Below are 57325 nucleotides of genomic sequence, written 5' to 3' on the forward strand. Positions count from 1 at the left end.
TTCCTGAAGGTGTGGAGGGGGCGGACGTCGGGGCATATGTGAGCACGATGCTGCACTCGTTAATGGGAGCGGAGGCCCCGACGGGTCCGTTGGAGGTGGAGGGAGCATACCGAGTTATGGTGCGAGGATCGAGAGCAGGAGAAACTCCCAGAGCCATAGTGGTGAGATTTCTCCGTTTTAAGGATAGAGAAATGGTCCTTAGATGGGCGAAGAAAACTCGGTGTAGTAAATGGGAGAACGCGGTGATCCGCGTTTATCAAGATTGGAGTGCGGAGGTGGCGAGAAGGAGGGCGAGCTTTAATCGGGCCAAAGCGGTACTTCACAAAAAGAAGATAAAATTTGGAATGCTGCAACCGGCAAGACTGTGGGTCACATATCAAGGGAGGCACCATTACTTTGAAACGGCGGATGAAGCGTGGACTTTTATTGTAGAAGAAAAATTGGAATGATTGGATTATGAAAATGAACGTTTGGACAAAGTGGTGGGGCGAATGGGGGGGGCGAAGAGGGGTTTTATGTTTTAATCCTGCGGTATGGTAACTTTTCTTTCTCCCACAGGTGGTGATGGGGGGAGGTGGGGAGGGAGAGGAGATGGGGCGTTGGCCATGGGAGGCGGGGCCGAGGGAGAGGCGCGGGCTTGGTTCCCGCGCTATGATAATTATGGCGGGAATAGAGAAGCAGGAAGGAGGGGGCGTCGCACGGTGCGAGCCGTGATCACGGGGGGAAGCCGAGGTCAGCCAGAGTTTGCTGACTTCTGGGAGCAACATGGGGGGAGTAATTACGCTAGCGGGGGGTCTAGCAGGGGGGGGGGGGAGGGGGGAATTACTGGGTTGCTGCTGCTGGGGAAAGGGGGGAGTGGGTACGGGAAAGGATGGGCGGGGGGGCACCATCTGGGAGAGATACAGCTGCGTGGGAACTGGGTGAGAAGCTGGAAAAAGATGATGGCTAACCGGCAAGGGGGGGGGGGGGGGGGGGGGGGGGGGGGTGGGAAGCCCCCCAACTCGACTGATCACGTGGAACGTGAGGGGGCTTAACGGGCCGATAAAGAGGGCACGAGTACTCGCACACCTTAAGAAACTTAAAGCAGATGTGGTTATGCTACAGGAAACGCACCTGAAACTGATAGACCAGGTTAGGTTGCGCAAAGGATGGGTGGGGCAGGTGTTCCATTCGGGGCTGGATGCGAAAAACAGGGGGGTGGCTATATTAGTAGGGAAGCGGGTAATGTTCGAGGCGAAGACTATAGTGGCGGATAACGGGGGCAGATACGTGATGGTGAGTGGCAAATTACAGGGAGAGATGGTGGTTTTGGTAAACGTGTATGCCCCGAACTGGGACGATGCCAACTTTATGAGGCGAATGCTAGGACGCATCCCAGACCTAGAGACCGGAAAGCTGATAATGGGGGGAGACTTTAACACGGTGTTGGAACCAAGGCTGGATAGGTCGAAGTCCAGGACTGGTAGGAGGCCGGCAGCAGCCAAGGTGCTTAAGGATTTTATGGAGCAGATGGGAGGGGTGGACCCGTGGAGATTCAGTAGACCTAGGAGTAAGGAGTTCTCGTTTTTCTCCTATGTCCATAAAGTCTATTCACGCATAGACTTTTTTGTGTTGGGTAGGGCATTGATCCCGAGGGTGAGGGGAACGGAATATACGGCTATAGCCATTTCGGATCATGCCCCACACTGGGTAGACTTGGAGATAGGGGAGGAAACAAGAGGGCGCCCACCCTGGAGAATGGACATGGGACTATTGGCGGATGAGGGGGTGTGCCTAAGGGTGAGGGGATGCATTGAAAAGTACTTGGAACTCAATGACAATGGGGAGGTTCAGGTGGGAGTGGTCTGGGAGGCGTTGAAGGCGGTGGTTAGGGGGGAGCTGATATCAATAAGGACACATAAAGGGAAGCAGGAGAGTAAGGAACGGGAGCGGTTGCTGCAAGAACTTTTGAGGGTGGATAGACAATATGCGGAAGCACCGGAGGAGGGACTGTACAGGGAAAGGCAAAGGCTGCATGTGGAATTTGACTTGCTGACTACAGGCACTGCAGAGGCACAATGGAGGAAGGCGCAGGGTGTACAGTATGAATATGGAGAGAAGGCGAGCAGATTGCTGGCACACCAATTGAGGAAAAGGGGAGCAGCGAGGGAAATAGGGGGGGTGAGGGACGAGGAAGGAGAGACGGAGCGGGGAGCGGAGAGAGTGAACGAAGTGTTCAAGACATTTTATAAAAAATTGTATGAAGCTCAACCCCCGGATGGGAGGGAGAGAATGATGGATTTTTTGGATCGGCTGGAAATTCCCAAGGTGGAAGAGCAGGAAAGGGTGGGACTGGGAGCACAGATCACGGTAGAAGAAGTGGTGAAAGGAATTAGGAACATGCAGACGGGAAAGGCCCCGGGACCGGACGGATTCCCAGTTGAATTTTACAGAAAATATTTGGACTTGCTCGCCCCGCTACTGACGAGGACCTTTAACGAGGCAAAGGAAAGGGGACAACTGCCCCCGACTATGTCAGAAGCAACGATATCGCTTCTCTTAAAGAAGGAAAAGGATCCGCTACAATGCGGGTCCTACAGACCAATTTCCCTCCTCAATGTGGATGCCAAGGTCCTGGCCAAGGTAATGGCAATGAGAATAGAGGAATGTGTCCCGGGGGTGGTTCATGAGGACCAAACTGGGTTTGTGAAGGGGAGACAGCTGAACACGAATATACGGAGGCTGTTAGGGGTAATGATGATGGCCCCACCAGAGGGTGAAACGGAGATAGTAGTGGCGATGGATGCCGAGAAAGCATTTGATAGAGTGGAATGGGATTATCTGTGGGAGGTGTTGAGGAGATTTGGGTTTGGAGAGGGGTATGTTAGATGGGTGCAGCTGTTGTATAGGGCCCCAGTGGCGAGTGTGGTCACGAATGGACGGGGATCGGCATATTTTCGGCTCCATAGAGGGACAAGGCAGGGATGTCCTCTGTCCCCATTACTGTTTGCACTGGCGATTGAGCCCCTGGCGATAGCGCTGAGAGGTTCCAAGAGATGGAGGGGAATACTTAGGGGAGGAGAAGAACACCGGGTATCTTTATATGCGGATGATCTGCTACTATATGTGGCGGATCCAGCGGAGGGGATGCCAGAAATAATGCGGATACTTGGGGAGTTTGGGGATTTTTCAGGGTATAAATTGAACATGGGGAAGAGTGAGCTGTTTGTGGTGCATCCAGGGGAGCAGAGTAGAGAAATAGAAGACCTACCGTTGAGGAAGGTAACAAGAGACTTTCGTTACCTGGGGATCCAGATAGCTAAGAATTGGGGCACATTGCACAGGCTAAATTTGACGCGGTTGGTGGAACAGATGGAGGAAGATTTCAAGAGATGGGATATGGTAGCATTGTCAATGGCAGGGAGGGTGCAGGCGGTTAAGATGGTGGTCCTCCCGAGATTCCTCTTTGTGTTTCAGTGCCTCCCGGTGGTGATCACAAAGGCTTTTCTCAAAAGGATAGAAAAGAGTATCATGGGTTTTGTTTGGGCCGGGAAGACCCCGAGAGTGAGGAAGGGATTCTTACAGCGTAGTAGGGATAGGGGGGGGCTGGCACTACCGAGCCTAAGTGAGTATTATTGGGCCGCTAATATTTCAATGGTGAGTAAGTGGATGGGAGAGGAGGAAGGAGCGGCGTGGAAGAGATTAGAGAGGGCGTCCTGTAGGGGGACCAGCCTGCAGGCTATGGTGACAGCCCCATTGCCGTTCTCACCAAGGAACTATACCACGAGTCCGGTGGTGGTAGCTACACTGAAGATTTGGGGACAGTGGAGACGACATAGGGGAAAGACCGGAGCATTGGGGGGGTCCCCGATAAGAAACAACCATAGGTTTGCCCCGGGGGAAATGGATGGGGGATATGGAATGTGGCAAAGAGCAGGTATAACGCAATTGAAAGATCTATTTGTGGATGGGAAGTTCGCGAGTCTGGGAGCGCTGACTGAGAAATATGGGTTGCCCCAAGGGAATGCATTCAGGTACATGCAATTGAGGGCTTTTGCGAGGCAACAGGTGAGGGAATTCCCGCAGCTCCCGACACAAGAGGTGCAGGACAGAGTCATCTCGAAGAAATGGGTGGGGGACGGTAAGGTGTCGGATATATATAGGGAAATGAGGGATGAAGGGGAGACTATGGTGGACGAACTAAAAGGGAAATGGGAAGAAGAGCTAGGGGAGGAGATCGAGGAGGGGCTGTGGGCAGATGCCCTAAACAGGGTAAACTCGTCGTCCTCGTGCGCCAGGCTAAGCCTGATTCAGTTTAAGGTATTACACAGGGCACATATGACTGGAACACGGCTCAGTAAATTTTTTGGGGTGGAGGATAGGTGTGCGAGGTGCTCGAGAAGCCCAGCGAATCATACCCATATGTTTTGGTCATGCCCGGCACTACAGGGGTTTTGGATGGGGGTGACAAAGGTGCTTTCGAAAGTAGTAGGAGTCCGGGTCGAACCAAGCTGGGGGTTGGCTATATTTGGGGTTGCACAAGAGCCGGGAGTGCAGGAGGCGAGAGAGGCCGATGTTTTGGCCTTTGCGTCCCTAGTAGCCCGGCGCAGGATATTGCTAATGTGGAAAGAAGCCAAGCCCCCGGGGGTGGAGACCTGGATAAATGATATGGCGGGGTTCATAAAGTTAGAGCCGATTAAGTTCGTCCTAAGGGGGTCGGCTCAAGGGTTTACCAGGCGGTGGCAACCGTTCGTTGAATATCTTGCGGAAAGATAGATGGGGGAAAAAAGAAGGCAGCAGCAGCGGCCCAGGACTTGGGGGGGGGGGGGGGGGGGTGGGGGGGGTGTGTGTGGCCTGAGACAAGGCAGTTGCCAATTAGGGCTAGTTTTTATTTTTGTTATTTAATATTTATTTATTTGTTGTTGTTTTCTTTTGTTCTTGTTTAAATAAAAAAGGTCATTATTATCTGTATTGTTATAATGTTGTGTAAAGGATGCACAATGTACTGTGTTGGTTGACCAAAAATTTTCAATAAAATATTATTTAAAAAAAAAGATTTGCTTTTGTTTATTTTTATCTTTTCATTGTGTATAAAAAGAAAAAACTAGGGACGGCACGGTGGTGGAGCGGGTTAGCACTGCTGCCTCACGGCGCCGAGGTCCCAGGTTCGATCCCGGCTCTGGGTCACTGTCCGTGTGGAGTTTGCACATTCTCCCCGTGTCTGCGTGGGTTTCGCCCCAAAGATGTGCAGGGTAGGTGGATTGGCCACGGTAAATTGCCCCTTCATTGGGAACAAAAAGAATTGGCCACTGTAAATTCAGGAAAAAAATTCTGTGTACGTCCAGCATTCTGATTCAGTAGAAAATCAACAGCTCTCAGCAAAGCTAATCGCAAATGATATCACTCTGCTTTCAAAATGATTTCGCATCTTCTTTATACAAGCAATTGAGATTGTCAATTGGCTTTGCTTTCTCAATAAGTTCTGTGTGTCTTTGAATGCATCAGTGAAACATTTATTAATGGACTCTGATTAGAGTTCCCCAGTGCAGGCCCCTATTATAATGGGCTTGTTTAATGTTCCTCGGGGAGATTTAGAGGTCAATAACGCAGTTAATCCGCTTCTTATTTGTTCTAAGGAAATCTACACAGTGTCGAGCTAAATTGGACAGGTCGCTGTTTCCTGGGGGATCTGTAAAATCCAGTCCCTGGAGTGAATCCACCTCGGGACAGCCTGATCTTCCCAATCAGTTCTTTCAAATGGTGACGGTTCTCAGTCCGCACTGAAAGAAAAATACTGCAGATGCTGGAAAACTGAAATGAAAACAAAAACCTCTGGATAAACTCAGCAGGTCTGGCAGCTTCTGTGGGGAGAGAAACATTAACATTTTGGGTCCGTGTGCAGGAAAGCCGTACGCGGCTCGAAACGTTAACACCGTTTCCTGAGTTCTTATGTTTGTATTTCAGCCCTAACTTGGAGAAAGTGCCGGCCTCATCTCGGAACATCGCCTGTGCCATCATTACATCGAGTCACGGAACGCTTACTGCACAGAAGGAGGCCGCTCTGCCCATTTTGTCCGTGCTGGCCCTTTGCAAGAGCAACTCACCTAGTTCCACTCTCTGACACTTGAAGCCTTGCAAATTCCCTTCACCTGCTTATCCAATACCATTTTCAAAGCCGCGATTGAAACTGCCTCCGCTACAAACTCGGGCAGTGCATTCCCGATGCAATAAATTTAGAGTATCTAATTTTTTTTTCCAAATTAAGGGGCAATTTAGCCTGGTCAATTCACTGACTGCACATCTTTTTGGGTTGTAGGGGTGAGACCCACACAGACACGGGGAGAATGTGCAAACTCCACGCGGACAGTGACCCGGGGCAGGGATCAAACCCGGGTCCTCGGCGCCGTGAGGCAGCAGTGCTAACCACTGCGCCACTGTGCTGCGCTGTATTCCTGATCCTAACTACTCGCTGTGTCAAAAAGATATTCCCCATCTTGTCTTTGGTTCTTTTTTCCAAACCACTCGCTCAATTGCGGACCCCTTGTTCTCGACCCTCCATATAACATAAACGGTCTCTCCCTATCTACTCTGTCCAGACCCCTCATGTTTTTGAGCATCTCGATCGAATCGCCTCTTCTCCAAGAAGAAGTCGCAACTTCTCCATCTATCCACATAACTGGAAATCCCTCGTGCCTCGAACCATTCTGAATTGCACCCAGAGTTTCCAGCTCGTCCGATCTGCCTGGTAGTCCATTTCACGTGTAGGATGTTTTCTGTGTGAAGGAGACGTCCCTGAAGACGTCCCTGATGATCGGCTTTGGAGTTACCTCAGAACCATTTGAACCACCGTCCCCTTGTCCTCACAGTTGGAGACTTGCTCCTCACTGCATTCGCTAATGCCCCACTCAAGGGCAGCAGCACCAGGACGTCACGAACAGGGGGCCCTGCCTGCTTGTTTAGTTAAGGGATCATCAGGAAAACACAGAAATAAAAATACTTTCCAAAATGGAGGGAAAAAAGATGAATTTATTTTCTTCATCCTAGAACAGCTGTCAAAATGATGTGCCAACCAGAGGTTATTTGAAGATTTTTCCATTACTCTGAGATCTCACTGCTCTGAGATCTCACTGCTCCTGATCTATTACTCTGAGATCTCACTGCCCCTGATCCATTACTCTGAGATCTCACTGCTCCTGATCTATTACTCTGAGATCTCACTGCTCCTGATCCATTACTCTGAGATCTCACTGCACCTGATCCATTACTCTGAGATCTCACTGGTCCTGATCCATTACTCTGAGATCTCACTGCACCTGATCCATTACTCTGAGATCTCACTGCTCCTGATCCATTACTCTGAGATCTCACTGCTCCTGATCCATTATTCTGAGATCTCACTACTCCTGATCTATTACTCTGAGATCTCACTGCTCCTGATCCATTACTCTGAGATCTCACTGCTCCTGATCCATTATTCTGAGATCTCACTGCTCCTGATCTATTACTCTGAGATCTCACTGCTCCTGTGCCATTACTCTGAGATTTCACTGCTCTGAGATCTCACAGCTCCTGATCCATTACTCTGAGATCTCATTGATCCATTACTCTGAGATCTCACTGCTCCTGATTCATTTCTCTGAGATCTCACTGCTCCTGATCCATTACTCTGAGATCTCACAGCTCCTAATCTATTACTTTGAGATCTCACTGCTCCTGATCCATTACTCTGAGATCGCACTGCTCCTGATCCATTACTCTGAGATCGCACTGCTCCTGATCCATTACTCTGAGATCTCACTGCTCCTGTTCCATTACTCTGAAATCTCACTGCTCCTGATCCATTACTCTGAGATCTCACTGCCCCTGATCCATTACTCTGCGGCACGGTAGCACAAGTGGTTAGCACTGTGGCTTCACACCGCCAGGGTCCCAGGTTCGATTCCCCGCTGGGTCACTGTCTGTGCGGAGTCTGCACGTTCTCCCCGTGTCTGCGTGGGTTTCCTCCGGGTGCTCCGGTTTCCTCCCACAGTCCAAAGACGTGCAGGTTAGGTGGATTGCCCATGCTAAATTGCCCTTAGTGCCAAAAAGGTTAGGAGGGGTTATTGGGTTACGGAGATAGGGTGGAAGTGAGGGCTTATGTGGGTCGGTGCAGACTCGATGGACCGAATGGTCTCCTTCTGCACTGTATGTTCTATGTCTATGTCTAGCTCCTAATCTATTACTTTGAGATCTCACTGCTCCTGATCCATTACTCTGAGATTTCACTGCTCCTGATCCATTACTCTGAGATCTCACTGCTCCTGATTCATTACTCTGAGATCTCACTGCTCCTGATCCATTACTCTGAGATCTCACTGCTCCTGTTCCATTACTCTGAGATCTCACTGCTCCTGATTAATTACTCTGAGATCTCACGGCGCCTGATCCATTACTCTGAGATCGCACTGCTCCTGATCCATTACTCTGAAATCTCACTGCTCCTGATCCATTTCTCTGAGATATCACTGCTCCTGATCCATTACTCTGAGATCTCACTGCTCCTGATCCATTACTCTGAGATCTCACTGCCCCGGTCCATTACTTGGAGATCTCACTGCTCCTGATCCATTACTCTGAGATCTCACTGCTCCTGATCCATTACTCTGAGATCTCACTGCTCCTGATCCATTACTCTGAGATCTCACTGCTCCTGATCCATTACTCTGAAATCTCACTGCTCCTGATCCATTTCTCTGAGATATCACTGCTCCTGATCCATTACTCTGAGATCTCACTGCTCCTGATCCATTACTCTGAGATCTCACTGCCCCTGATCTATTACTCTGAAATCACACTGCTCCTGATCCATTACTCTGAAATCTCACTGCTCCTGATCCATTACTCTTAGATCTCACTGCTCCTGATCCATTACTCTGAGATCTCACTGCTCCTGATCCATTAATCTGAGATCTCACTGCTCCTGTTCCATTACTCTGAGATCTCACTGCTCCTGATCCATTACTCTGAGATCTCACTGATCCATTACTCTGAGATCTCACTGCTCCTGTTCCATTACTCTGTGTTTCCACTGTTCCTGATCCATTACTCTTAGATCTCACTGCTCCTGATCCATTACTCTGAGATTTCACTGCTCCTGATCCATTACTCTGAGATCTCACTGCTCCTGATTCATTACTCTGAGATCTCACTGCTCCTGATCCATTACTCTGAGATCTCACTGCTCCTGTGCCATTACTCTGAGATTTCACTGCTCTGAGATCTCACAGCTCCTGATCCATTACTCTGAGATCTCATTGATCCATTACTCTGAGATCTCACTGCTCCTGATTCATTTCTCTGAGATCTCACTGCTCCTGATCCATTACTCTGAGATCTCACAGCTCCTAATCTATTACTTTGAGATCTCACTGCTCCTGATCCATTACTCTGAGATCGCACTGCTCCTGATCCATTACTCTGAGATCTCACTGCTCCTGTTCCATTACTCTGAAATCTCACTGCTCCTGATCCATTACTCTGAGATCTCACTGCCCCTGATCCATTACTCTGCGGCACGGTAGCACAAGTGGTTAGCACTGTGGCTTCACACCGCCAGGGTCCCAGGTTCGATTCCCCGCTGGGTCACTGTCTGTGCGGAGTCTGCACGTTCTCCCCGTGTCTGCGTGGGTTTCCTCCGGGTGCTCCGGTTTCCTCCCACAGTCCAAAGACGTGCAGGTTAGGTGGATTGCCCATGCTAAATTGCCCTTAGTGCCAAAAAGGTTAGGAGGGGTTATTGGGTTACGGAGATAGGGTGGAAGTGAGGGCTTATGTGGGTCGGTGCAGACTCGATGGACCGAATGGTCTCCTTCTGCACTGTATGTTCTATGTCTATGTCTAGCTCCTAATCTATTACTTTGAGATCTCACTGCTCCTGATCCATTACTCTGAGATTTCACTGCTCCTGATCCATTACTCTGAGATCTCACTGCTCCTGATTCATTACTCTGAGATCTCACTGCTCCTGATCCATTACTCTGAGATCTCACTGCTCCTGTTCCATTACTCTGAGATCTCACTGCTCCTGATTAATTACTCTGAGATCTCACGGCGCCTGATCCATTACTCTGAGATCGCACTGCTCCTGATCCATTACTCTGAAATCTCACTGCTCCTGATCCATTTCTCTGAGATATCACTGCTCCTGATCCATTACTCTGAGATCTCACTGCTCCTGATCCATTACTCTGAGATCTCACTGCCCCGGTCCATTACTTGGAGATCTCACTGCTCCTGATCCATTACTCTGAGATCTCACTGCTCCTGATCCATTACTCTGAGATCTCACTGCTCCTGATCCATTACTCTGAGATCTCACTGCTCCTGATCCATTACTCTGAAATCTCACTGCTCCTGATCCATTTCTCTGAGATATCACTGCTCCTGATCCATTACTCTGAGATCTCACTGCTCCTGATCCATTACTCTGAGATCTCACTGCCCCTGATCTATTACTCTGAAATCACACTGCTCCTGATCCATTACTCTGAAATCTCACTGCTCCTGATCCATTACTCTTAGATCTCACTGCTCCTGATCCATTACTCTGAGATCTCACTGCTCCTGATCCATTAATCTGAGATCTCACTGCTCCTGTTCCATTACTCTGAGATCTCACTGCTCCTGATCCATTACTCTGAGATCTCACTGATCCATTACTCTGAGATCTCACTGCTCCTGTTCCATTACTCTGTGTTTCCACTGTTCCTGATCCATTACTCTTAGATCTCACTGCTCCTGATCCATTACTCTGAGATTTCACTGCTCCTGATCCATTACTCTGAGATCTCACTGCTCCTGATTCATTACTCTGAGATCTCACTGCTCCTGATCCATTACTCTGAGATCTCACTGCTCCTGTTCCATTACTCTGAGATCTCACTGCTCCTGATTAATTACTCTGAGATCTCACGGCGCCTGATCCATTACTCTGAGATCGCACTGCTCCTGATCCATTACTCTGAAATCTCACTGCTTCTGATCCATTTCTCTGAGATATCACTGCTCCTGATCCATTACTCTGAGATCTCACTGCTCCTGATCCATTACTCTGAGATCTCACTGCCCCGGTCCATTACTTGGAGATCTCACTGCTCCTGATCCATTACTCTGAGATCTCACTGCTCCTGATCCATTACTCTGAGATCTCACTGCTCCTGATCCATTACTCTGAGATCTCACTGCTCCTGATCCATTACTCTGAAATCTCACTGCTCCTGATCCATTTCTCTGAGATATCACTGCTCCTGATCCATTACTCTGAGATCTCACTGCTCCTGATCCATTACTCTGAGATCTCACTGCCCCTGATCTGTTACTCTGAAATCACACTGCTCCTGATCCATTACTCTGAAATCTTACTGCTCCTGATCCATTACTCTTAGATCTCACTGCTCCTGATCCATTACTCTGAGATCTCACTGCTCCTGATCCATTAATCTGAGATCTCACTGCTCCTGTTCCATTACTCTGAGATCTCACTGCTCCTGATCCATTACTCTGAGATCTCACTGATCCATTACTCTGAGATCTCACTGCTCCTGTTCCATTACTCTGTGTTTCCACTGTTCCTGATCCATTACTCTGAGATCTCACTGCTCCTGATCCATTACGCTTAAATCTCACTGCTCCTGATCCATTACTCTGAGATCTCACTGGTCCTGATCCATTACTCTGAGATCTCACTGATCCATTACTCTGAGATCTCACTGCTCCTGATCCATTACTCTGAGATCTCACTGCTCCTGATCCATTACTCTGAGATCTCACTGATCCATTACTCTGAGATCTCACTGCTCCTGATCAATTACGCTGAGATCTCACTGCTCCTGATCCATTACTCTGAGATCTCACTGCTCCTGCTCCATTACTCTGAGATCTCACTGCTTCTGATCCATTACTCTGAAATCCCACTGCGACTGATCCATTACTCTGAGATCTCACTGCTCCTGATCCATTACTCTGAGATCTCACTGATCCATTAATCTGAGATCTCACAGCTCTTGTTCCACTACTCTGAGATCTCACAGCTTTTGTTCCACTACTCTGAGATCCCACTGCTCCTGATCCATTACTCTGAGATCTCACTGATCCATTAATCTGAGATCTCACAGCTCTTGTTCCACTACTCTGAGATCCCACTGCTCCTGATCCATTACTCTGAGATCTCACTGATCCATTATTCTGAGATCTCACAGCTCTTGTTCCACTACTCTGAGATCTCACTGCTCCTGATCCATTACTCTGAGATCTCACTGCTCCTGTTCCATTATTCTGAGATCTCACTTCTCCTGTTCCATTACTCTGAGATCTCACTGATCCATTACTCCGAGATCTCACTGCTCCTAATCCATTACTCTGAGATCTCACTGATCCATTATTCTGAGATCTCACAGCTCTTGTTCCACTACTCTGAGATCTCACAGCTCTTGTTCCACTACTCTGAGATCTCACTGCTCCTGATCCATTACTCTGAGATCTCACTGCTCCTGATCCATTACTCTGAGATCTCACTGCTCCTGATCCATTACTCTAAGATCTCACTGATCCATTACTCTGAGATCTCACTGCTCCTGTTCCATTACTCTGTGTTTTCACTGTTCCTGATCCATTACTCTGAGATCTCACTGCTCCTGATCTATTACTCTGAGATCTCACTGCTCCTGATCCATTACTCTGAGATCTCAATGCTCCTGATCCATTACTCTGAGATCTCACTGCTCCTGATCCATTACTCTGAGATCTCACTTCTCCTGATCCATTACTCTGAGATCTCACTGCTCCTGTTCCATTACTCTGTGTTTTCACTGTTCCTGATCCATTACTCTGAGATCTCACTGCTCCTGATCCATTACTCTGAGATCTCACTGCTCCTGATCCATTACTCTGAGATCTCACTGCTCCTGATCCATTACTCTGAGATCTCAATGCTCCTGATCCATTACTCTGAGATCTCACTGCTCCTGATCCATTACTCTGAGATCTCACTACTCCTAATCCATTACTCTGAGATCTCACTGCTCCTGATCCATTACTCTGAGATCTCACTGATCCTGATCCATTACTCTGAGATCTCACTGCTCCTGATCCAATAATCTGAGATCTCACTGGTCCTGATCCATTACTCTGAGATCTCACTGATCCATTACTCTGAGATCCCACTGCTCCTGATCCATTACTCTGAGATCTCACTGCTCCTGATCCATTACTCTGAGATCTCACTGATCCATTACTCTGAGATCTCACTGCTCCTGATCAATTACGCTGAGCTCTCACTGTTCCTGATCCATTACTCTGAGATCTCACTGCTCCTGATCCATTACTCTGAGATCTCACTGCTCCTGATCCATTACTCTGAGATCTCACTGCTCCTGATCCATTACTCTGAGATCTCACTGCTCCTGATTCATTACTCTGAGATCTCACTGATCAATTACTCTGAGATCTCACTGGTCCTGATCCATTACTCTGAGATCTCACTGCTCCTGATCCATTACGCTTAGATCTCACTGCTCCTGATCCAATACTCTGAGATCTCACTGGTCCTGATCCATTACTCTGAGATCTCACTGATCCATTACTCTGAGATCTCACTGCTCCTGATCCATTACTCTGAGATCTCACTGCTCCTGATCCATTACTCTGAGATCTCACTGATCCATTACTCTGAGATCTCACTGCTCCTGATCAATTACGCTGAGATCTCACTGCTCCTGATCCATTACTCTGAGATCGCACTGATCCTGATCCATTACTCTGAGATCGCACTGATCCTGATCCATTACTCTGAGATCTCACTGCTCCTGATCCATTACTCTGAGATCTCACTGCTCCTGATCCATTACTCTGAGATCTCACTGCTCCTGATCCATTACTCTGAGATCGCACTGATCCTGATCCATTACTCTGAGATCTCACTGCTCCTGATCCATTACTCTGAGATCTCACTGCTCCTGATCCATTACTCTGAGATCTCACTGCTCCTGATCCATTACTCTGAGATCTCACTGCCCCTTATCCAGTACTCTGAGATCTCACTGCTCCTGATCCATTACTCTGAGATCTCACTGCTCCTGTTCCATGATGCATTGCTGGAAGTTACTGGGTGTCCTGTTTAACTATAGTTGCTTGTGTCAGCCCATTTATGTACCACTTGTCAACTGTGGATGCAGAGGTTGCCGGTTCAAGTGATGCTCCAGAGGGTAGAGGGTATTTATTATCTTGACTGTTTCCCTCCCGTGTGTGGCACTGAGGGAATGCTGCACCGTGAGGGGTGCTGCGCTGTCGGATGGCATGTGAAACCAGGCGGAGGAAAAGATCCCGTGATGCCCTCTTGGAGAAGATGGGCAGCACGGTAGCACAGCGGTTAGCACTGTTGCTTCACCGCTCCAGGGTCCCAGGTTCAATTCCCAGCTGGATCACTGTCTGTGCGGAGTCTGCACATCCTCCCCGTGTCTGCGTGGATTTCCTCCGGGTGCTCCGGTTTCCTCCCACAGTCCAAAGATGTGCAGGTTCGGTGGATTGGCCATGCTAAATTGCCCTTAGTGAACAAAAAAGGTTAGGTGGGGTTACTGGGGATAGTTTGGAGGAGTGGGGCTTAAGTAGGGTGCTCTTTCCAAGGGCTGGTGCAGACTCGATGGGCTGAATGGCCTTCTGCACTGTAAATTCTAGGATCTATGAAGAGTAGCACGGTTCACTCTGGTATCTTGAGCCAATATTTATCCTTCATTCGGCATCACAAAAGCATGGTCAGGGCTGTTTGTGGGATCTCGCTGTGCACAAATTGGATGCTGCACTTTCTACATGTCCTGTGACGCTATAGAAATGCAAGTTCCTTCTTGGCGGCAAGGTTCACCTCAAAGCTTGCGTGTTCATGTATTGTAATAAAGAATAACAACTGGCAATATTATTACAATAGGGCAAGAATAATATTCTCTCCCCTTCCCCTTTTGTTGAAGTATTGTGAGTGAAACCACGTCAGAGCTTGTCTGAGTTCCAACAAGGACCGCCTCGTGGTTGACATGCTACCCAGGGAACCTTCGTAAAATTATGTGACTCAAAAAGTGAATGTGGCTCTAACTTATTCATTGTTTAATATATTTCACTGTCAATTGTTTTTCTGTTCAATGGCACCTTGGGAAATTTCTCATTCACTGTTTGGCCAGCCACAGCTACTCCCTGAGCCTTCCTTTGCAAGTCAATAAACGGTTAGACAGATTGTTAGACCACGATTCCCACTTATATTAATACAGTAAATACTTAGCAAAGTGACAACATGTCCAGAATGATGAATAATTCAGTCCGGCTGCAGTTCGGGGCTGCCCGTGGAATACTTGATCGAGCGAGGATTTTTCGAAAGGTCAAAGTGCTTTAGTGGTTTCGGGGAGCTTTACGGCAAGGTTCGTTTTGAGAAGCTGAGGTTAGCCTCCTCGGGGCAAAGGAAATTGAGGGGAGATTTAATAGAGGGTGCACAAGATTATGATAGATTTAGATAAAGTTCCCATTGGCTGATTATACAAGGATTGGAGGGTGGGGTGGGGGGGGGGGGTACACATTTAAGGTTTTAGGCAATAAATGGAGGGTGAGGTGGTGGGGGGTTGTGAGGAAGCACTTTATTTACATAGCGGCTGATGATGACGGGGAACTCGCTGCCTGCGAGAGGGGGGGGGGGGCGGTGTGGAAGAGGAGGCAATGAATGATTAGAAACTAGATGGGCACTTGAGCAAAATAAACTTGCAGAGATAAACTTGGGGATAGCACGGGGGAATGGGACTGACTGGGATTGCTCCACTGAAAGCTAGCAGGGACTCAATGGGCCGAATGGCATCCTCGTGTCCTGTAATAACTCGATGTCCATATTTCCCTGCTATTATTTTGAGCTGGTTTCACATTAATAATTCTCTGTCGGGCAGCACGGTAGCATGGTGTTTAGCACCGTTGCTTCACAGCTCCAGGGTCCCAGGTTCGATTCCCGGCTTGGGTCACTGTCTGTGCGGAGTCTGCACGTCCTCCCCGTGTCTGCGTGGGTTTCCTCCCACAGTCCAAAGATGTGCAGGTTAGGTGGATTGGCCATGATAAATTGCCCTTAGTGTCCAAAATTACCCATAGTGTTGGGTGGGGTTACTGGGTTATGGGGATAGGGTGGAGGTGTGGGCTTGGGTAGGGTGCTCTTTCCAAGGGCCGGTGCAGGCTCGATGGGCCGAATGGCCTCCTTCTGCACTGTAAATTCTATGATTCTATGATTCTAGGTGGATTGGCGATGCTTAAATTGCCCCTTAATGTCCAAGGGTGTGCAGGTTAGGTGGGGTTATGGGGTTACGGGGATAGGGCGGAGAGAGGGCCTGGGTAGAATGCTCTTTCAGAGGGCCGGTGCAGACTCGATGGGCCGAATGGCCTCCTCTGTACTGCAGGAATTGTATGATTCTAACCCTACCTAACCTAACACTGAGGGGCATTTTAGAATGGCCAATCCACCTAACCTGCACATCTTTGAACTTGTTAATCCTTGTTCATTTATCATTGAACATTAGTGTGACTGATGGTATGGAACAGACACTTACATACCCCTCCTGGGGGCACTCCGCTGCATTTGAGCTGATGGGTGTTAATAGCTGTTTATTGGTGTACCAATAGTAAACTGAGGTTTGAACCTGATTTGTGCTACCTGGTGAGTTCTTGGTCCAGTTGGGAGGAGAGGTGTGTATGGAGATAGTTCTTCTTTGAACTGATTGGAAAACCCCATTATGAGAGGTGATATGTTTGAGACAGCGAGTAGATTTAAGTCCCATTTCCTGCCATTAGAATTAATTGTATCGCAGCAAAACGTTTTCAGTCTTGTCTGAGTTCTCCTGGGAAAATCCTTGTTTTCCAATCCCTCCATGGCATTGACTCTCTACCATCTCCTTCGGCCGCACAACCCTACGAGATCTCTGTGCCTTCAATAACTCCCTCTTGAGTATCCCCAATTTTAATCATAGATTATCATAGAATTTACAGTGCAGAAGGAGGTCATTCGGCCCATCGAGTCTGCACCGGCTCCCGGAAAGAGCACCCTACCCAAGGTCAACACCTCCACCCTATCCCCATAACCCCACCCAACACTAAGGGCAATTTTGGACACTAAGGGCAATTTAGCATGGCCAATCCACCTAACCTGCACATCTTTGGACTGTGGGGGGAAACCGGAGCACCCGGAGGAAACCCACGCAGACACGGGGAGAATGTGCAGACTCCGCATAGACAGTGACCCAGCGGGGAATCGAACCTGGGACCCTGGAGCTGAGAAGCAATTGTGCTAACCACTATGCTACCGCGCTGCCCTTCACTCCCCCATTGGCAGCCGTGTCTTCAGCTGCCGAGGCCCTAACCTCTGGAATTCCCCCCCTGAAACCTTTTTTTTAATTTAGAGAACCCAATTCATTTTTCCAATTAAGGGGCAATTTAGTGTGGCCAATCCACCTACCCTGCACATCTTTGGGTTGTGGGGGTGAAACCCACGCAAACGCGGGGAGAATGTGCAAACTCCACATGGACAGTGACCCAGAGCCGGGAGTGAACCTGGGACCTCGGTGCCGTAAGACTGCAGTGCTAACCACTGCGCCACCGTGCTGCCCCAAAACCTCTCCACCTTTAAGCTGCTCCTTAAAATCTACCTCTTTGCCAAGCTTCTGGCCACCTGTCCTAATATTTCCTCATGTGGCTTGGGGGTACGTTTGGCTTGGTAATGTTGCAGTGAAGCCCTCCGACGGCCTTCATTATGTGAGAGGTGTTCGAGTAAATATCGATCTTTTGAGATGCAAAACTCAGTTTCATCCGAAGCCCTCAAACCGGTGCAAGATCTTGATTTGTTCCACAAGGCTGTTCAGTCCCAAGAAACCGCTCTATCTGCTGGGTTAGTGAGAGTTCTGAGAGGAACTTGCTGGAAATGATTTAAAGGACAACACGGAGAATTGTCCGCGAACACGGCTTTACAATTTAGCGAAATCAGGGTGACGTTTTAGGCCTGGGTTAGGCTGAGCCTCGTGGGCCGAATGGCCTCCTTCTGCACTGTAAATTCGATGATCTATGATCTATGATACAGATTCAAGATCCGAAGGAACTTAAGAAACCTTTCAGTTCATTCAGAAAATTGTGTTTTTTAAAAGCCTAAACTGTGATGCTTTGAACATAGAACGTACAGTGCAGAAGGAGGCCATTCGGCCCATCGAGTCTGCATCAATCCACTTAAGCCCTCACTTCCACCCTATCCCCGTAACCCAATAACCCCTCTGAACCTTTTTGAAAACCGAACCTTTTTGGTCACTGAGGGCAATTTATCGTGGCCAATCCACCTAACCTGCACATCTTTGGACTGTGGGAGGAAACCGGAGCACCCGGAGGAAACCCACGCACACACGGGGAGGATGTGCAGACTCCGCACAGACAGTGACCCAAGCCGGAATCGAACCTGGGACCCTGGAGCTGTGAAGCCACAGTGGAATCCACTTGTGCTACCTATAAATGACCACCGGCCGTGTATCTGAATCGAATGCTTTGAACGTGTTTCTTTTGCAAAGGACAATGTCTCATATTAAACAGGTACAACTGAAGAGTTGACAAGGATTGCTTTCAGAATAAAATTAACAATAAGGACAACGACATCGATTCTTTAATTATTTACTTTAATTATTAGTAAAGACAATTGTAAAGTATCACAAATGAATGAATTCATTTCTAAGAACAGCATGTTTGAACTTTTTGATTTGACTGAAGTATTTTCTAATTAAATGTAGCCTTTTCAGGCCAATGTGACAATTCACCTTGTTCCGTTGGCAAGTCTTAACAAAACGTTGTAGCGATTGAGATGTGTATGTTTCTCTGGGGAGTCCCGCTACTCATCTTCCTCACTTCCTTCCAAAACGCTGTGGGACAGCCATGCTCCAGAACTGAGGTGGGATGACTTGCCACCCCCGGGACTGTATCCGCCCCTCGGTGCCGTAGTCTGACGATGATCGGGCCTCACGACCGAACCTGGTAGAAAGCCGTTTTGCAGGCGGGAAAAGAAAACGAACAGTTATTTTTTTTCTTTCGAAATGGCAAGTAGGTTGGGGTGCTTACTGGGAAAATGATCACCCAAGCTTGTACATCTTTGAACTGTGGGAGGAAACCCACGCAGAGACGGAGAGAATGCCCAAACTCTGCACGGTCACACGAGGCCGGAAACCGGTCCCTGGCGCTGTGAGGCATCAGTGCTAACCACTGTGCCACCTCCTTTCTGTAGCATTGCAAAACATCCCCAGGCGCTCTCCAGGAGTGCTGGTAAACTCAGTTTGACTCCCAGCTACACAGGGAGCACGAATGACAGCTTTATCAAAAGCTCAGTCATAGGGGAAGATTTTAAGGAGCGACTTAATGGGTGCAAGAGGTTTTTTTAAAAATTTAGAGTACCCAATTAATTTTTTCCAATTGAGGGGAACTTTAGCGTGGCCAATCCACCTACCCTGCACATCTGTGGGTTGTGGGGGTGAAACCCACGCAGACATGGGGAGAATGTGCAAACTCCACACAGACAGTGACCCGGGGCCGGGATTGAACCCGGGTCATCAGCGCCGTAGGCAGCAGTGCTAACCACTGTGCCGCCCTGAAAGAGTTGTCGTATGAGGAGAGATTAAGCAGTTGGGGCTTATACTCGCTGGAGTTTAGAACAATGAGAGGGGATCTGATCGAGGTGTATAAAATACAAAATGGGATTGATGAAGTAAACGTAGACCAAGTGGACAGTGACCCAGAGCCGGGATCGAACATCATAGAATTTACAGTGCAGAAGGAGGCCATTCGGCCCGTCGAGCCTGCACCAGCTCTTGGAAAGAGCACCTTACCCAAGGTCAACACCTCCACCCTATCCCCATAACCCAGTAACCCCGCCCAACACTAAGGGCAATTTTGGACACTAAGGGCAATTTATCATGGCCAATCCACCGAACCTGCACATCTTTGGACTGTGGGAGGAAACCGGAGCACCCGGAGGAAACCCACGCACACACGGGGAGGATGTGCAGACTCCGCACAGACAGTGACCCAAGCCGGAATCGAACCTGGGACCCTGGAGCTGTGAAGCAATTGTGCTATCCACAATGCTACCTGGGACCTCGGCGCCATGAGGCAGCACGGCTAACCCACTGCGCCACCGTGCGGCCCTGGGCAGAGGGGTTTAGGGAGGGAATTCCAGATCTTCGAGCCCTAGGCAGCTGAAGGCACGGCCGCCAATGGTGTCGCGACTAAAATCAGGAATGTTTAAGAGGACAGAATTGGTGGAGCGCCGAGATCTTGGAAGGCTGTGAGATTCGAGGCATTAAGGAACGGGTAAGGCCATGTGGAAGGATTTCAAAATCAGGAGTGAGGATATTGTCAAATCGAGGCTGAATTCAAGTACTCTGGCCTCCCCCTGCAACCGCTTTGTCCTCATGGGGCACTGCATATTTCACCAAAGCTAGAGTAAATGCAGCTGCTCTATTTGTCGATAGCATTTACGTGACCTCTCTCTCCAATGTTGTGCTTTCCTTTCTCTCCCAGTTTCTGTCCATGTTTCTATCTCTTTATTCCTATTTCAGGTTGTCTACTTCAGAGATTCTCAACTTTGGTTTGGTGGTGCAGTGGTTAGCGCTGCTGCTTCACAGCGCCGAGGTCCCAGGTTCAATCCCGGCTCTGGGTCACTGCCCGTGTGGAGTTTGCACATTCTCCCCGTGTCTGCGTGGGTTTCAGCCCCACAACCCAAAGATGTGCAGGGTAGGTGGATTGGCCTCGCTAAATTCCCCCTTATTTGGAAAATAAACGAATTGGGTGCTCTGAATTTATTTTAAAACTTTGGTTAAAGGACCCCTTTTCTAATGATTCATAATTGTGGACCCCACTCAAATAAATTCGAACAGTATACAAAATTCATAATGCCACGCAACATTCTCATGCGAGGAGGGTTTTATTAATGCTTTGAAGAAAACAGTTATTCACTTACAGATTACTTCTAGTTAATGTGATCTTTGTATCTCCTGCCCAGTCTGCTTCCAGCTCTGCTGGATAAGCAACCCCTCCCAGTTCGAGAACCATTAGTTTCCTTCGGCCACTAGGTCAGATTCTGCTCTTCCTCACTCTGCCTGTCTTTCTCACTCTGTCTGTCTTTCTCACTCTGCCTGTCTCTTTCTCACTCTGTCTCTTTCTCACTCTGCCTGTCTTTCTCACTCTGTCTGTCTTTCTCACTCTGCCTGTCTTTCTCACTCTGCCTGTCTCTTTCTCAATCTGTCTCTTTCTCACTCTGCCTGTCTTTCTCACTCTGTCTGTCTTTCTCACTCTGCCTGTCTTTCTCACTCTGCCTGTCTCTTTCTCACTCTGTCTCTTTCTCACTCTGCCTGTCTCTTTCTCACTCTGCCTGTCTTTCTCACTCTGTCTGTCTTTCTCACTCTGCCTGTCTTTCTCACTCTGCCTGTGTCTTTCTCACTCTGCCTGTCTCTTTCTCACTCTGCCTTTCTCGTTCTCACTCTGCCTGTCTCTTTCACTCTCTGTCTCTTTCTCACTCTGCCTGTCTCTTTCTCACTCTGCCTGTCTTTCTCACTCTGTCTGTCTTTCTCACTCTGCCTGTCTCTTTCTCACTCTGTCTGTCTTTCTCACTCTGCCTGTCTCTTTCTCACTCTGCCTGTCTCTTTCACTCTCTGTCTTTTTCTCACTCTGCCTGTCTCTTTCGCTCTGTCTCTTTCTCACTCTGCCTGTCTCTATCTCTCTCACCCTGTCTCTTTCTCACTCTGTCTCTTTCTCACTCTGTTTGTCTCTTTCTCACTCTGTCTGTCTCTTTCTCACTCTGCCTGCCTCTTTCTCACTCTGCTTGTCTCTTTCTCACTCTGCCTGTCTCTTTCTCACTCTGCCTGTCTCTTTCTCACTCTGTCTGTCTCATTCTCACTCTGCCTGTCTCTTTCTCACTCTGCCTGTCTCTTTCACTCTCTGTCTTTTTCTCACTCTGCCTGTCTCTTTCGCTCTGTCTCTTTCTCACTCTGCCTGTCTCTATCTCTCTCACCCTGTCTCTTTCTCACTCTGTCTCTTTCTCACTCTGCCTGTCTCTTTCACTCTGTCTCTTTCTCACTCTGCCTGTCTCTTTCTCACTCTGCAAGTCTCTTTCTCACTCTGCCTGTCTCTTTCTCACTCTGCCTGTCTCTTTCTCACTCTGTCTGTCTCATTCTCACTCTGCCTGTCTCTTTCTCACTCTGCCTGTCTCTTTCTCACTCTGTCTGTCTTGTTCTCACTCTGCCTGTCTCTTTCTCACTCTGCCTGTGTCTTTCTCACTCTGTCTGTCTCTTTCGCACTCTGCCTGTCACTTTCACTCTCTCTTTTTCTCACTCTGCCTGTCTTTCTCATTCTGTCTGTCTTTCTCACTCTACCTGTCTCTTTCTCACTCTGCCTGTCTTGTTCTCACTCTGCCTGTCTCTTTCTCACTCTGTATCTTTCTCACTCTGCCTGTCTCTTTCACTCTGTCTCTTTCTCACTCTGCCTGTCTCTTTCTCACTCTGCCTGTCTCTTTCTCACTCTGCCTGTCTCTTTCTCACTCTGCCTGTCTTTCTCACTCTGCCTGTCTTTCTCACTCTGTCAGTCTTTCTCACTCTGCCTGTCTCTTTCTCACTCTGCCTGTATCTTTCTCACTCTGCCTGTTTCATTCTCACTCTGCCTGGCTCTTTCTCGCTCTGCCTGTCCCTTTCTCACTCTGCCTGTCTCTTTCACTCTCTGTCTCTTTCTCACTCTGCCTGTCTCTTTCGCTCTGTCTCTTTCTCACTCTGCCTGTCTCTATCTCTCTCTCCCTGTCTCTTTCTCACTCTGTCTCTTTCTCACTCTGTTTGTCTCTTTCTCACTCTGTCTGTCTCTTTCTCACTCTGTCTGTCTCTTTCTCACTCTGCCTGCCTCTTTCTCACTCTGCTTGTCTCTTTCTCACTCTGCCTGTCTCTTTCACTCTCTGTCTCTTTCTCTCTCTGCCTGTCTCTTTCTCACTCTGTCTGTCTCTTTCTCACTCTGTCTGTCTCTTTCTCACTCTACCTGTCTCTTTCTCACTCTGCCTGCCTCTTTCTCACTCTGCTTGTCTCTTTCTCACTTTGCCTGTCTCTTTCTCACTCTGGCTGTCTCTTTCACTCGCTGTCTCTTTCTCACTCTGCCTGTCTTTCTCACTCTGCCTGTCTCTTTCTCACTCTGCCTGTCTCGTTCTCACTCTGCCTGTCTCTTTCTCACTCTGCCTGTCTCTTTCTCACTCTGCCTGTCTCTATCTCTCTCTTCCTGTCTCTTTCTCACTCTGTCTCTTTCTCACTCTGTTTGTCTCTTTCTCACTCTGCCTGTCTCTTTCTCACTCTGCCTGTATCTTTCTCACTCTGCCTGTTTCATTCTCACTCTGCCTGGCTCTTTCTCGCTCTGCCTGTCCCTTTCTCACTCTGCCTGTCTCTTTCACGCTCTGTCTCTTTCTCACTCTGCCTGTCTCTTTCGCTCTGTCTCTTTCTCACTCTGCCTGTCTCTATCTCTCTCTCCCTGTCTCTTTCTCACTCTGTCTCTTTCTCACTCTGTTTGTCTCTTTCTCACTCTGCTTGTCTCTTTCTCACTCTGCCTGTCTCTTTCACTCTCTGTCTCTTTCTCACTCTGCCTGTCTCTTTCAATCTGTCTCTTTCTCACTCTGCCTGTCTCTATCTCTCTCTGCCTGTCTCTTTCTCACTCTGTCTGTCTCTTTCTCACTCTGTCTGTCTCTTTCTCACTCTGCCTGTCTCTTTCTCACTCTGCCTGCCTCTTTCTCACACTGCTTGTCTCTTTCTCACTTTGCCTGTCTGTTTCTCACTCTGGCTGTCTCTTTCACTCTCTGTCTCTTTCTCACTCTGCCTGTCTTTCTCACTCTGCCTGTCTCTTTCTCACTCTGCCTGCCTCTTTCTCACTCTGCTTGTCTCTTTCTCACTCTGCATGTCTTTTCTCACTCTGCCTATCTCTTTCTCACTCTGTCTGGGGCTGTTTAGCACAGGGCTAAAGAGCTGGCTTTGAAAGCAGACCAAGGCAGTCCAGCAGCACGGTTCAATTCCTGTACCAGCCTCCCCGAACAGGCGCCGGAATGTGGCGACTAGGGGCTTTTCACAGTAACTTCATTTGAAGCCTACTTGTGACAATAAAAGGTTTTCATTTCATTTCTGTCTCTTTCTCACTCTGCCTGTCTCTTTCTCACTCTGCCTGTCTCTTTCTCACTCTGCCTGTCTCATTCTCACTCTGCCTGCCCCTTTCTCACTCTGCCTGTCTCTTTCACTCTGTCTCTTTCTCACTCTGCCTGTCTCTATCTCTCTCTTCCTGTCTCTTTCTCACTCTGTCTCTTTCTCACTCTGTTTGTCTTTTTCTCACTCTGTCTGTCTCTTTCTCACTTTGTCTGTCTCTTTCTCACTCTGCCTGCCTCTTTCTCACTCTGCCTGTCTCTTTCTCACTCTGCCTGTCTCTTTCACTCTCTGTCTCTTTCTCACTCTGCCTGTCTCTTTCACTCTGTCTCTTTCTCACTCTGCCTGTCTCTATCTCTCTCTGCCTGTCTCTTTCTCACTCTGTCTGTCTCTTACTCACTCTGTTTGTCTCTTTCTCACTCTGCCTGTCTCTTTCTCACTCTGCTTGTCTCTTTCTCACTCTGCCTGTCTCTTTCTCACTCTGGCTGTCTCTTTCACTCTCTGTCTCTTTCTCACTCTGCCTGTCTTTCTCACTCTGCCTGTCTTTCTCACTCTGTCTGTCTTTCTCACTCTGCCTGTCTCTTTCTCACTCTGCCTGTCTCGTTCTCATTCTGCCTATCTCTTTCTCACTCTGTCTGGGGCTGTTTAGCACAGGGCTAAAGAGCTGGCTTTGAAAGCAGACCAAGGCAGGCCAGCAGCACGGTTCAATTCCCGTACCAGCCTCCCCGAACAGGCGCCGGAATGTGGCGACTAGGAGCTTTTCACAGTTACTTCATTTGAAGCCTACTTGTGACAATAAAAGATTTTCATTTCATTTCCTTTCTGTCTCTTTCTCACTCTGCCTGTCTCTTTCTCTCTCTGCCTGTTTCATTCTAACTCTGCCTGTCTCTTTCTCACTCTGCCTGTCCCTTTCTCACTCTGCCTGTCTCTTTCACTCTGTCTCTTTCTCACTCTGCCGGTCTCTATTTCTCTCTTCCTGTCTCTTTCTCACTCTGTCTCTTTCTCACTCTGTTTGTCTCTTTCTCACTCTGTCTGTCTCTTTCTCACTCTGCCTGCCTCTTTCTCACTCTGCTTGTCTCTTTCTCACTCTGCCTGTCTTTTTCACTCTCTGTCTCTTTCTCACTCTGCCTGTCTCTATTTCTCTCTGCCTGTCTCGTTCTCACTCTGTCTGTCTCTTACTCACTCTGCCTGTCTCTTTCTCACTCTGCCTGTCGCTTTCACTCTCGCTCTTTCTCACTCTGCCTGTCTTTCTCACTCTGTCTGTCTTTCTCACTCTGCCAGTCTCTTTCTCACTCTGCCTGTCCCGTTCTCACTCTGCCTGTCTCTTTCTCACTCTGTCTCTTTCTCACTCTGCCTGTCTCTTTCACTCTGTCTCTTTCTCACTCTGCCTGTCTCTTTCTCACTCTGCCTGTCTCTTTCTCACTCTGCCTGTCTCGTTCTCACTCTGCCTGGGGCTGTTTAGCACAGGGCTAAAGAGCTGGCTTTGAAAGCAGACCAAGGCAGGCCAGCAGCACGGTTCAATTCCCGTACCAGCCTCCCCGAACAGGCGCCGGAATGTGGCGACTAGGAGCTTTTCACAGTTACTTCATTTGAAGCCTACTTGTGACAATAAAAGATTTTCATTTCATTTCCTTTCTGTCTCTTTCTCACTCTGCCTGTCTCTTTCTCTCTCTGCCTGTTTCATTCTAACTCTGCCTGTCTCTTTCTCACTCTGCCTGTCCCTTTCTCACTCTGCCTGTCTCTTTCACTCTGTCTCTTTCTCACTCTGCCGGTCTCTATTTCTCTCTTCCTGTCTCTTTCTCACTCTGTCTCTTTCTCACTCTGTTTGTCTCTTTCTCACTCTGTCTGTCTCTTTCTCACTCTGCCTGCCTCTTTCTCACTCTGCTTGTCTCTTTCTCACTCTGCCTGTCTCTTTCACTCTCTGTCTCTTTCTCACTTTGCCTGTCTCTATTTCTCTCTGCCTGTCTCGTTCTCACTCTGTCTGTCTCTTACTCACTCTGCCTGTCTCTTTCTCACTCTGTCTGTCTCGTTCTCAGTCTGCCTGTGTCTTTCTCACTCTGCCTGTCTCTTTCTCACTCTGCCTGTCGCTTTCACTCTCGCTCTTTCTCACTCTGCCTGTCTTTCTCACTCTGTCTGTCTTTCTCACTCTGCCTGTCTCTTTCTCACTCTGCCTGTCCCGTTCTCACTCTGCCTGTCTCTTTCTCACTCTGTCTCTTTCTCACTCTGCCTGTCTCTTTCACTCTGTCTCTTTCTCACTCTGCCTGTCTCTTTCTCACTCTGCCTGTCTCTTTCTCACTCTGCCTGTCTCGTTCTCACTCTGCCTGTCTCTTTCTCACTCTGCCTGTCTCTTTCTCACTCTGTCTGTCTTTCTCACTCTGCCTGTCTCTTTCTCACTCTGCCTGTCCCGTTCTCACTCTGCCTGTCTCTTTCTCACTCTGTCTCTTTCTCACTCTGCCTGTCTCTTTCACTCTGTCTCTTTCTCACTCTGCCTGTCTCTTTCTCACTCTGCCTGTCTCTTTCTCACTCTGCCTGTCTCGTTCTCGCTCTGCCTGTCTCTTTCTCACTCTGCCTGTCTCTTTCTCACTCTGCCTGTCTCTTTCTCACTCTGCCTGTCTCTATCTCTCTCTGCCTGTCTCTTTCTCACTCTGCCTGTCTCTTTCTCACTCTGCCTGTCTCTTTCTCACTCTGCCTGTCTCTTTCTCACTCTGCCTGTCGCTTTCACTCTTTCTCTTTCTCACTCTGCCTGTCTTTCTCACTCTGTCTGTCTTTCTCACTCTGCCTGTCTCTTTCTCACTCTGCCTGTCTCGTTCTCACTCTGCCTGTCTCTTTCTCACTCAGTCTCTTTCTCACTCTGCCTGTCTCTTTCACTCTGTCTCTTTCTCACTCTGCCTGTCTCTTTCTCACTCTGCCTGTCTCTTTCTCACTCTGCCTGTCTCGTTCTCACTCTGCCTGGGGCTGTTTAGCACAGGGCTAAAGAGCTGGCTTTGAAAGCAGACCAAGGCAGGCCAGCAGCACGGTTCAATTCCCGTACCAGCCTCCCCGAACAGGCGCCGGAATGTGGCGACTAGGAGCTTTTCACAGTTACTTCATTTGAAGCCTACTTGTGACAATAAAAGATTTTCATTTCATTTCCTTTCTGTCTCTTTCTCACTCTGCCTGTCTCTTTCTCTCTCTGCCTGTTTCATTCTAACTCTGCCTGTCTCTTTCTCACTCTGCCTGTCCCTTTCTCACTCTGCCTGTCTCTTTCACTCTGTCTCTTTCTCACTCTGCCGGTCTCTATTTCTCTCTTCCTGTCTCTTTCTCACTCTGTCTCTTTCTCACTCTGTTTGTCTCTTTCTCACTCTGTCTGTCTCTTTCTCACTCTGCCTGCCTCTTTCTCACTCTGCTTGTCTCTTTCTCACTCTGCCTGTCTCTTTCACTCTCTGTCTCTTTCTCACTCTGCCTGTCTCTATTTCTCTCTGCCTGTCTCGTTCTCACTCTGTCTGTCTCTTACTCACTCTGCCTGTCTCTTTCTCACTCTGTCTGTCTCGTTCTCAGTCTGCCTGTGTCTTTCTCACTCTGCCTGTCTCTTTCTCACTCTGCCTGTCGCTTTCACTCTCGCTCTTTCTCACTCTGCCTGTCTTTCTCACTCTGTCTGTCTTTCTCACTCTGCCTGTCTCTTTCTCACTCTGCCTGTCCCGTTCTCACTCTGCCTGTCTCTTTCTCACTCTGTCTCTTTCTCACTCTGCCTGTCTCTTTCACTCTGTCACTTTCTCACTCTGCCTGTCTCTTTCTCACTCTGCCTGTCTCTTTCTCACTCTGCCTGTCTCGTTCTCACTCTGCCTGTCTCTTTCTCACTCTGCCTGTCTCTTTCTCACTCTGTCTGTCTTTCTCACTCTGCCTGTCTCTTTCTCACTCTGCCTGTCCCGTTCTCACTCTGCCTGTCTCTTTCTCACTCTGTCTCTTTCTCACTCTGCCTGTCTCTTTCACTCTGTCTCTTTCTCACTCTGCCTGTCTCTTTCTCACTCTGCCTGTCTCGTTCTCGCTCTGCCTGTCTCTTTCTCACTCTGCCTGTCTCTTTCTCACTCTGCCTGTCTCTTTCTCACTCTGCCTGTCTCTATCTCACTCTGCCTGTCTCTTTCTCACTCTGCCTGTCTCTTTCTCACTCTGCCTGTCTCTTTCTCACTCTGCCTGTCGCTTTCACTCTTTCTCTTTCTCACTCTGCCTGTCTTTCTCACTCTGTCTGTCTTTCTCACTCTGCCTGTCTCTTTCTCACTCTGCCTGTCTCGTTCTCACTCTGCCTGTCTCTTTCTCACTCTGTCTCTTTCTCACTCTGCCTGTCTCTTTCACTCTGTCTCTTTCTCACTGTGCCTGTCTCTTTCTCACTCTGCCTGTCTCTTTCTCACTCTGCCTGTCTCGTTCTCACTCTGCCTGTCTCTTTCTCACTCTGCCTGTCTCTTTCTCACTCTGCCTGTCTCTTTCTCACTCTGCCTGTCTCTATCTCTCTCTGCCTGTCTCTTTCTCACTCTGCCTGTCTCTTTCTCACTCTGCCTGTCTCTTTCTCACTCTGCCTGTCTCTTTCTCACTCTGCCTGTCTCTTTCTCACTCTGTCTGTCTCATTCTCACTCTGCCTGTCTCTTTCTCACTCTGCCTGTGTCTTTCTCACTCTGCCTGTCTCTTTCGCACTCTGCCTGTCGCTTTCACTCTCTCTCTTTCTCACTCTGACTGTCTTTCTCACTCTGTCTGTCTTTCTCACTCTGCCTGTCTCTTTCTCACTCTGCCTGTCTTGTTGTCACTCTGCCTGTCTCTTTCTCACTCTGCCTCTCTCTCACTCTGCCTGTCTCTTTCACTCTGTCTCTTTCTCACTCTGCCTGTCTCTTTCTCACTCTGCCTGTCTCTTTCTCACTCTGCCTGTCTCTTTCTCACTCTGCCTGTCTCTTTCTCACTCTGCCTGTGTCTTTCTCACTCTGTCTGTCTCTTTCGCACTCTGCCTGTCACATTCACTCTCTCTCTTTCTCACTCTGCCTGTCTTTCTCATTCTGTCTGTCTTTCTCACTCTGCCTGTCTCTTTCTCACTCTGCCTGTCTTGTTCTCACTCTGCCTGTCTCTTTCTCACTCTGTCTCTTTCTCACTCTGCCTGTCTCTTTCACTCTGTCTCTTTCTCACTCTGCCTGTCTCTTTCTCACTCTGCCTGTCTCTTTCTCACTCTGCCTGTCTCTTTCTCACTCTGCCTGTCTTTCTCACTCTGCCTGTCTTTCTCACTCTGTCAGTCTTTCTCACTCTGCCTGTCTCTTTCTCACTCTGCCTGTATCTTTCTCACTCTGCCTGTTTCATTCTCACTCTGCCTGGCTCTTTCTCGCTCTGCCTGTCCCTTTCTCACTCTGCCTGTCTCTTTCACTCTCTGTCTCTTTCTCACTCTGCCTGTCTCTTTCGCTCTGTTTCTTTCTCACTCTGCCTGTCTTTATCTCTCTCTCCCTGTCTCTTTCTCACTCTGTCTCTTTCTCACTCTGTTTGTCTCTTTCTCACTCTGTCTGTCTCTTTCTCACTCTGTCTGTCTCTTTCTCACTCTGCCTGCCTCTTTCTCACTCTGCTTGTCTCTTTCTCACTCTGCCTGTCTCTTTCACTCCCTGTCTCTTTCTCTCTCTGCCTGTCTCTTCCTCACTCTGTCTGTCTCTTTCTCACTCTGTCTGTCTCTTTCTCACCCTGCCTGTCTCTTTCTCACTCTGCCTGCCTCTTTCTCACTCTGCATGTCTCTTTCTCACTTTGCCTGTCTCTTTCTCACTCTGGCTGTCTCTTTCACTCGCTGTCTCTTTCTCACTCTGCCTGTCTTTCTCACTCTGCCTGTCTCTTTCTCACTCTGCCTGTCTCGTTCTCACTCTGCCTGTCTCTTTCTCACTCTGCCTGTCTCTTTCTCACTCTGCCTGCCTCTTTCTCACGCTGCTTGTCTCTTTCTCACTCTGCCTGTCTCTTTCACTCTCTGTCTCTTTCTCACTCTGCCTGTCTCTATTTCTCTCTGCCTGTCTCGTTCTCACTCTGTCTGTCTCTTACTCACTCTGCCTGTCTCTTTCTCACTCTGTCTGTCTCGTTCTCAGTCTGCCTGTGTCTTTCTCACTCTGCCTGTCGCTTTCACTCTCGCTCTTTCTCACTCTGCCTGTCTTTCTCACTCTGTCTGTCTTTCTCACTCTGCCTGTCTCTTTCTCACTCTGCCTGTCCCGTTCTCACTCTGCCTGTCTCTTTCTCACTCTGTCTCTTTCTCACTCTGCCTGTCTCTTTCACTCTGTCTCTTTCTCACTCTGCCTGTCTCTTTCTCACTCTGCCTGTCTCTTTCTCACTCTGCCTGTCTCGTTCTCGCTCTGCCTGTCTCTTTCTCACTCTGCCTGTCTCTTTCTCACTCTGCCTGTCTCTTTCTCACTCTGCCTGTCTCTATCTCTCTCTGCCTGTCTCTTTCTCACTCTGCCTGTCTCTTTCTCACTCTGCCTGTCTCTTTCTCACTCTGCCTGTCTCTTTCTCACTCTGCCTGTCGCTTTCACTCTTTCTCTTTCTCACTCTGCCTGTCTTTCTCACTCTGTCTGTCTTTCTCACTCTGCCTGTCTCTTTCTCACTCTGCCTGTCTCGTTCTCACTCTGCCTGTCTCTTTCTCACTCTGTCTCTTTCTCACTCTGCCTGTCTCTTTCACTCTGTCTCTTTCTCACTGTGCCTGTCTCTTTCTCACTCTGCCTGTCTCTTTCTCACTCTGCCTGTCTCGTTCTCACTCTGCCTGTCTCTTTCTCACTCTGCCTGTCTCTTTCTCACTCTGCCTGTCTCTTTCTCACTCTGCCTGTCTCTATCTCTCTCTGCCTGTCTCTTTCTCACTCTGCCTGTCTCTTTCTCACTCTGCCTGTCTCTTTCTCACTCTGCCTGTCTCTTTCTCACTCTGCCTGTCTCTTTCTCACTCTGTCTGTCTCATTCTCACTCTGCCTGTCTCTTTCTCACTCTGCCTGTGTCTTTCTCACTCTGCCTGTCTCTTTCGCACTCTGCCTGTCGCTTTCACTCTCTCTCTTTCTCACTCTGACTGTCTTTCTCACTCTGTCTGTCTTTCTCACTCTGCCTGTCTCTTTCTCACTCTGCCTGTCTTGTTGTCACTCTGCCTGTCTCTTTCTCACTCTGCCTCTTTCTCACTCTGCCTGTCTCTTTCACTCTGTCTCTTTCTCACTCTGCCTGTCTCTTTCTCACTCTGCCTGTCTCTTTCTCACTCTGCCTGTCTCTTTCTCACTCTGCCTGTCTCTTTCTCACTCTGCCTGTCTCTTTCTCACTCTGCCTGTCTCTTTCTCACTCTGCCTGTCTCTTTCTCACTCTGTCTGTCTCATTCTCACTCTGCCTGTCTCTTTCTCACTCTGCCTGTGTCTTTCTCACTCTGCCTGTCTCTTTCGCACTCTGCCTGTCGCTTTCACTCTGTCTCTTTCTCACTCTGCCTGTCTCTATCTCTCTCTGCCTGTCTCTTTCACTCTCTGTCTCTTTCTCTCTCTGCCTGTCTCTTTCTCACTCTGTCTGTCTCTTACTCACTCTGTCTGTCTCTTTCTCACTCTGTCTGTCTCTTTCTCACTCTGTCTGTCTCTTTCTCACTCTGCCTGCCTCTTTCTCACTCTGCTTGTCTCTTTCTCACTCTGCCTGTCTCTTTCTCACTCTGCCTGTCTCTTTCACTCTCTGTCTCATTCTCACTCTGCCTGTCTTTCTCACTCTGCCTGTCTTTCTCACTCTGTCTGTCTTTCTCACTCTGCCTGTCTCTTTCTCACTCTGCTTGTCTCGTTCTCATTCTGCCTATCTCTTTCTCACTCTGCCTGTCTCTTTCTCACTCTGCCTGTCTCTTTCTCACTCTGCCTGTCTCTTTCTCACTCTGCCTGTCTCTTTCTCACTCTGCCTGTCGCTTTCACTCTTTCTCTTTCTCACTCTGCCTGTCTTTCTCACTCTGTCTGTCTTTCTCACTCTGCCTGTCTCTTTCTCACTCTGCCTGTCTCGTTCTCACTCTGCCTGTCTCTTTCTCACTCAGTCTCTTTCTCACTCTGCCTGTCTCTTTCACTCTGTCTCTTTCTCACTCTGCCTGTCTCTTTCTCACTCTGCCTGTCTCTTTCTCACTCTGCCTGTCTCGTTCTCACTCTGCCTGGGGCTGTTTAGCACAGGGCTAAAGAGCTGGCTTTGAAAGCAGACCAAGGCAGGCCAGCAGCACGGTTCAATTCCCGTACCAGCCTCCCCGAACAGGCGCCGGAATGTGGCGACTAGGAGCTTTTCACAGTTACTTCATTTGAAGCCTACTTGTGACAATAAAAGATTTTCATTTCATTTCCTTTCTGTCTCTTTCTCACTCTGCCTGTCTCTTTCTCTCTCTGCCTGTTTCATTCTAACTCTGCCTGTCCCTTTCTCACTCTGCCTGTCTCTTTCACTCTGTCTCTTTCTCACTCTGCCGGTCTCTATTTCTCTCTTCCTGTCTCTTTCTCACTCTGTCTCTTTCTCACTCTGTTTGTCTCTTTCTCACTCTGTCTGTCTCTTTCTCACTCTGCCTGCCTCTTTCTCACTCTGCTTGTCTCTTTCTCACTCTGCCTGTCTCTTTCACTCTCTGTCTCTTTCTCACTCTGCCTGTCTCTATTTCTCTCTGCCTGTCTCGTTCTCACTCTGTCTGTCTCTTACTCACTCTGCCTGTCTCTTTCTCACTCTGTCTGTCTCGTTCTCAGTCTGCCTGTGTCTTTCTCACTCTGCCTGTCTCTTTCTCACTCTGCCTGTCGCTTTCACTCTCGCTCTTTCTCACTCTGCCTGTCTTTCTCACTCTGTCTGTCTTTCTGACTCTGCCTGTCTCTTTCTCACTCTGCCTGTCCCGTTCTCACTCTGCCTGTCTCTTTCTCACTCTGTCTCTTTCTCACTCTGCCTGTCTCTTTCACTCTGTCACTTTCTCACTCTGCCTGTCTCTTTCTCACTCTGCCTGTCTCTTTCTCACTCTGCCTGTCTCGTTCTCACTCTGCCTGTCTCTTTCTCACTCTGCCTGTCTCTTTCTCACTCTGTCTGTCTTTCTCACTCTGCCTGTCTCTTTCTCACTCTGCCTGTCCCGTTCTCACTCTGCCTGTCTCTTTCTCACTCTGTCTCTTTCTCACTCTGCCTGTCTCTTTCACTCTGTCTCTTTCTCACTCTGCCTGTCTCTTTCTCACTCTGCCTGTCTCGTTCTCGCTCTGCCTGTCTCTTTCTCACTCTGCCTGTCTCTTTCTCACTCTGCCTGTCTCTTTCTCACTCTGCCTGTCTCTATCTCACTCTGCCTGTCTCTTTCTCACTCTGCCTGTCTCTTTCTCACTCTGCCTGTCTCTTTCTCACTCTGCCTGTCGCTTTCACTCTTTCTCTTTCTCACTCTGCCTGTCTTTCTCACTCTGTCTGTCTTTCTCACTCTGCCTGTCTCTTTCTCACTCTGCCTGTCTCGTTCTCACTCTGCCTGTCTCTTTCTCACTCTGTCTCTTTCTCACTCTGCCTGTCTCTTTCACTCTGTCTCTTTCTCACTGTGCCTGTCTCTTTCTCACTCTGCCTGTCTCTTTCTCACTCTGCCTGTCTCGTTCTCACTCTGCCTGTCTCTTTCTCACTCTGCCTGTCTCTTTCTCACTCTGCCTGTCTCTTTCTCACTCTGCCTGTCTCTATCTCTCTCTGCCTGTCTCTTTCTCACTCTGCCTGTCTCTTTCTCACTCTGCCTGTCTCTTTCTCACTCTGCCTGTCTCTTTCTCACTCTGCCTGTCTCTTTCTCACTCTGTCTGTCTCATTCTCACTCTGCCTGTCTCTTTCTCACTCTGCCTGTGTCTTTCTCACTCTGCCTGTCTCTTTCGCACTCTGCCTGTCGCTTTCACTCTCTCTCTTTCTCACTCTGACTGTCTTTCTCACTCTGTCTGTCTTTCTCACTCTGCCTGTCTCTTTCTCACTCTGCCTGTCTTGTTGTCACTCTGCCTGTCTCTTTCTCACTCTGCCTCTCTCTCACTCTGCCTGTCTCTTTCACTCTGTCTCTTTCTCACTCTGCCTGTCTCTTTCTCACTCTGCCTGTCTCTTTCTCACTCTGCCTGTCTCTTTCTCACTCTGCCTGTCTCTTTCTCACTCTGCCTGTGTCTTTCTCACTCTGTCTGTCTCTTTCGCACTCTGCCTGTCACTTTCACTCTCTCTCTTTCTCACTCTGCCTGTCTTTCTCATTCTGTCTGTCTTTCTCACTCTGCCTGTCTCTTTCTCACTCTGCCTGTCTTGTTCTCACTCTGCCTGTCTCTTTCTCACTCTGTCTCTTTCTCACTCTGCCTGTCTCTTTCACTCTGTCTCTTTCTCACTCTGCCTGTCTCTTTCTCACTCTGCCTGTCTCTTTCTCACTCTGCCTGTCTCTTTCTCACTCTGCCTGTCTTTCTCACTCTGCCTGTCTTTCTCACTCTGTCAGTCTTTCTCACTCTGCCTGTCTCTTTCTCACTCTGCCTGTATCTTTCTCACTCTGCCTGTTTCATTCTCACTCTGCCTGGCTCTTTCTCGCTCTGCCTGTCCCTTTCTCACTCTGCCTGTCTCTTTCACTCTCTGTCTCTTTCTCACTCTGCCTGTCTCTTTCGCTCTGTTTCTTTCTCACTCTGCCTGTCTCTATCTCTCTCTCCCTGTCTCTTTCTCACTCTGTCTCTTTCTCACTCTGTTTGTCTCTTTCTCACTCTGTCTGTCTCTTTCTCACTCTGTCTGTCTCTTTCTCACTCTGCCTGCCTCTTTCTCACTCTGCTTGTCTCTTTCTCACTCTGCCTGTCTCTTTCACTCCCTGTCTCTTTCTCTCTCTGCCTGTCTCTTCCTCACTCTGTCTGTCTCTTTCTCACTCTGTCTGTCTCTTTCTCACCCTGCCTGTCTCTTTCTCACTCTGCCTGCCTCTTTCTCACTCTGCATGTCTCTTTCTCACTTTGCCTGTCTCTTTCTCACTCTGGCTGTCTCTTTCACTCGCTGTCTCTTTCTCACTCTGCCTGTCTTTCTCACTCTGCCTGTCTCTTTCTCACTCTGCCTGTCTCGTTCTCACTCTGCCTGTCTCTTTCTCACTCTGCCTGTCTCTTTCTCACTCTGCCTGTCTCTATCTCTCTCTTCCTGTCTCTTTCTCACTCTGTCTCTTTCTCACTCTGTTTGTCTCTTTCTCACTCTGCCTGTCTCTTTCTCACTCTGCCTGTATCTTTCTCACTCTGCCTGTTTCATTCTCACTCTGCCTGGCTCTTTCTCGCTCTGCCTGTCCCTTTCTCACTCTGCCTGTCTCTTTCACGCTCTGTCTCTTTCTCACTCTGCCTGTCTCTTTCGCTCTGTCTCTTTCTCACTCTGCCTGTCTCTATCTCTCTCTCCCTGTCTCTTTCTCACTCTGTCTCTTTCTCACTCTGTTTGTCTCTTTCTCACTCTGTCTGTCTCTTTCTCACTCTGCCTGCCTCTTTCTCACGCTGCTTGTCTCTTTCTCACTCTGCCTGTCTCTTTCACTCTCTGTCTCTTTCTCACTCTGCCTGTCTCTTTCACTCTGTCTCTTTCTCACTCTGCCTGTCTCTATCTCTCTCTGCCTGTCTCTTTCTCACTCTGTCTGTCTCTTTCTCACTCTGTCTGTCTCTTTCTCACTCTGCCTGTCTCTTTCTCACTCTGCCTGCCTCTTTCTCACTCTGCTTGTCTCTTTCTCACTTTGCCTGTCTCTTTCTCACTCTGCCTGTCTTTCTCACTCTGCCTGTCTCTTTCTCACTCTGCCTGCCTCTTTCTCACTCTGCTTGTCTCTTTCTCACTCTGCCTGTCTCTTTCTCACTCTGGCTGTCTCTTTCACTCTCTGTCTCTTTCTCACTCTGCCTGTCTCGTTCTCACTCTGCCTATCTCTTTCTCACTCTGTCTGGGGCTGTTTAGCACAGGGCTAAAGAGCTGGCTTTGAAAGCAGACCAAGGCAGTCCAGCAGCACGGTTCAATTCCCGTACCAGCCTCCCCGAACAGGCGCCGGAATGTGGCGACTAGGGGCTTTTCACAGTAACTTCATTTGAAGCCTACTTGTGACAATAAAAGGTTTTCATTTCATTTCTGTCTCTTTCTCACTCTGCCTGTCTCTTTCTCACTCTGCCTGTCTCTTTCTCACTCTGCCTGTCTCATTCTCACTCTGCCTGTCCCTTTCTCACTCTGCCTGTCTCTTTCACTCTGTCTCTTTCTCACTCTGCCTGTCTCTATCTCTCTCTTCCTGTCTCTTTCTCACTCTGTCTCTTTCTCACTCTGTTTGTCTTTTTCTCACTCTGTCTGTCTCTTTCTCACTTTGTCTGTCTCTTTCTCACTCTGCCTGCCTCTTTCTCACTCTGCCTGTCTCTTTCTCACTCTGCCTGTCTCTTTCACTCTCTGTCTCTTTCTCACTCTGCCTGTCTCTTTCACTCTGTCTCTTTCTCACTCTGCCTGTCTCTATCTCTCTCTGCCTGTCTCTTTCTCACTCTGTCTGTCTCTTACTCACTCTGTTTGTCTCTTTCTCACTCTGCCTGTCTCTTTCTCACTCTGCTTGTCTCTTTCTCACTCTGCCTGTCTCTTTCTCACTCTGGCTGTCTCTTTCACTCTCTGTCTCTTTCTCACTCTGCCTGTCTTTCTCACTCTGCCTGTCTTTCTCACTCTGTCTGTCTTTCTCACTCTGCCTGTCTCTTTCTCACTCTGCCTGTCTCGTTCTCATTCTGCCTATCTCTTTCTCACTCTGTCTGGGGCTGTTTAGCACAGGGCTAAAGAGCTGGCTTTGAAAGCAGACCAAGGCAGGCCAGCAGCACGGTTCAATTCCCGTACCAGCCTCCCCGAACAGGCGCCGGAATGTGGCGACTAGGAGCTTTTCACAGTTACTTCATTTGAAGCCTACTTGTGACAATAAAAGATTTTCATTTCATTTCCTTTCTGTCTCTTTCTCACTCTGCCTGTCTCTTTCTCTCTCTGCCTGTTTCATTCTAACTCTGCCTGTCTCTTTCTCACTCTGCCTGTCCCTTTCTCACTCTGCCTGTCTCTTTCACTCTGTCTCTTTCTCACTCTGCCGGTCTCTATTTCTCTCTTCCTGTCTCTTTCTCACTCTGTCTCTTTCTCACTCTGTTTGTCTCTTTCTCACTCTGTCTGTCTCTTTCTCACTCTGCCTGCCTCTTTCTCACGCTGCTTGTCTCTTTCTCACTCTGCCTGTCTCTTTCACTCTCTGTCTCTTTCTCACTCTGCCTGTCTCTATTTCTCTCTGCCTGTCTCGTTCTCACTCTGTCTGTCTCTTACTCACTCTGCCTGTCTCTTTCTCACTCTGTCTGTCTCGTTCTCAGTCTGCCTGTGTCTTTCTCACTCTGCCTGTCTCTTTCTCACTCTGCCTGTCGCTTTCACTCTCGCTCTTTCACACTCTGCCTGTCTTTCTCACTCTGTCTGTCTTTCTCACTCTGCCTGTCTCTTTCTCACTCTGCCTGTCCCGTTCTCACTCTGCCTGTCTCTTTCTCACTCTGTCTCTTTCTCACTCTGCCTGTCTCTTTCACTCTGTCTCTTTCTCACTCTGCCTGTCTCTTTCTCACTCTGCCTGTCTCTTTCTCACTCTGCCTGTCTCGTTCTCACTCTGCCTGTCTCTTTCTCACTCTGCCTGTCTCTTTCTCACTCTGTCTGTCTTTCTCACTCTGCCTGTCTCTTTCTCACTCTGCCTGTCCCGTTCTCACTCTGCCTGTCTCTTTCTCACTCTGTCTCTTTCTCACTCTGCCTGTCTCTTTCACTCTGTCTCTTTCTCACTCTGCCTGTCTCTTTCTCACTCTGCCTGTCTCTTTCTCACTCTGCCTGTCTCGTTCTCGCTCTGCCTGTCTCTTTCTCACTCTGCCTGTCTCTTTCTCACTCTGCCTGTCTCTTTCTAACTCTGCCTGTCTCTATCTCTCTCTGCCTGTCTCTTTCTCACTCTGCCTGTCTCTTTCTCACTCTGCCTGTCTCTTTCTCACTCTGCCTGTCTCTTTCTCACTCTGCCTGTCGCTTTCACTCTTTCTCTTTCTCACTCTGCCTGTCTTTCTCACTCTGTCTGTCTTTCTCACTCTGCCTGTCTCTTTCTCACTCTGCCTGTCTCGTTCTCACTCTGCCTGTCTCTTTCTCACTCTGTCTCTTTCTCACTCTGCCTGTCTCTTTCACTCTGTCTCTTTCTCACTGTGCCTGTCTCTTTCTCACTCTGCCTGTCTCTTTCTCACTCTGCCTGTCTCGTTCTCACTCTGCCTGTCTCTTTCTCACTCTGCCTGTCTCTTTCTCACTCTGCCTGTCTCTTTCTCACTCTGCCTGTCTCTATCTCTCTCTGCCTGTCTCTTTCTCACTCTGCCTGTCTCTTTCTCACTCTGCCTGTCTCTTTCTCACTCTGCCTGTCTCTTTCTCACTCTGCCTGTCTCTTTCTCACTCTGTCTGTCTCATTCTCACTCTGCCTGTCTCTTTCTCACTCTGCCTGTGTCTTTCTCACTCTGCCTGTCTCTTTCGCACTCTGCCTGTCGCTTTCACTCTCTCTCTTTCTCACTCTGACTGTCTTTCTCACTCTGTCTGTCTTTCTCACTCTGCCTGTCTCTTTCTCACTCTGCCTGTCTTGTTGTCACTCTGCCTGTCTCTTTCTCACTCTGCCTCTTTCTCACTCTGCCTGTCTCTTTCACTCTGTCTCTTTCTCACTCTGCCTGTCTCTTTCTCACTCTGCCTGTCTCTTTCTCACTCTGCCTGTCTCTTTCTCACTCTGCCTGTCTCTTTCTCACTCTGCCTGTCTCTTTCTCACTCTGCCTGTCTCTTTCTCACTCTGTCTGTCTCATTCTCACTCTGCCTGTCTCTTTCTCACTCTGCCTGTGTCTTTCTCACTCTGCCTGTCTCTTTCGCACTCTGTCTGTCGCTTTCACTCTGTCTCTTTCTCACTCTGCCTGTCTCTATCTCTCTCTGCCTGTCTCTTTCACTCTCTGTCTCTTTCTCTCTCTGCCTGTCTCTTTCTCACTCTGTCTGTCTCTTACTCACTCTGTCTGTCTCTTTCTCACTCTGTCTGTCTCTTTCTCACTCTGTCTGTCTCTTTCTCACTCTGCCTGCCTCTTTCTCACTCTGCTTGTCTCTTTCTCACTCTGCCTGTCTCTTTCTCACTCTGCCTGTCTGTTTCACTCTCTGTCTCATTCTCACTCTGCCTGTCTTTCTCACTCTGCCTGTCTTTCTCACTCTGTCTGTCTTTCTCACTCTGCCTGTCTCTTTCTCACTCTGCTTGTCTCGTTCTCATTCTGCCTATCTCTTTCTCACTCTGTCTGGGGCTGTTTAGCACAGGGCTAAAGAGCTGGCTTTGAAAGCAGACCAAGGCAGGCCAGCAGCACGGTTCAATTCCCATACCAGCCTCCCCGAACAGGCGCCGGAATGTGGCGACTAGGGGCTTTTCACAGTAACTTCATTTGAAGCCTACTTGTGACAATAAAAGATTTTCATTTCATTTCATTTCTGTCTCTTTCTCACTCTGCCTGTCTCTTTCTCACTCTGCCTGTTTCATTCTCACTCTGCCTGTCTCTTTCTCACTCTGCCTGTCCCTTTCTCACTCTGCCTGTCTCTTTCACTCTGACTCTTTCTCACTCTGCCTGTCTCTATCTCTCTCTTCCTGTTTCTTTCTCACTCTGTCTCTTTCTCACTCTGTTTGTCTCTTTCTCACTCTGTCTGGCTCTTTCTCACTCTGTCTGTCTCTTTCTCACTCTGCTTGTCTCTTTCTCACTCTGCCTGTCTCTTTCACTCTGTCTCTTTCTCACTCTGCCTGTCTCTTTCTCACTCTGCCTGTCTCTTTCTCACTCTGCCTGTTTCATTCTCGCTCTGCCTAACTCTTTCTCACTCTGCCTGTCCCTTTCTCACTCTGCCTGTCTCTTTCACTCTGTCTCTTTCTCACTCTGCCTGTCTCTATCTCTCTTTTCCTGTCTCTTTCTCACTCTGTCTCTTTCTCACTCTGTTTGTCTCTTTCTCACTCTGTCTGTCTCTTTCTCACTCTGTCTGTCTCTTTCTCACTCTGTCTGTCACGTTCTCAGTCTGCCTGTCTCTTTCTCACTCTGCCTGTCTCTTTCTCACTCTGCCTCTCTCTTTCTCACTCTGCCTGTCTCTTTCTCACTCTGCCTGTCTCTTTCTCACTCTGCCTGTCTCTTTCTCACTCTGCCTGTCTTTCTCACTCAGTCTGTCTCTCTTACTCGGCCTGTCTCTTTCTCACTCTGCCTGTCTCGTTCTCACTCTGCCTGTCTCTTTCTCACTCTGTCTCTTTCTCACTCTGCCTGTCTCTTTCACTCTGTCTCTTTCTCACTCTGCCTGTCTCTTTCTCACTCTGCCTGTCTCGTTCTCACTCTGCCTGTCTCTTTCTCAGCCTGCCTGTCTTTCTCACTCTGCCTGTCTCTTTCTCACTCTGCCTGTCGCTATCTCTCTCTGCCTGTCTCTTTCTCACTCTGCCTGTCTCTTTCTCACTCTGCCTGTTTCATTCTCACTCTGCCTGTCTCTTTCTCACTCTGCCTGTGTCTTTCTCACTCTGTCTGTCTCGTTCTCACTCTGCCTGTCTCATTCTCACTCTGCCTGTGTCTTTCTCACTCTGCCTGTCTCGTTCTCACTCTGCCTGTCTCTTTCTCACTCTGCCTGTCTTTCTCACTCTGCCTGTCTTTCTCACTCTGTCTGTCTTTCTCACTCTGCCTGTCTCTTTCTCACTCTGCCTGCCTTGTTCTCACTCTGCCTGTCTCTTTCTCACTCTGTCTCTTACTCACTCTGCCTGTCTCTTTCACTCTGTCTCTTTCTCACTCTGCCTGTCTCTTTCTCACTCTGCCTCTCTCTTTCTCACTCTGCCTGTCTCTTTCTCACTCTGCCTGTCTCTTTCTCACTCTGCCTGTCTTTCTCACTCTGTCTGTCTCTCTTACTCTGCCTGTCTCTTTCTCACTCTGCCTGTCTCGTTCTCACTCTGCCTGTGTCTTTCTCACTCTGTCTCTTTCTCACTCTGCCTTTCTCTTTCACTCTGTCTCTTTCTCACTCTGCCTGTCTCTTTCTCACTCTGCCTGTCTCGTTCTCACTCTGCCTGTCTCTTTCTCAGCCTGCCTGTCTTTCTCACTCTGCCTGTCTCTTTCTCACTCTGCCTGTCGCTATCTCTCTCTGCCTGTCTCTTTCTCACTCTGCCTGTCTCTTTCTCACTCTACCTGTTTCATTCTCACTCTGCCTGTCTCTTTCTCACTCTGCCTGTGTCTTTCTCACTCTGTCTGTCTCGTTCTCACTCTGCCTGTCTTTCTCACTCTGTCTGTCTTTCTCACTCTGCCTGTCTCTTTCTCACTCTGCCTGCCTTGTTCTCACTCTGCCTGTCTCTTTCGCACTCTGTCTCTTTCTCACTCTGCCTGTCTCTTTCTCACTCTGCCTGTCTCTTTTTCACTCTGCCTGTTTCATTCTCGCTCTGCCTAACTCTTTCTCACTCTGCCTGTCCCTTTCTCACTCTGCCTGTCTCTTTCACTCTGTCTCTGTCTCACTCTGCCTGTCTCTATCTCTCTTTTCCTGTCTCTTTCTCACTCTGTCTCTTTCTCACTCTGTTTGTCTCTTTCTCACTCTGTCTGTCTCTTTCTCACTCTGTCTGTCTCTTTCTCACTCTGTCTGTCACGTTCTCACTCTGCCTGTCTCTTTCTCACTCTGCCTGTCTCTTTCTCACTCTGCCTCTCTCTTTCTCACTCTGCCTGTCTCTTTCTCACTCTGCCTGTCTCTTTCTCACTCTGCCTGTCTCTTTCTCACTCTGCCTGTCTTTCTCACTCAGTCTGTCTCTCTTACTCGGCCTGTCTCTTTCTCACTCTGCCTGTCTCGTTCTCACTCTGCCTGTCTCTTTCTCACGCTGTCTCTTTCTCACTCTGCCTGTCTCTTTCACTCTGTCTCTTTCTCACTCTGCCTGTCTCTTTCTCACTCTGCCTGTCTCGTTCTCACTCTGCCTGTCTCTTTCTCAGCCTGCCTGTCTTTCTCACTCTGCCTGTCTCTTTCTCACTCTGCCTGTCGCTATCTCTCTCTGCCTGTCTCTTTCTCACTCTGCCTGTCTCTTTCTCACTCTGCCTGTTTCATTCTCACTCTGCCTGTCTCTTTCTCACTCTGCCTGTGTCTTTCTCACTCTGTCTGTCTCGTTCTCACTCTGCCTGTCTCATTCTCACTCTGCCTGTGTCTTTCTCACTCTGCCTGTCTCGTTCTCACTCTGCCTGTCTCTTTCTCACTCTGCCTGTCTTTCTCACTCTGCCTGTCTTTCTCACTCTGTCTGTCTTTCTCACTCTGCCTGTCTCTTTCTCACTCTGCCTGCCTTGTTCTCACTCTGCCTGTCTCTTTCTCACTCTGTCTCTTACTCACTCTGCCTGTCTCTTTCACTCTGTCTCTTTCTCACTCTGCCTGTCTCTTTCTCACTCTGCCTGTCTCTTTCTCACTCTGCCTCTCTCTTTCTCACTCTGCCTGTCTCTTTCTCACTCTGCCTGTCTCTTTCTCACTCTGCCTGTCTTTCTCACTCTGTCTGTCTCTCTTACTCTGCCTGTCTCTTTCTCACTCTGCCTGTCTCGTTCTCACTCTGCCTGTGTCTTTCTCACTCTGTCTCTTTCTCACTCTGCCTGTCTCTTTCACTCTGTCTCTTTCTCACTCTGCCTGTCTCTTTCTCACTCTGCCTGTCTCGTTCTCACTCTGCCTGTCTCTTTCTCAGCCTGCCTGTCTTTCTCACTCTGTCTGTCTCTTTCTCACTCTGCCTGTCGCTATCTCTCTCTGCCTGTCTCTTTCTCACTCTGCCTGTCTCTTTCTCACTCTACCTGTTTCATTCTCACTCTGCCTGTCTCTTTCTCACTCTGCCTGTGTCTTTCTCACTCTGTCTGTCTCGTTCTCACTCTGCCTGTCTTTCTCACTCTGTCTGTCTTTCTCACTCTGCCTGTCTCTTTCTCACTCTGCCTGCCTTGTTCTCACTCTGCCTGTCTCTTTCTCACTCTGTCTCTTTCTCACTCTGCCTGTCTCTTTCACTCTGTCTCTTTCTCACTCTGCCTGTCTCTTTCTCACTCTGCCTCTCTCTTTCTCACTCTGCCTGTCTCGTTCTCATTCTGCCTATCTCTTTCTCACTCTGTCTGGGGCTGTTTAGCACAGGGCTAAAGAGCTGGCTTTGAAAGCAGACCAAGGCAGGCCAGCAGCACGGTTCAATTCCCATACCAGCCTCCCCGAACAGGCGCCGGAATGTGGCGACGAGGGGCTTTTCACAGTAACTTCATTTGAAGCCTACTTTTGACAATAAAAGATCTTCATTTCATTTCATTTCTGTCTCTTTCTCACTCTGCCTGTCTCTTTCTCACTCTGCCTGTCTCTTTCTCACTCTGCCTGTTTCATTCTCACTCTGCCTGTCTCTTTCTCACTCTGCCTGTCTCTTTCACTCTGTCTCTTTCTCACTCTGCCTGTCTCTATCTCTCTTTTCCTGTCTCTTTCTCACTCTGCTTGTCTCTTTCTCACTCTGCCTGTCTCTTTCACTCTGTCTCTTTCTCACTCTGCCTGTCTCTTTCTCACTCTGCCTGTCTCTTTCTCACTCTGCCTGTCTCTTTCTCACTCTGCCTGTCTCTTTCACACTCTGCCTGTTTCATTCTCACTCTGCCTGTCTCTTTCTCACTCTGCCTGTCTCTTTCACTCTGTCTCTTTCTCACTCTGCCTGTCTCTATCTCTCTTTTCCTGTCTCTTTCTCACTCTGCCTGTCTCTTTCTCACTCTGCCTGTTTCATTCTCACTCTGTCTGTCTCTTTCTCACTATGTCTGTCTCTTCCTCACTCTGTCTGTCACGTTCTCACTCTGCCTGTCTCTTTCTCACTCTGTCCCTTTCTCACTCTGCCTGTCTCTTTCACTCTGACTCTTTCTCACTCTGCCTGTCTCTATCTCTCTCTTCTTGTTTCTTTCTCACTCTGTCTCTTTCTCACTCTGTTTGTCTCTTTCTCACTCTGTCTGTCTCTTTCTCACTCTGTCTGTCTCTTTCTCACTCTGTCTGTCTCTTTCTCACTCTGCCTGCCTCTTTCTCACTCTGCTTGTCTCTTTCTCACTCTGCCTGTCTCTTTCACTCTGTCTCTTTCTCACTCTGCCTGTCTCTTTCTCACTCTGCCTGTCTCTTTCTCACTCTGCCTGTTTCATTCTCACTCTGCCTGTCTCTTTCTCACTCTGCCTGTCCCTTTCTCACTCTGCCTGTCTCTTTCACTCTGTCTCTTTCTCACTCTGCCTGTCTCTATCTCTCTTTTCCTGTCTCTTTCTCACTCTGTCTCTTTCTCACTCTTTTTGTCTCTTTCTCACTCTGTCTGTCTCTTTCTCACTCTGCCTGTCTCTATCTCTCTCTTCCTGTTTCTTTCTCACTCTGTCTCTTTCTCACTCTGTTTGTCTCTTTCTCACTCTGTCTGTCTCTTTCTCACTCTGTCTGTCTCTTTCTCACTCTGTCTGTCTCTTTCTCACTCTGCCTGCCTCTTTCTCACTCTGCTTGTCTCTTTCTCACTCTGCCTGTCTCTTTCACTCTGTCTCTTTCTCACTCTGCCTGTCTCTTTCTCACTCTGCCTGTCTCTTTCTCACTCTGCCTGTTTCATTCTCACTCTGCCTGTCTCTTTCTCACTCTGCCTGTCCCTTTCTCACTCTGCCTGTCTCTTTCACTCTGTCTCTTTCTCACTCTGCCTGTCTCTATCTCTCTTTTCCTGTCTCTTTCTCACTCTGTCTCTTTCTCACTCTTTTTGTCTCTTTCTCACTCTGTCTGTCTCTTTCTCACTCTGTCTGTCTCTTTCTCACTCTGTCTGTCACGTTCTCACTCTGCCTGTCTCTTTCTCACTCTGCCTGTCTCTTTCTCACTCTGCCTCTCTCTTTCTCACTCTGCCTGTCTCTTTCTCACTCTGCCTGTCTCTTTCTCACTCTGCCTGTCTTTCTCACTCTGTCTGTCTCTCTTACTCTGCCTGTCTCTTTCTCACTCTGCCTGTCTTGTTCTCACTCTGCCTGTCTCTTTCTCACTCTGTCTCTTTCTCACTCTGCCTGTCTCTTTCACTCTGTCTCTTTCTCACTCTGCCTGTCTCTTTCTCACTCTGCCTGTCTCGTTCTCACTCTGGCTGTCTCTTTCTCAGCCTGCCTGTCTTTCTCACTCTGCCTGTCTCTTTCTCACTCTGCCTGTCGCTATCTCTCTCTGCCTGTCTCTTTCTCACTCTGCCTGTCTCTTTCTCACTCTGCCTGTTTCATTCTCACTCTGCCTGTCTCTTTCTCACTCTGCCTGTGTCTTTCTCACTCTGTCTGTCTCGTTCTCACTCTGCCTGTTTCATTCTCACTCTGCCTGTCTCTTTCTCACTCTGCCTGTGTCTTTCTCACTCTGTCTGTCTCGTTCTCACTCTGCCTGTCTCATTCTCACTCTGCCTGTGTCTTTCTCACTCTGCCTGTCTCGTTCTCACTCTGCCTGTCTCTTTCTCACTCTGCCTGTCTTTCTCACTCTGCCTGTCTTTCTCACTCTGCCTGTCTCTTTCTCACTCTGCCTGCCTTGTTCTCACTCTGCCTGTCTCTTTCTCACTCTGTCTCTTTCTCACTCTGCCTGTCTCTTTCACTCTGTCTCTTTCTCACTCTGCCTGTCTCTTTCTCACTCTGCCTGTCTCTTTCTCACTCTGCCTGTCTCTTTCTCACTCTGCCTGTCTCGTTCTCACTCTGCCTGTCTCTTTCTCACTCTGCCTGTCTTTCTCACTCTGCCTGTCTCTTTCTCACTCTTCCTGTCTCTTTCTCACTCTGCCTGTCTCTTTCTCACTCTGCCTGTCTCTTTCTCACTCTGCCTGTCTCTTTCTCACTCTGTCTGTCACGTTCTCACTCTGCCTGTCTCTTTCTCACTCTGCCTGTGTCTTTCTCACTCTGCCTGTCTCTTTCTCACTCTGCCGGTCTCTTTCACTCTCTCTCTTTCTCACTCTGCCTGTCTTTCTCACTCTGTCTGTCTTTCTCACTCTGCCTGTCTCTTTCTCACTCTGCCTGTCTCGTTCTCACTCTGCCTGTCTCTTTCTCACTCTGCCTGTCTCTATCTCTCTCTGCCTGTCTCTTTCTTACTCCCCCTGCCTCTTTCTCACTCTGCCTGTCTCTTTCTCACTCTGCCTGTCTCTTTCTCACTCTGCCTGTCTCTTTCTCACTCTGCCTGTCTCTTTCTCACTCTGTCTCTTTCTCTGGCTTCTATCTCTGTAGGTGTCACTATACAGAGGAGCTGGGAACTTGTGTCCACTGCAGCAGGTACAAGCAATACATGCCCCTCCGATCAACGGTTAAATGCCTGGTTAACCCTTTACTGAATCGAAGAAAAGCTGCCGGATAGTTTGTCATCACTCGGTTTTCTACCGAGAGGAACGTTCCATATTATTGCTTGGGGTGAGACTTGCGTCTCCAGTTCAATGTCCCGATTGCTTTACTCAGACCTGTAGCTTGTTTAACCGACCCGTTCAGGGCCACACGAAAGGAGGAGAATGTGAGCCAGTTCTCTTTCATCTCCAAACCTTTTTTCTGGTTGACATCCAGGAGATATTGATCGCGTAGTTCCACATACCACCTGGTAACTTATGCAACAATAATAAGAATCTTTATTGTCACAAGTAGGCTGACAATGAAGTTACTGTGAAAAGCCCCTAGTCACCACACTCCGGCACCTGTTCGGGTACACAGGGAGAATTCAGAATGTCCAATTCACCTAGCAAGCATGTCTTTCGGGACTTGTGGGAGGACGTGGAAGCTTTGGAGCGGGTGCAGAGGTGATTTACCAGGATGTTGCCTGGTATGGAGGGAAAATCTTATGAGGAAAAGCTGATGGACTTGAGGTTGTTTTCGGTAGAGAGAAGAAGGTTAAGAGGAGACTTGATAGAGGCATACAAAATGATCAGGGGGTTAGATAGGGTGGACAGTGAGAGCCTTCTCCCGCGGGTGGAAATGGCTAGCACGAGGGGACATAGGCTTAAACTGAGGGGTAATAGATATAGGACAGAGGTCAGAGGTAGGTTCTTTACGCAAAGAGTGGTGAGGCCGTGGAATGCCCTACCTGCTACAGTAGTGAACTCGCCAACATTGAGGGCATTTAAAAGTTTATTGGATAAGCATATGGATGATAATGGCATAGTGTAGGTTAGATGGCTTTTGTTTTTTTGACTTCCCATGTCGGTGCAACATCGTGGGCCGAAGGGCCTGTACTGCGCTGTATCGTTCTATGTTCTATGTAAACCGGAGCACCCAGAGGAAACCGACGCAGACACGGGGAGAATGTGCAGACTCCGCACAGGCAGTGACCCAAGCCGGGAATCAATGAAAATGAAAATCGCTTATTGTCACAAGTAGGCTTCAAATTAAGCTACCGTGAAAAGCCCCTAGTCGCCACATTCCAGCGCCTGTTCAGGGAGGCTGGTACAGGAATTGAACCGTGCTGCTGGCCTGCCTTGGTCTGCTTTCAAAGCCAGCGATTTAGCCCTGTGCTAAACCAGCCCCGGGAATCGAATGCGGGTTTCTGGAGCTGTGAAGCAACAGTGCTAACCACTGTGCTACCGTGCCACCATTACAAGGCCAGATAGTGCGTGTTCGCGCCAGGAATGGGTTAATTGATTATTTCCCTTCCCTAATTTAAAAAGTCACACAAGGAGTATCAACTAACTGGCTCTGAGTTGATTGGAAATCAAGTTGCAGTAGTGTTCTTTGTTGTTGTTAATGAGCTATTTGCTCTTTAATCACATTTTGGCTTGATGTTTTAAATTTCATGAGTGAGTACTATTTGTTTAAGGAAATTTCCCTTTAAGGGACTGCCCCTTTAATTTGTCCCTCAGTTTATTTGGTTTAGAGTACTTGGTTAGCAAAATAGTTGGAGGGAATAAATCCGGGCCAAATGGGGACCACACCACACACAAAAATCACACCATCCACCGCCAATCTAGTGCCGACCTCGGAGACACTTACCGCTGTGGCTGGAATACGAAGGAAGAAGCTCGGCCAAATTTTCCGGGAATGTGCACAATCGAGTTGACCAGTGAGCTCATCGCGTGGTCGTTTCCCAGTCTCCTTGCGCTGCCCCGTTCGCCATCCTGTCAAGGGGGTCAAATCAAAGCAGAAAGCAATCGCAACAGCAACTCGGCTGGAGGATTCACAATAACCTTCTCGCGTTCGTTTGTGTCGAAACATTGGGAAAGGTCACCAGGAGGATTGCGATGGTGGGTTTGGGGAGGGGAAAAGCGCCTTCTTCGAAATCCTTTCCAGAATAACAACCCCACTATCTTCCCATGACAATGCCCCCCCCCACTGAACAAGCAGATTCAACGACCGGATTCAAACACCGAGAAGGTGGCACAGGGGTTAGCACTGGTGCCTCACAGTGCCAACGACCCGGGTTCAACTCCGGCCTGGGGTGACTGTCTGTGCGGAGTCTGCACGTTCTCCCCGTGTCTGCGTGGGTTTCCTCCCGGTGCTCCGGTTTCCTCCCACAGTCCAAAGATGTGCTTGTTAGGTGGACTGGCCGTGCTAAATTGCTGCTTAGTATTCAAAGATGTGCAGGTTAGGTGGGGTTACGAGGGAGTGGACTTAGATGGGGTGCTCTTTTGGAAGGTCGGTGCAGACTCGATGGACCAAATGGCCTCCTTCTGCACTGTAGGGATTCTATGGAAATATTGTCCAAATGAAGAGCACATTTAGCTTGACCACCCATAGACCATAAGACCATAAGACATAGGAGCAGAATTAGGCCACTCGGCCCATCGAGTCTGCTCCGCCATTCAATCATGGCTGATATTTTCTCACCCTCATTCTCCTGCCTTCTCCCCATAACCCCTGATCTCCTTATTGATCAAGAACCTATCTATCTCTGTCTTAAAGACACTCAGTGATTTGGCCTCCACAGCCTTCTGCGGCAAAGAGTTCCACAGATTCACCACCCTCTGGCTGAAGAAATTCCTCCTCATCTCTGTTTTAATGGATTGTCCCTTCAGTCTGAGATGGTGTCCTCTGGTTTTTCCGACAAGTGGAAACATCCTCTCCACGTCCACTCTATCCAGGCCTCGCAGTATCCTGTAAGTTTCAATAAGATCTCCCCTCATCCTTCTAAACTCCAACGAGTACAGACCCAGAGTCCTCAACCGTTCCTCATACGACAAGTTCTTCATTCCAGGGATCATTCTTGTGAACCTCCTCTGGACCCTTTCCAAGGCCAGCACATCCTTCCTTAGATATGGGGCCCAAAACTGCTCACAATACTCCAAATGGGGTCTGACCAGAGCCTTATACAGCCTCAGAAGTACATCCCTGGTCTTGTATTCTAGCCCTCTTGACATGAATGCTAACATTGCATTTGCCTTCTTAACTGCCGACTGAACCTGCACATTAACCATAAGAGAATCGTGAACAAGGACTCCCAAGTCCCTTTGTGCTTCTGCTTTCCTAAGCATTTCCCCATTTAGAAAATAGTCTATGCCTCCATTTCTCCTTCCAAAGTACATAACCTCACACTGTATTTCATTTGCCACTTCATTGCCCACTCTCCTAGATTGTCCAAATCCTTCTGCAGCCCCCTCGCTTCCTCAATACTACCTGTCCCTCTACAGATCTTTGTATCATCTGCAAACTTAGCAACAGTGCCTTCAGTACCTGCCTTGCAGAAACTCACCATAACCGTTAGCCCTCAGTTAAGTGCAAGTATGTCTCCACCACTGTGGATATTGATGTAAACCTTGTCTTTGGACCTGTTTGGACAGGAGTCTGCAACATGCTTCTGTACTTTAGTGTTTAAGGGTATCGGGAATATGTATCGAATACAGTGTGAAAAAGCATCAACTCCATTAGCAAGTAGAAAATTATTTTTTGTACGTGGACAGGGGGTGTCCTGCACTCCATACAGGCACCAATTTGAACAGCTCATCTAATGCTTTCAGGATTACATCTGTTACCCAACACAGCACTGAGACCCATGGACCCAGTGGCAATTTTAGGACCGTGCTGGGCTGAATGAATTAATTGGACAGTAGCATTCCATAGAATCTCCACAATGCAGAAGGAGACCATTCAGCCCTTCAAGTCTGCACCAACCCTCTGAAGGAACACTTTACCTCAGCCCACTCCCCCGCCCTATCCCCGTAACCCCACACATTGATCATGGCCTAACCCGCACATCTTTGGACTGTGGGAGGAAACCGGAGCAAACCCACACAGACACGGGGAGAAAGTGCAAACTCCACACAGGCAGTCATGGGTGTCCTCAAGTCCAATGTTCCCTCGACTCGGAGAAGGCTACCTGTTGACGATTATTATGCAGAGGGGGACACCCATAGCTTTGTGGTCTTGTGGTAACACGGAATATTTGCAGGAGTCTCCTGAGGAAGAGGGAACATTAACTTTAACGGAACAATCTCTTATTGTGGCCTTCCTTGCCCAAGAGCACGATCATGAGATGTTGCATCACTTTCTGTCTCATTAGCATACCACATAGTTAGAATTAAGGAAAATTAGGAGAAAAGTTAAGAGGAAATATAACTTAGGAGAGGTTACTGATCGAGGTGTTAAGATTCAAAACAGAATTGGAAAAAAATATATATATATACATTCAAGATTCAAAACAGAGTTAAAAAAGCCAACATAAGTGTACTTTACCTGAATGCTCGTAGTATTTGGAATAAGGGAAATGAGTTGATGGCGCAAATCATCGTGAATGACTATGATTTAGTGCCCATTACTGAAACATGGTTAAAGGATGGTCACGAGTGGGAGTTAAATATCCAAGGGTGTCAAACTTTTCGGAAGGACAGAGTGGATGGCAAGGGAGGTGGTGTAGCTCTGTTATTTAAGGATGACATCCGGGCAACAGTAAGGGATGACATCGGTGCTATGGAGGATAAGGTTGAATCCATTTGGGTGGAAATCAGGAATAGTAAGGCAAAAAAGTCACTGATAGGAGTAGTCTGTAGGCCACCAAATAGTAACATTATGGTGGGGCAGGCAATAAACAAAGAAATAATGGATGCATGTAGAAATGGTACAGCAGTTATCATGGGGGATTTTAATCTACATGTCGATTGGTTTAACCAGGTCGGTCAAGGCAGCCTTGAGGAGGAGTTTATAGAATGTATCCGCCATAGTTTCCTAGAACAGTATGTAATGGAACCTACGAGGGAACAAGCGGTCCTAGATCTGGTCCTGTGTAATGAGACAGGATTGATTCATGATCTCATAGTTAGGGATCCTCTCGAAAGGAGCGATCACAATATGGTGGCATTTAAAATACAGATGGAGGGTGAGAAGGTAAAATCAAACACTAGTGTTTTGTGCTTAAACAAAGGGGATTACAATGGGATGAGAGAAGAACTAGCTAAGGTAGACTGGGAGCAAAGTTGAGGAACAGTGGAGAACCTTCCAAGTGATTTTTCACAGTGCTCAGCAAAGGTTTATACCAACAAAAAAGAAGGACGGTAGAAAGAGGGAAAATCGACCGTGGATATCTAAGGAAATAAGGGAGAGTATCAAATTGAAGGAAAAAGCATACAAAGTGGCAAAGATTAGTGGGAAACTAGAGGACTGGGAAATCTTTAGGGGGCAACAGAAAGCGACTAAAATAGCTATAAAGAAGAGTAAGATAGATTATGAGAGTAAACTTGCTCAGAATATAAAAACAGATAGTAAAGGTTTCTACAAATATATAAAACAAAAAAGAGTGGCTAAGGTAAATATTGGTCCTTTAGAGGATGAGAAAGGAGATTTAATAATGGGAGATGAGGAAATGGCTGAGGAACTGAACAGTGGAAGACACAAATAACATGCCAGTGACTGATAGAAATGAGGCTATGACAGGTGAGGACCTTGAGCGGATTGTTATCACTAAGGAGGTAGTGATGGGCAAGCTAATGGGGCTAAAGGTAGACAAGTTTCCTGGCCCTGATGGAATGCACCCCAGAGTGCTAAAAGAGATGGCTAGGGAAATTGCAAATGCACTAGTGATAATTTACCAAAATTCACTAGACTCTGGGGTGGTCCCGGCGGATTGGAAATTAGCAAACGTGACATCACTGTTTAAAAAAGGAGGTAGGCAGAAAGCGGGTAATTATAGGCCAGTGAGCTTAACTTTGGTAGTAGGGAAGATGCTGGAATCTATCATCAAGGAAGATGATCTGGATGGAAATTGTCCCATTGGGCAGACGCAGCATGGGTTCATAAAGGGCAGGTCGTGCCTAACTAATTTAGTGTAATTTTTTGAGGACATTACCAGTGCGGTAGATAATGGGGGGCCAATGGATGTGGTATATCTGGATTTCCAGAAAGCCTTTGACAAGGTGCCACACAAAAGGTTGCTGTATAAGATAAAGATGCATGGCATTAAGGGTAAAGTAGTAGCATGGATAGAGGATTGGTTAATTAAGAGAAAGCAAAGAGTGGGGATTAATGGGTGTTTCCCTGGTTGGCAATCAGTAGCTAGTGGTGTCCCTCAGGGATCAGTGTTGGGCCCACAATTGTTCACAATTTACATAGATGATTTGGAGTTGGGGACCAAGGGCAATGTGTCCAAGTTTGCAGATGACACTAAGATGAGTGGTAAAGCAAAAAGTGTAGAGGATATTGGAAGTCTGCAGAGGGATTTGGATAGGTTAAGTGAATGGGCTAGGGTCTGGCAGATGGAATACAATGTTGACAAATGTGAGGTTATCCATTTTGGTAGGAATAACAGCAAAAGGGATTATTATTTAAATGATAAAATATTAAAACATGCTGCTGTGCAGAGAGACCTGGGTGTGCTAGTGCATGAGTCGCAATAAGTTGGTTTATAGGTGCAACAGGTGATTAAGAAGGCAAATTGAATTCTGTCGTTCATTGCTAGAGGGATGGAGTTTAAGACTAGGGAGGTTATGCTGCAATTGTATAAGGTGTTAGTGAGGCCACACCTGGAGTATTGTGTTCAGTTTTGGTCTCCTTACTTGAGAAAGGATGTACTGGCACTGGAGGGTGTGCAGAGGAGATTCACTAGGTTAATCCTAGAGCTGAAGGGGTTGGATTACGAGGAGAGGTTGAGTAGACTGGAACTGTACTCGTTGGAATTTAGAAGGATGAGGGGGGGATCTTATAGAAACATATAAGATTATGAAGGGAATAGATAGGATAGATGCGGGCAGGTTGTTTCCACTGGCGGGTGAAAGCAGAACTAGGGGGCATAGCCTCAAAATAAGGGAAAATAGATTTAGGACTGAGTTTAGGAGGAACTTCTTCACCCAAAGGGTTGTGAATCTATGGAATTCCTTGCCCAGTGAAGCAGTAGAGGCTCCTTCATTAAATGTTTTTAAGATAAAGATAGATAGTTTTTTGAAGAATTAAGGGATTAAGGGTTATGGTGTTCGGGCCGGAAAGTGGAGCTGAGTCCACAAAAGATCAGCCATGATCTCATTGAATGGTGGAGCAGGCTTGAGGGGCCAGATGGCCTACTCCTGCTCCTAGTTCTTATGTTCTTATGTTCTTATCTCCCCCAAATCTCTGACTCCCCCTTTATACCACAGGTCAAAGCAGTGGTGGGCAACCTCCGACCCGGGGGCCACATGCGGCCCACCTGGGCTCTGAGTGGGGCCCACGAGACATTTTGTTGACCGTTACCCACGCGCAGGGTCGCTACATTCCGCTGATTTCCATCCGTGTAGTTTTTTTCCTCCCGGTGTGACTGAAGTGATTCACACGTAAAGCGAGGACAAGTGAAGTGAGGTGTGTGCTGATTGCTCACAACATTGAGTGTGAGAGCCGTGCTCTATGTCCAAAGTGGAAATATTTCTATTGTTTTCACCATTTGAAGTTGATGAGAGTTCTATTAATATATAAATGATGAAGCATTTTCTATAACTCGTTATGAAATATTCGGCGTGTATTAAATGTATTTAATCTTATTGATGGGGTCACGGTTAGTGAACAATCCTGAGTTCAATCTTTCGGCCCATTGAGATGGCAGAGGGTCACTCATGCGGCCTACTCACTGGCCGAGGTTGCCTATCACTGGGCAACAGTGTTGGGCTTAATTATTGCTGACACATTCCCAGGGAGTCATACTGAGGAAAGGGGAGGGACATGACTTTGAGGCACAACAGTACAAAGCCAATTCTTAACCACTGCTCCCTTTGGCAAAGAAAAACAGACTTGCAGTCCCATAATACCTTTCACAGCCTCGGAACGTACGGTTGCCAACTCTTGTTGGGCATATTCCTGGAGATTTTATTTGACACCCTCCACTTCCAACCACCCCGACCAGTCATACAGCCCATTTTTAAACATAGCAGCATGGTTAGCACTGCTGCCTCACAGCTCCAGGGATCCGGGTTCAATTCCGACCTTGGGTGACTGTGTGGAGTTTGCACGTTTTAATTTAATATATTAATTTATATTAATATATTATTATATAATATTAATGAAAATGAAATGAAAATCGCTTATTGTCACGAGTAGGCTACAAATGAAGTTACTGTGAAAAGCCCCTTTATAATACATAATAATATTAATTTAAAATTAATAAAGGAAAATGTTCAAAGAAAACAGAAGAACCTTACAACATTGTAACGCCCCTATGAGTTTTCACCCGGATTTGTTCACAGTAAGGACTATGAGATTAAATTCTGCAGACTCCAGGACAATTCTGGAGGGTTGGTAACCCGATGCTCCCATCCCCCACAATTAAAATGTTCTTTATAATGGCACCGAGGTCCCAGGTTCGATCCCGGCCCTGGGTCACTGCCCGTGTGGAGTTTGCACATTCTCCCCGTGTCTGCGTGGGTTTTGCCCCCACAACCCAAAGATGTGCAGGGTGGGTGGATTGGCCACGCTAAATTGCCCCTTAATTGGAAAAAATGAATTGGGTACTCTAAATGTATTTTTAGAAAAGTTCTTTATAGCCAATGAAGTCATTCCTTTGAAGCGTTGTCACTGTTGTCATGTAGGAAACGGGGCAGCCAACTGATGCATGGCAAGATCCCACACACCAGATAATCAGGTGACTGAGGGATAAATATTGGGCTGGATGCCCGGAAAATGCAGTGGGGGGAGAGGTGGGTGGGTAATGGCAGAGGGCAGCTGGTGCCTGGGGACTGCATCCCCAGAATAAGGCATACAGCAAAACGGCTTCATAGAATCCTTACAGTTCAGAAGGAGACCTTTTGGCCTATCGAGTCTACACAGACCCTCTGAAAGGGCACCCAACCTCAGCCCACTGCCCCTGCCCTAGCCCAGTAACCCCACCTAACCTGCACAACTTTGGACACTAAGGTGCCAATTTTAGCATGGCCAATACACCTAATCTGCATATCTTTCGACACTAAGGGACAATTTATCACGGCCAATCCACCTAACCTGCACATCTTTAGACACTAAGGAACAATTTATCATGGCCAATCCACCTAACCTGCACATCTTTGGACACTAAGGGACAATTTAGCATGGCCAATCCACCTAACCTGCACATCTTTGGACACGAAGGGACAATTTAGCCCGGCCAATCCATCTAATCTGCACATCTTTGGACACTAAGGGACAATTTAGCATGGCCAATCCATCTAACCTGCACATCTCTGGACACTAAGGGACAATTTATCGTGGCCAATCCACCTAACCAGCACATCTTTGGACACTAAGGGGCAATTTAGCACGGCCAATCCACCTAACCTGCACATCTCTGGACACTAAGGGACAATTTATCGTGGCCAATCTACCTAACCAGCGCATCTTTGGACACTTAGGGGCAATTTAACATGGCCAATCCACCTAACCTGCACATCTTTGGATACTAAGCGACAATTTAGCATGGCCAATCCACCTAACCTGCACATCTTTGGACACTAAGCGACAATTTTGCATGGCCAATCCACCTAACCTGCACATCTTTGGACACTAAGCGACAATTTAGCGTGGCCAATCCACCTAACCTGCACATCTTTGGACACAAAGGGACAATTTAGCATGGCCAATCCACATCTTTGGACACTAAGCGACAATTTAACATGGCCAATCCATCTAACCTGCACATCTTTGGACACTAAGGGACAATTTAGCATGGCCAATCCACCTAACCTGCACATCTTTGGACACTAAGGGACAATTTATCATGGCCAATCCACATCTTTGGACACTAGGAGACAATTTAGCATGGCCAATCCACCTAACCTGCACATCTTTGGACACAAAGGGACAATTTATCATGGCCAATCCACCTAACCTGCACATCCTTGGACACTAAGGGACATTTTAGTGTGGCCAATCCACCTAACCTGCACATCTTTGGACACTAAGGGAAAATTTAGCATGGCCAATCCACCTTACCTGCACATCTTTGGACACTAAGGGACAATTTAACATGGCCAATCCACCTAACCTGCACATCTTTGGACACTAAGGGACAATTTAGCATGGCCAATCCACCTTACCTGCACATCTTTGGACACTAAGGGACAATTTGGCATGGCCAATCCATCTAATCTGCACATCTTTGGACTGTGGGAGGAAACCGGATCACCTGGAGGAAACCTATGCACACACGAGGAGAACGTGCAAACTCCACACACAGTGACCCGAGGCCAGAATCGAACCTGGGAGCCTGGCAGCAATGAGGCAGCAGTGTGCCACTGTGCCGCCCCACCGTGGGGCTTGTCACCATAAGAGGTGGCAATCGCAGAATTTAGAACAAGGCAGACTACACTTACTGGAGGTTCGAAAGAGGTTAGGCTTCTTACCAGGGCAGCAAGAATCCTCCCAGGAAGACCGTCCTCACGATCTGCTTGATAGATCTCGAACTGCCCCTCTTCGGTGCATGTGGCTGCCTGCATGGAGCCCAACACAAAGGAACAGACCAGCAGGAGCATTGCACTGTTCATCGTCGCGGGCGGTCGAATGCTGGGGAAGAGGTTTGATACTAACCTGCAAAGCCCTCCAACCTGCCTTTTTATACCATGCCTGAACTCCACAGGGGCAAGTTTGCAAATGGAAGAGGCAATCAAGCAAAGATGCGATGGAAAGCGCAGGAAATCTTCTTTCAGCATTTAGGGGAATGATTTAAATGCCAACGTGGATGCAAACCACTATAAACGTGTGGCCATTAAGTGATTTAAAGCAGATAAACGGCGCACGGGGAGTTGTAAAGAGTTGGAGGACGTGGACTGGGGCATCTGAGTCACATTTCCTCAGAGTTTGGGATTCATTTGGTCTGTTATTAGCAGAATAAATCTCATAAAGTGGTCCCGGAGGTTCTCA

At 48.1% G+C, this 57325-nt stretch overlaps 1 protein-coding gene across 1 annotated transcript; it reads right to left on the reverse strand.

Moving 5' to 3' along the window:
* Nucleotides 1–18740: 18740 nt before the first annotated feature.
* npffl (neuropeptide FF-amide peptide precursor like) lies at nucleotides 18741–56961 on the reverse strand. Its single transcript, XM_072493686.1, has 3 exons — nucleotides 56809–56961; nucleotides 48044–48168; nucleotides 18741–19023 (listed from the first exon to the last, which is right to left on the reverse strand). The coding sequence occupies exons 1-3, from the start codon at nucleotides 56947–56949 to the stop codon at nucleotides 18897–18899; spliced, it is 393 nt and encodes a 130-aa protein (XP_072349787.1). The 5' UTR covers nucleotides 56950–56961; the 3' UTR covers nucleotides 18741–18896.
* Between the last annotated feature and the right edge of the window lie 364 nt (nucleotides 56962–57325).

This window comes from Scyliorhinus torazame, chromosome X (genome assembly GCF_047496885.1).
Source record: "Scyliorhinus torazame isolate Kashiwa2021f chromosome X, sScyTor2.1, whole genome shotgun sequence".
Lineage (NCBI taxonomy): Eukaryota > Metazoa > Chordata > Chondrichthyes > Carcharhiniformes > Scyliorhinidae > Scyliorhinus > Scyliorhinus torazame.

Coding starts and splice junctions, on each gene's coding strand:
- npffl (XM_072493686.1), bottom strand. CDS start 56,949: ATGAACAGTGCAATGCTCCTGCTGGTCTGTTCCTTTGTGTTGGGCTCC. Junction 48,169..56,808: donor GGAGGATTCTTGCTGCCCTG/GTAAGAAGCCTA, acceptor CCCCCTTGACAG/GATGGCGAACGGGGCAGCGC. Junction 19,024..48,043: donor TTCGTATTCCAGCCACAGCG/GTAAGTGTCTCC, acceptor GCTTTCTACCAG/GTTCGGTCGTGAGGCCCGAT.